General features: G+C 44.5%; 1 protein-coding gene, 2 long non-coding RNA genes and 1 other non-coding gene across 5 annotated transcripts; 3 read left to right on the top strand and 1 right to left on the bottom strand.

Annotated features, from left to right (window-relative positions):
* Positions 1-21,158: 21,158 nt before the first annotated feature.
* On the bottom strand, positions 21,159-21,265 carry LOC120657775. Its single transcript, XR_005668313.1, has one exon. It is a non-coding gene; the product is annotated as a small nucleolar RNA R71 (small nucleolar RNA).
* A 25,296-nt stretch (positions 21,266-46,561) lies between these two features.
* Positions 46,562-50,723, top strand: LOC120653960. The gene is made up of 6 exons (XR_005666911.1): positions 46,562-49,581; positions 49,684-49,944; positions 50,026-50,136; positions 50,235-50,311; positions 50,385-50,477; positions 50,561-50,723. It is a non-coding gene; the product is annotated as an uncharacterized LOC120653960 (long non-coding RNA).
* Positions 50,724-51,269: 546 nt separating this feature from the next.
* On the top strand, positions 51,270-53,674 carry LOC120655160. 2 transcript variants are annotated; one of them, XM_039932898.1, is made up of 4 exons: positions 51,270-51,576; positions 52,122-52,259; positions 52,977-53,118; positions 53,208-53,674. In XM_039932898.1, the coding sequence occupies exons 2-4, from the start codon at positions 52,135-52,137 to the stop codon at positions 53,424-53,426; spliced, it is 486 nt and encodes a 161-aa protein (XP_039788832.1). In that variant the 5' UTR covers positions 51,270-51,576; positions 52,122-52,134; the 3' UTR covers positions 53,427-53,674. The 2 variants fall into 2 exon arrangements, with proteins under 2 accessions (XP_039788832.1, XP_039788833.1); XM_039932899.1 differs by having other exon boundaries at positions 51,291-51,576; positions 53,214-53,674.
* A 3,152-nt stretch (positions 53,675-56,826) lies between these two features.
* LOC120653959 lies at positions 56,827-58,464 on the top strand. The gene is made up of 2 exons (XR_005666910.1): positions 56,827-57,114; positions 58,222-58,464. It is a non-coding gene; the product is annotated as an uncharacterized LOC120653959 (long non-coding RNA).
* The last annotated feature ends 13,625 nt before the right edge of the window (positions 58,465-72,089 follow it).

The following is a 72,089-nucleotide window of genomic DNA, read 5'->3' as shown; positions in this document are numbered from 1 at the left end:
TAGCCGTTTTCGATCTCGTTTTTGTCATCGATCCGAGCTCCAAATCAACTTCCGCCCATAACGAAAGTTGTAGATCTTTTAATCATCTACAACTCCTATTTTGGCCAAATTTCATGTTTCCATATGAAATTTGGAGTTTCAACTGGTCAAACTCGAGCTAAAATCTTTCAAACGAGCAAACAGTGCCTCTCCTATGCTCGATACTGTGCCCCGACGCCCATACCGCCGCTGTGGTCGCCGGCGAGCGCGTCCACGCGTCGGCAATCGCGCCCGACCTCGGTGTTGAGTGCCGCTCTTCTCCTCACGCACGCCTCGAAGCTTCCTGCCCCGTCCCGTCCTTCCCTTTCATCCCCATCCTCGGCTCGCTTGGAGCTAGGTCGAGCAGAGCTCGCTGTCGCTCGCCGCGCCGGCCACGGCTCACCACCCCGCCTCGATTCATCGCGCCCGGAGCGGCGCAGACTCGCCGTCCACCCACTCCGACCACCCACGAGCGCGGCCGAGCGCCTACACCGACCGAAATCAAGCGCTCAGACCGCCGCTCGCCATCGCCGTCCACGACGAACTCCGCCCTCTCCGCCGATGACCCTCTTCCGGACCTCCTCCGCCCCAAATCGACCCACGGTGAGGTCAATCGCGGCCAACTCATCCTCCTTGACTCTTTCCCCACCCGAATCCGCCCTGCGCCGCCGCCGTTTGGCTGCCGCGCTGCCCCGGACGCACCGGGCGCCGCCCGCGCACGCCGCCGGCTCTCCTTGCGCCTCCCCGTGCACCGACTCCGTGCGCCCTAGGGCCGCCGGGACCCGCTGGACGCGGTGTCGCCCGCCGCCGCCGCCGACCGGCCCTGGCCGGGCAAGAATGCCGCCGTCGCCGCGCGCTCTGCCCTGTGCCACCGTGGGCCGCCGCGCGCGTGTGCCCTCCCCTCTGCGCCTTCCCTCTGCGCGCCCCGCCCTGCGCACGCTGCTCCACCGGCGGTAGCGCCGCCTCCGCCGCCGTCGTGCCACGGCCTGGCCCTGTGCGGGCAAAAGCAGGGGAGGGGGTGTGCCTGGGAGCTGGGCCGGGCTCCCTGACGGGTGGGCCCCGGCTGTCAGCGCCCCCCTTTTAATTTTTCATGTTTTCCATTTCTATTATTCGGCTGATAGTTCTAAATTGCGTAAAAATTCATAGAAAATTCCTAAAAATGCAAAGTAAATTTTGTTAGGTTTCTAAAACTGAGATCTTTAGAAGAAAAATAGCTTTACAGAGCAATTGTCACTTTTGCTCTGATGAAAATTCAATTTGTGTTTAACCTAGTTTATTTTGTACCACTTGTTCTATAACTCTAGAAAATTATGAAAAATTTTCAATGGCTTAGTTCTTGCATGTGTAGTTCACTAAAAAAGTTTCAGGTGCTTGTTCTATGTGCAAGTGTGTGTATCTATTTGTTGTTTAATTGCTTTTCTAGGGTTAAATTAAGTGTTTTCGATTGTCGTTAAATGTTAGAAAAATTTGGGTGGCATGCTTACTGCTTTCAAGTTAAGCTGGTAAATTCTTGTGCTAGAGCTTGTAGGCAAGTTAGGGTTTTTACTTATAAATTGCCCTAGTTACTCTTTTCCTTATTTAATGTGGTAGTTAATTTTTTTCATGTATGTGTACCTCAACAAAGCAAACTCCGGTTTTAATCCATGCTGCTCTAAGCAAAGTTAGTAGTTGTTTTTGGAAGGAATCACTTCAGGCTAATTTGAGTTGATCTTTTCTTCACATCTTAAGCAATCATGCATTGTGCTGTGTCCAAACTGTGCATGGCAGATTTGTATTCGTGTAGACACCGCGAACGAAGTCGCCCACGAGTTGATCGCTGAGCCGGTCCAGGAGCCATGAGCAGAAGAGCAGCTGGAAAACGCCGTTGAGCCTGCTCCAGAAGTTTTCGTTAACCCCGCTGACCTGCAAGGCAAGCCCCGGAGCATAACCATAATTTAAATTATTTAATGTTTATTTAAGTATTGTGTATTTATGTTCTAGGAGTTGAATGGAACCATAGTATGCATGTTTTCCCTAGGTACCGTGGGCCTATACTAGTATGCAGGTGTCGATAGAAATGCTCTGCTAAATAGGATTCGGTAGAAGTCGAGTGATTACTGTCACTCGCGAGTTTAGGATCTTGATCCCTTAGCTTTGGTTTTGAAATGAATTGCTGAGTAAAAAGAATTGGAGACCGGGCGGAAATGAGCTGGAATATGGATATGGAATAGTTGAGAACATGACCTTCCGCCTGTGTCGATTGAGGACCGTACCGTTGTTGGCCCTGATGACCGAGTTTGAACAGTACTAACCACATGCCGGAAGTAGGAGGTAGTCGAAACCGGTAAGCTAATTACCTGAATTGCAACGATACTTTGAATCGCGACCTGCTATTCTGGGAGTGGGATGATGGCGGGTGTTGGAGTGTATGTCACCTCCTAGTTCTCTGGGAGTTCGCTGTGAGGGACCCTTCACTCAGGTTTTGGCAGGTGTGATTCAGACGTCGGGGTGATGATGGGAACAGTTGACGTGTGTGGCCCAACGGGGTTTACGCGTGTCGTGTGAGTTAGGTCCACCTTGCAAGGTTAAATCGGATCGATTCGCCATCTCTCTCGGTTAAGAGAACCTTGGTCACTGTGTCACATCGTAGTAAGAAGTGGAATAAGTATTGAAAGGTAGCGATGGAATGTTGTATCTGTTGTTCTGATGAATAATCTGCTCCACCATGTGTGCTCTAGATGTTTAGGCAAATTTAGTTAATACTCGCTATACTAAATGGAGCTAAAATATTGAAAGTAAGGATTCACTTCTAGCAGCCTTTCAGCAAAAGAACTCCAGAGCCAAAAAGCCTTGCATGTCTAGGTAATGGGCTAAGTATACCCAGAGTCGGGTAAGCCTTGCTGAGTATTAGTATACTCAGGGTTGTTGTTGTAATCGTTTTTAAGCAGGTTGTGTTCCCACTGACTTCGAGGAGATCTGTGCGTCCTGGATTGGACAGCCGCTTCCTCCGGGTTGGACCGTCGAGTGGACCCCGTCTTCCCCGTGAAGACCGGGCAGGTTGGCATCACATCGGTGGGCAGGATGTGGAGCTCACCTTTTATCATCGTCGTGGTTATCGTATTGTATTTCGAACTCAGTTTTAAACTTCCGCTGTGCGTTTGAACTCTGTTGTTTGTATTTAAACCTTTTATGTAAAACCTGTGTTGTAAATTAATTTGAAGACTTCTGTGTGCTGGTATCACCTGTGCTCGTCTTCGTACAAGTCTAAGTGCAATTGTGATCCTGGAGTACAGTAGTTTAATCGGGATTTTACCCGACAGCCCGTCAGGTTACACCGTTTTAAGTGCACAGTAACTGGATTAAGTATTAAGATGATGGTTAGTGCATTTAAGCTGGTTTAATTTGGACGGTGCTGCTATAGCTGGCATCAGAGCTCTAAATTGCACTGGGGTGATTACTGGTGTGCTTAATTACGTTAAGTAACTCCTACCTTGCAACGATTTCGGGTTTTTCAAAAAAGTTGACGCTAGATGCGCTAAGGAATAGAATAGATAGTTCGTATGCCCTAATTATGTTATATAAGTTAGGTGGCAACTAAGTATCTATTTTATTCCAGCACTTCTAGCTTTTACTTTTTGTTAAACCTTATTTCTGTAACGACGCACCTCCGCTAAGGTAAGCAAGGTAAGCATTCTTGGTAGTCCTTTAGAATAGCCCACGTGTTTCATACGTGCGCGGGTCCCGTATGATGAGCATACAAGGAGGTGATAAGGCTCAATTCAAACGAGCCTGTCGCTATCTGCCGCCTGATATGGAGTGCGGATTTCATGCCGTGTGATTGTGATCACGGCCATTTCGTAAGGTAATGTTACGAGATGTAAACCTGTCATGCGGTTGGCCATGACCGTGACCCTTGGGACACGTCTACCCTTGGATGTCCCGTAAGGCGAGTGTACAGGAAGTGAATACGTTGTTATGACGTATGCCATATTTTGGTACTTGTTTGGGTGAGAAACGCTAGAACGTGGCATGCATCTTGCATCTTGCATACCCAAGTTGTTGATTGTCTTGTTACTTCGGTTGCGCTTCATAAAAACTTATTTTTGATCGCCGTGTTTTTACTGTTGCGCTTCTTGAAAAATTATTCTGCGGGTACGTGAAAAATTTTGGAACTCCAGTGAGGAACTGTGCTTTGGTTATCTGTGAATCTAAAATCCTTTTTCGGAGATGTTTAGTGCTACCTACGCTAGAGCTACTCTGGTCGGAAATCGTGCAACCCGAGTTACCAATCTATGGTTCAAGTTGCGTAGACGCGGTTTCAACCGAAGTAAACCATTTTATTTCCCTTGGTGAACCAGATCACAGGGGAAATGATTCATGCCGTGTGTTCATATTATATATGCACATTCTTTATTTGCATGAATTAGTCCTGATAGTGAAATGGCTAACCAGGGGAATGATTATTTTGCAGATGGGTGATAATCACGAAGCACTGCCCCAACAACCTCCCTCTTTGGCTCAAGCTGTTGTGGCTCTTATCGCTGACCGCAATGAGCAGACGGAATTGATAAGGCAACTGGTGCAATCCCAAGTCAATGCCGGCAGAGGTCGACATGCTCCCCCGCTAGCACCAGCAGAAACTGACTATGTCGGTTTTCTGGCCACCCAGCCACCTCTGTTCCATAAGGCCGATGATCCTCTTGAAGCCGATGCATGGATTCACACCATTGAGGATAAGTTCAGCATCTTCAATTGCGCAGAAATGGACAAAGCCGCCTTTGCAGCACAACAGCTGAGAGGACCTGCAAAAAAATGGTGGGTCAATCACAAGGCTCTACTTCCCGCTGGTACACGTCTCACCTAGGATGAGTTTGTGGCAGCTTTTAAAGCCCACCACATCCCTACAAGTTTGATGAGGAGAAAGATGGCAGAGTTCCTAGCCCTGAAGCAAGGGAACAACACTGTGCTCCAGTACGCTCAGACTTTCAATCAGTTATCCCAGTATGGCTGTTTTCATGTGGATACTGATGAGAAGAAACAAGATTGCTTCAGAAGGGGACTTAGCACAAAGCTTCAGGACAAGCTAGCCCTCACCACATGCAACAACTTTACCGATCTGGTTAATAAGGCCATAACGCAGGAAGATGCCACGTTGGCGCACAAAGCTGACAAGAAGAGGAAGGCACCTGCTGGATCTTCCAGCAATGCACCCCAGAGGTACAAGCTGGTTCAGACAGGGAATCAGCAGGCTTCAAACCGTTCTCCACCGCAGGGCCATTGGGTCGCTAGGCCACTCTAGCAACAGCAGCAGTGGGCACCCCGTTTCCCGACACAGCAGCAGAGACCTTTAATGTTACAAGGTCCTCGCCTCAACAACTACCCATGTTACAATTGTGGTAACCTGGGGCACTTTGCACGTGACTGCCGTCTGCCACCTCGGCAGAATAACTACAAGACTCCAGCGCTGATTCAAGGTTCCAGCCAGAAGGATCAGAAAAAGAAGGTTGTACCTGCCAAGACTGGTCGTGTGAACTACACCACTCTGGAGGAAGTCCCGGTGGGCTCCCAAGTGATGGCGGGTACGTTCTCCGTTAATCATTGTCCTGTTACTGTGCTATTTGATTCGGGAGCATCTCATACCTTCATCAGTCAAGCATGTGTAGCACGGCTTAATTTGCAAGTAACCCACATGATAAGACCTTATATCATTCATACACCGGGCGCACACTTAAGTACCAGCCAATTCGTTCGAGGTGTGCCCCTTGACTTGAATGGGACGATTTTTCCGACTACACCCATTGTCCTTCCAAGCCAGGGGATAGATGTCATACTTGGAATGAATTGGATGAAGGAACATGGTGCTATCATCAATACCTCCTCTCGTGTTATTCAGTTAAACTCTCCCACATATGGTTCTATGGATATTCATCTTTCCCAGCATGCAATTCCAGCCACTGTCATATACCATCTTGAGGGAAAAATTCTAGAAGTAATTCCGGTGGTATGTGAATATCCCGATGTGTTTCCAGAGGACTTGCCAAGCATGCCTCCTGACCGGGATATTGAGTTTGTCATTGAGTTACAGCTTGGCACAGTGCCCATATCTCGAAGACCATACAGAATGACTCCATGTGAGTTAGCGGAATTAAAAATCCAGTTACAAGAGTTGCTGGATAAAGGTTTTATTCGACCGAGCACCTCACCTTGGGGTTGCCCGTCTCTATTCGTGAAGAAGAAAGATCACGGACTGAGGCTATGTGTGGATTATCGACCTCTAAATACAGTCACGATCAAAAACAAATATCCACTTCCCCGTATTGATATTCTTTTTGATCAACTAGCTGGAGCTAAGGTATTCTCAAAAATAGATCTACGATCTGATTATCATCAAATCAAAATCAGACCGGTGGATATACCAAAAACAGCCTTTTCTACTCGTTATGGTTTATACGAGTATTTGGTGATGTCCTTTGGATTAACCAATGCTCCAGCTTACTTCATGTACCTCATGAATTCGGTATTCATGCCAGAGTTAGACAAGTTCGTCGTGGTCTTCATTGATGACATCTTGATCTACTCCAAGAATGAGGAAGAACATGCTCATCATCTTCACATAGTACTTCAGTGTCTGAGAGAGCACCAGCTTTATGTCAAATTCAGCAAGTGTGACTTCTGGCTGAAGGAAGTGCCATTCCTCGGTCATGTCATATCTGCTGAGGGCATCTCTGTGGATCCCAGTAAAGTACAAGATGTACTCGATTGGGAAGCCCCCACTTCAGTTCCTGAAATCCGCAGTTTCTTGGGCTTAGCTGGGTATTATCGCCGATTTATCCCAGAATTCTCCAGAATTGCGAAGCCGATGACTGAACTTCTTAAAAAGGGTGTCAAATTCTATTGGAGTGCCCAATGTGAGGAAGCTTTCTAGAAATTGAAAACACTTCTCACTTCAGCTCCAATCTTGGCCCAACCTGACACAACAAAACCATTTGATGTCTACTGTGATGCCTCAGGCACAGGACTCGGTTGTGTCTTGATTCAGGAGAACCGAGTGATTGCTTATGCTTCTCGATCACTCAAGCGGCATGAAGAAAACTATCCTACTCATGATCTTGAATTGGCAGCTGTGGTCCATGCTCTGAAGATCTGGCGACACTATCTTTTAGGTTCATTATGCAACATCTATACCGATCACAAGAGTCTCAAATATCTTTTCACTCAAGCTGATTTGAACATGCGTCAAAGAAGATGGCTTGAGTTGATTAAAGATTATGAGCTCGAAGTGCATTATCATCCTGGCAAGGCAAATGTGGTTGCCGATGCGCTGAGTCGCAAAGTTCACTGTCATTGCATTTCAGCTATACCATTAAGCGAACCCCTTTGCTTTGAAATGGAAAAGCTGAACTTAAGTATCGTACCACATGGCACATTGGCTCATCTAGAGCTTACTCCTACTCTTCGTGATCTCATCATAGCGGCACAAAGGCAAGATAAAGGGGTGAAGGAAATTCAGAGAAGACTATCAAAAGGAGACCCTAAAGTGAATTGCTTCCACCAGGATACTGAGAATGTGTTGTGGTTCAAAAACCGATAAGTGGTGCCTAAGAATTTTGAGCTCAGAAAACAAATTCTTGATGAAGCCCATACTTCACGACTATCAATTCATCCGGGTAGCAACAAGATATACCAAGACCTCAAGAAACGATTTTGGTGGACTCGGATGAAAAGGGAAATAGCCAAGTACGTGTCAGAGTGTGATATCTGTCAAAGAGTTAAGTCTTGTCATCTCAGACCAGCTGGAACTCTCCAGCCCTTGAATATTCCAGAATGGAAATGGGAAGATATAAGTATGGATTTTATCGTCGGCTTACCTCGAACTCAAAAGGGTTACGACTCGATTTGGGTTGTGGTCGATAGACTAACCAAGTCAGCACATTTTATTCCAGTCAGTACTTGTTATTCCACAAAAAGATATGCTGAGTTATATGTTGAGCGTATCTTATGCCTGCATGGTATACCCAAGACTATCATCTCTGATCGTGGAAGCCAATTCACTGCTCGCTTTTGGGAACAATTGCATACTTGCTTAGGAACTCGGGTAATTCGCAGCTCTGCTTACCACCCTCAAACAGATGGCCAAACAGAGAGAATTAATCAGATTTTGGAAGATATGCTCCGTGCTTGTGTCTTAACCTATCCACAGAAATGGGATCAATGTTTGCCATTAGCTGAATTTTCTTATAACCATAGTTATCAAGAGAGCATCAAAATGGCACCATTCGAAGCTCTGTATGGTCGTCGATGCCATACACCTCTCAATTGGTCTGAAACCGGAGAAAGAACAATCTTTGGGCCCGACATGGTTCAAGAGGTCGAAGAACAAGTTCATCTTATCCAAGCCAAATTAAAGATTGCACAGTCTCGGCAGAAGAGCTATGCGGATAAAAGAAGAGATCCACTTGTCTTTTAAAGTCGGTGATCACGTCTATCTGAAAGTCTCACCTTGGAAAGGTGTGCAAAGGTTTGGAATAAAAGGAAAGCTAGCTCCCTGCTACATCGATCCATATCCAATTGTGGAACGATGCGGTCCTGTGGCTTATCGGTTGGATCTTCCAGCGAATCTTTCTGCAGTTCATAACATCTTCCATGTGTCACAACTCAGATTGTGCCTTAGAGTTCCGACGGAAGCTGTAGAAAGCGACTCGATTCAATTAGAGTCTGATCTCACCTATCCTGAGCATCCTATCAAGATTATTGATCGCAAGGATCGAGTTACTCGTCGCACCACCAACTGATTCTACAAAGTTCAATGGAGCAATCACTCCAAAGAAGAAGCTACTTGGGAGAAAGAGGAATTTCTGAGGTCCAAGTATCCGGACTTTTTAAACGCTCATCCAGGTACTACATCTTCGAACCTTCTCGCCTTGTACTTTCTATCGTGTGTGAATCTCGGGACGAGATTCCTTTAAGGGGGGAAGGCTGTAACACCCCTGTGTTAATCGTGCTCGCTAATCCTGAGTTAATTCGCTAATCATGGAATCAAATTTGTCATTAGCATTAACCGAGTCTGCGATTTAATCTTTGTCTTAGCCGTTTTCGATCTCGTTTTTGTCATCGATCCGAGCTCCAAATCAACTTCCGCCCAAAACGAAAGTTGTAGATCTTTTAATCCTCTACAACTTCTATTTTTGGCCAAATTTCATGTTTCCATATGAAATTTGGAGTTTCAACTGGTCAAACTCGAGCTAAAATCTTTCAAACAAGCAAACAGTGCCTCTCTTGTGCTCGATACTGTGCCCCGACGCCCATACCGCCGCTGTGGTCGCCGGCGAGCGCGTCCACGCGTCGGCAATCGCGCCCGACCTCGGTGTTGAGCGCTGCTCTTCTCCTCACGCACGCCTCGAAGCTTCCTGCCCTGTCCCGTCGTTCCCTTTCATCCCCATCCTCGGCTCGCTTGGAGCTAGGTCGAGCAGAGCTCGCCGTCGCTCGCCGCGCCGGCCACGGCTCACCACCCCGCCTCGATTCGTCGTGCCCGGAGCCACGCAGACTCGCCGTCCACCCACTCCGACCACCCACGAGCGCGGCCGAGACCCTACACCGGCCGAAATCAAGCGCTCAGACCGCCGCTCGCCATTGCCGTCCACGACCGCCCCGCCCTGGCCAGGCCGGGCCGCGCCGTTCCGCCGGCCGGGCTCCTGGGAGGGGGCCCTGTGCGGGCAAAAGCAGGGGAGGGGGTGCGCCTGGGAGCTGGGCCGGGCTCCCTGACGGGTGAGCCCCGGCTGTCAGCGCCCCCTTTAATTTTTCATGTTTTCCATTTCTATTATTCGGCTCATAGTTCTAAATTGCGTAAAAATTCGTAGAAAATTCCTAAAAATGCAAAGTAAATTTTGTTAGGTTTCTAAAACTGTGATCTTTAGAAGCAAAATAGCTGTGCAGAGCAATTGTCACTTTTGCTCTGATGAAAATTCAATTTGTGTTTAACCTAGTTTATTTTGTACCACTTGTTCTATAACTCTAAAAATTATGAAAAATTTGCAATGGCTTAGTTCTTGCACGTGTAGTTCACTGAAAAAGTTTCAGGTGCTTGTTCTATGTGCAAGTGTGTGGATCTATTTGTTGTTTAATTGCTTTTCTAGGGTTAAATTAAGTGTTTTCGATCGTCGTTAAATGTTAGAAAAATTTGGGTTGCATGCTTACTGCTTTCAAGTTAAGCTGGTAAATTCTTGTGCTAGAGCTTGTAGGCAAGTTAGGGTTTTTACTTATAAATTGCCCTAGTTGCTCTTTTCCTTATTTAATGTGGTAGTTAATTATTTTCATGTATGTGTACCTCAACAAAGCAAACTCCGGTTTTAATCCATGCTGCTCTAAGCAAAGTTAGTAGTTGTTTTTGGAAGGAATCACTTCAGGCTAATTTGAGTTGATCTTTTCTTCGCATCTTAAGCAATCATGCATTGTGCTGTGTCCTAACTGTGCATGGCATATTTGTATTCGTGTAGACGCCGCGAACGAAGTCGCCCACGAGTTGATCGTTGAGCCGGTCCAGGAGCCACGAGCAGAAGAGCAGCTGGAGAACGCCGTTGAGCCCGCTCCAGAAGTTTTCGTTAACCCCGCTGACCTGCAAGGCAAGCCCCGGAGCATAACCATAATTTAAATTATTTAATGTTTATTTAAGTATTGTGCATTTATGTTCTAGGAGTTGGAATGGAACCATAGTATGCATGTTTTCCCTAGGTACCGTGGGCCTATACTAGTATGCAGGTGTCGATAGAAATGCTCTGCTAAATAGGATTCGGTAGAAGTCGAGTGATTACTGTCACTCGCGAGTTTAGGATCTTGATCCCTTAGCTTTGGTTTTGAAATGAATTGCTGAGTAAAAAGAATTGGAGACCGGGCGGAAATGAGCTGGAATATGGATATGGAATAGTTGAGAACATGACCTTCCGCCTGTGTCGATTGAGGACCGTACCGTTGTTGGCCCTGATGACCGAGTTTGAACAGTACTAACCACATGCCGGAAGTAGGAGGTAGTCGAAACCGGTAAGCTAATTACCTGAATTGCAACGATACTTTGAATCGCGACCTGCTATTCTGGGAGTGGGATGATGGCGGGTGTTGGAGTGTATGTCACCTCCTAGTTCTCTGGGAGTTCGCTGTGAGGGACCCTTCACTCAGGTTTTGGCAGGTGTGATTCAGACGTCGGGGTGATGATGGGAACAGTTGACGTGTGTGGCCCAACGGGGTTTACGCGTGTCGTGTGAGTTAGGTCCACCTTGCAAGGTTAAATCGGATCGATTCGCCATCTCTCTCGGTTAAGAGAACCTTGGTCACTGTGTCACATCGTAGTAAGAAGTGGAATAAGTATTGAAAGGTAGCGATGGAATGTTGTATCTGTTGTTCTGATGAATAATCTGCTCCACCATGTGTGCTCTAGATGTTTAGGCAAATTTAGTTAATACTCGCTATACTAAATGGAGCTAAAATATTGAAAGTAAGGATTCACTTCTAGCAGCCTTTCAGCAAAAGAACTCCAGAGCCAAAAAGCCTTGCATGTCTAGGTAATGGGCTAAGTATACCCAGAGTCGGGTAAGCCTTGCTGAGTATTAGTATACTCAGGGTTGTTGTTGTAATCGTTTTTAAGCAGGTTGTGTTCCCACTGACTTCGAGGAGATCTGTGCGTCCTGGATTGGACAGCCGCTTCCTCCGGGTTGGACCGTCGAGTGGACCCCGTCTTCCCCGTGAAGACCGGGCAGGTTGGCATCACATCGGTGGGCAGGATGTGGAGCTCACCTTTTATCATCGTCGTGGTTATCGTATTGTATTTCGAACTCAGTTTTAAACTTCCGCTGTGCGTTTGAACTCTGTTGTTTGTATTTAAACCTTTTATGTAAAACCTGTGTTGTAAATTAATTTGAAGACTTCTGTGTGCTGGTATCACTTGTGCTCGTCTTCGTACAAGTCTAAGTGCAATTGTGATCCTGGAGTACAGTAGTTTAATCGGGATTTTACCCGACAGCCCGTCAGGTTACACCGTTTTAAGTGCACAGTAACTGGATTAAGTATTAAGATGATGGTTAGTGCATTTAAGCCGGTTTAATTTGGACGGTGCTGCTACACAAAGTGAACGGTTCCTATCTACTCCGAACGGGTGTCCTGAAAAGGTGTCTTGCTTCTGACGTTTCCTATCCTAAGGGGTCTAGAGTCTAAAGTCTAACTGCCTGTAATTATCCAATTGATCACTACTTAATTATTTCTAATTAATCCTAACACTCTCCATTCTTGCATAGAGGCTCCCAGATTTTCATCTATTCACATGTTAATTTACTCAGTGCAGCATATTTATATTTGAGAGCCTAGATTATTCTGTTTTAGCCCCTAGACTAGATAAACACTGCAATATATTGCATTTATAATTGATGATATAAATGCTTGTTTTAGACCTTGTGTTTAAATGACTTATGATGCAAATTATTTATATAGAGTAAACATATATTTCTTTAGACCTATAGGTCTTTCGAAATTGCATCATAATACATTATATTACAGAGATTTTTACTGTTCATAACACATTAATTTGTGTATGTTGGTGCCCCCAAACCATATTTGCACCACATACTTGTTAAATTTGCTAGTTTACATAGTTGCAATTTAACAAAGTTCTCATTGGATAAAAGACTTTAATCCATCTAGGATTAAAATATACAATATAAACATTTTAATTATTTTGATTAATTAACACAAGGTAATGGAGACTATGGCATTGGTTGCGTTTAATTTCTTGTGAATTATCCTGTCTTGAGACCGTGCCATAGCAGTGATCTAATCACCTGTTACTGAGAGGTCTACATCTTGTTTCTCTGAAACATGATGATTACCTACCATATGTTTTTAATCAAAATAAAGGTTTTGGATTGCTCTTTATCATCATATTGTTTTGCTATTACACAAGTTAGTAGAGTCCTAAGCAAAGGCTACGTTTAATTCCTTGTGAATTATTCTGTCCAAAGACCATGCTTAGGCAGCAATTTACATTGCCTACTATAAAGATCTACTGTATGTTTCTGACATAGAGATTATTTGTCTTGTGTATCAACAAAATCTATGATGATTCGTTGTATGGTCTACACATTTATATGGTTACCTACAATGATCCAAAACTATGATAAGATATACAATTATAAAATATTGCATTTGATATTACAACATCACCATAGTGATTTTAGTTTACTTTAGGTGTAAATTCATTAAATCAATGGTTTGTCACATGTTTTGGATATTGACTTCAGAGGAGTCTATTGAACTCGCTCTTGATGGCATCAATATCCCACATAGACAATGGACATTAATATTGATTTTATCCCATAAATTAATAAAAGAGTTTAATGACCCTTGATTGGGATTGTTTATTATAGATAACAGAAAATGTGCCTTACTATTGTTAAGACACTACATCCATAAAGATTATGGATAAGAATATCTTATGGAAGGAACAATTTATCTATATTAAACATCAATAAGGGATAAAACATGATCTAGGACATAAGATTTGAAAGGTTTTCAATCTTAAATTTTAAGCTCTCTAGGAATTTGATTGTTTTTGCCGGAAATACTGGAAATACTTTGGTTTTTCCCACAGGGTTTTCCAAAGATTCTTCTCACATTTTTCCTGAAAGGTTTTTGGAGGAGATATATTGTATTGCATTTCCTGATTTTTCCCATAGGGTTTTCAAGGAGTTATTCGATTGATTACAAGACCACAAGAAGATCAAATTGATTACAAGACCACAAGAAGGACAAATTGATCAAGGGGGAGTGTTATGAAGGAATTAGGAATTAGTGATCAATTTTGTAATTAAGTAATTAATTGGGTTAATGACATCATTATGATGTCACTAGGAAGTTACTATTTATGAAGGGGTCATCCCTAAGGGATATGTCCCTTGGGCCCTTGTCTCTTGATCTTGTATATAAGCAACCATCAATCAATGGAAAGACACTGGTTCCCTTTCATTTCCAACACATACTACACTACTAAAGTTGATAGTTTCTTATTTTTCTTCTTATTTATTATTCTTTTTATTCATGGTACTTGTCGGATTCATGCCTTCTCGTGCTCTTTTTCTCTCTTCCGATATTCTTCATGTTTTTATGTTTTCCATCTATCTGATCTTTATATAGATTTATTTTTAATTGATATGTATAATATCTTTATAATTTTATTTATTCTTATTTTTTGTAACCACATGTCTTAATATTTGACTGCTGCATCCATTCCAAACTAATTCCTCACAAGGATGCCAAAGGTGAGACAGTGATGGATCGCCAATTTCCTATAGCTAGACCTAATGATGGCCCATGTGACCTGACAAATCTGACCTGACCACATATTGGCTGTGTTTAGTTCCAAAATTTCTCTCTCCAAACTTCACTATTCATATATCACATCAAATCTCTTACCTCATGTATGGAGCATTAAATGTAGGTAAATAAAAAAATTAATTATATAGTTTTGATGTACACGACGAGACGAATCTTTTGAGCCTAATAATTAGGTCATGGTAGGACAACAATTACCACAAACAAACGAAAAATGCTACAGTATGCTACAGTGCCCGATGCAACTCTTTTTACTACTATTTTACGGATCTAAACACAGCCATTGGGTGGGGACTGGGATTTGCAGCCCACCTTTAAAAACTGGGCTAGGTACAGCCGTACAGGTTAATATTTTAAACCTGAAATCCGAAGAAACACGACCTGACCTGAAAATATGCACTGAAATCGACCCGATTCGAGAAATGATCACATCCGCCCATCGCTAATTGATGGCCATCATATTCAAGTTTGCATCTTTTGATTAAGAGATTTCTAAATTATTCTGGTACCTAAATTAGAGCCATAGAATCTGGCTATCATTTTAATAGGATTGTGCAAAAATAGAAGGAAATTAACCCAATAAAGACTAGCTGATAACATATGCTCTTAAAATTATAGATTGATATATGGTCAAAAAGGCTGGCAGTAATGTACTCTTGCTAAAATATTAAGTTTCTAGTATATATAGATCGGCAATGCCTTGATGAGTATCAGAATAATCGTATCAAGAAAATCAATCCATAAGGTCATTCTCAATGCAAGTTTCATATGAGTTTTATTCTCATTAAAACTTTAAAAGGACTGTATCCATGACTAGCTGGCTGTGATCAATTTTTTGCTAATTCATGTCATGCATGCATAGTCTTTTTGTCCTATATATACGGACGATGCATGCAGTGATCATATTCTAGCAGAACACATCTCCCAAGAACAAGAAGCATTTCATTCTTTATCGAATGGAGAGACGCACGATGCGCAATGATGCCATAGTGCTGCTTTTTTCGTTGCTGCTACTCGGATGCTTTTCTATTCATGCGGAGTGTAAGTGAAATTAATCAAAATATTGCTTCAATTCCATTGTCTTTCAAAGTTAATTAATTAGAAGATTTTTTTCCCTCGTCCTCCTTCATTTCAGAAAATAAATGCATGGCCAAAGATCCCATAGCTTTCTTTCTTGTAAGATCAACTAACTGAGAGGGACAATGATGAAATATAATGTCTAGTTTCATGGCATGTTTATGCGTATTCTGGGGTCATTTTCTGTGTATGCATTATTTACCTTAACCGATTTACTTTTCATGCTTGTTTGGAAAATAGGCCGCTCAGTCTTGGATGAAATGGGTAGAAAGATCGCCAAAAAAGATACCTGCTACAAAGTCGTCGCCATCTGCCCCGGCAGATACCATGATTTGTGCTTCTGCTGTACCGGGGCTACCAGTGATTGCTTTGTTTCACAAGCTGCCTGTCAAGCCAACTGCCACTGAGAATAAATTATTGTTAGCTGAGATAATGCAATTACTATGTGAGGGAGGTGTGGGTGAACAATGGGAATAAAATGAAGGTGATGAACCATTGTGTTGAACCTTTCTTTTTGTTTTTGAGAATGTGTGTTGAACCTTCTAGGTTCATGTGCCATATCTGTTTTATGCCTGCCTGCAAATGGCCGGAGAGAAATGTCCGTCAACCTGACCACTTGACCGGTTCGAACAATTTTTCGGAGGTCCACCTGCTCCGTTCTTTCACGAGGCCAGAGCACCCCGCGGGGAACCTCCGAGGCTGCGGCATACTAGACTCGGCCAGTTATCTTAGCTTCATCTTAGTCGATAGTTGTACTGATCATCATGTATCCGTGTCCTGCCAGCCGTGAGTGGCATTTTTCACAGTCACCATCCCACTCTTTACACAAAGGAACTACAAACCCACCGCATCTTTGGGAGGAACCGTAATTTGGACAGAGCTATAGCCTTGGTCATAAATCTCGATAAAAATTGTACGAAATGAAGTTAGTAACAACATTTCTATAAGAATATAATATACTGTCCCTAAATAATGTCTGGCTAGTTTATTTGCCTTTTTAGTTATATAATTTGTACTAGCCAAACATGACACTCCTTAGTCCTCTCAATCTTTAGCTCTGTTTTCTATCCATTATTAGGTTATAGTCTTTTCAATCACTAATTCAATATGGTTTTTAATCTTTTAATGAAAGCTAGTAGGTCAGTCGGTTGACGAAAAAAAATCCGACGATCAGACCTCCGCGTTCAGGTACATTAGGGTCTGGTCGCCCGGTGGCGATCGGACCTCCGCATTCACGTACATTAGGGTCTGGCGGCCCAATGGTAACCTGGAGCGGCGTTGGCGGCGCTTGTGATGGGCTTGGCGGACCCATTATTTTATAATGGTAATGTGGTACCGGACCCACCTGCACTAGTGCATTTCCTCAATTCTTGTGCTTCCCGAGCACAAGTCTGGTATTATACACTGAGATGATGCTCGCTGTCCGAGCAGCGTGGTATTATGCTACCCTGCCTGCTAGACCTCTTGATAGCCGCTTGTGGAAGTGCCTTGGCTGAGCGAGTGGCTTAGCTGCTATGCAGAGAGAGGCCTTTGGGCTGTGAGTGGAACTGGTTATGTCGGCCCAGCAGCCCCTGGCCCACAGAATACTGGCAGGATCACAGGCAGCATCACCATCGCATTGCTAGATTTTTTTTCTTTGGAAAAGTCCACAAGCAGATATTTTCAGCTTCTCCTCTATGAGAACAGTAGCTGGTGGTGTCGCGTCAGCTTTCCTTTGCTTTAGGACTTGTATCGGCAACTGTGCATCCGATTCGATGATGACGATATTCAAGTCTGTACAATTGAGTGCAGCTTCAAGCTGATATCTAATGTCCACCGGATCCAGAATTCTCCAACATACCCTGAGCTTTCACATATGAAGAGGAGATGTGCTCCACCTCCATGAAACCGTGACATATATAGGTGAAGAAATACAAGTTATGTGGAGTTGGGGATCAGCTATATCTATCATCATCAAATCGGATGCACAGTCCAAAAGCAAAGGGAAGTTGACACGACACCACCAGCTACTGTTCTCATAGAGGAGAAGTTGAAAATATCGGCTTGTGGTCATTAAAGTCTGTATAGTCCAGCGCGTGAGTTTGTGCATATCTGCATGACTGCATTTTCAGCCTTTTGGGACGTTTAGGATTTACATTATTAATAGATAAAAAAATATCAGAGGTTGGTGAATGAGAATATCTGCTATATACACCGAAATTCTATCATTATTAGTAGCTTTATTTAGTACCTTGGGTATGGCATAAGGTATTAACTACTAGAGCCACCCTGCAAACGCCCACGAGCATCGCTTGTCTGGTTTTGCCCTCGCCGCTACGGTTTTCCGCCAAGCTTCCTCCCGACGGATCAGCTCCCTCCTCCCGATCAGTTTTCGCTTACCGATGCCGCTCTCCTCCTGTGATGCTGCTTCCTCATCCCTACGCCGCTCCCTCATTCCGACAGCCCCGCCATCCTCCCGACGCCGCTCCCCTCCTGCGTTGCCGCTCCCCCATCCCTAGTTCGCTCCCGATAGCCCTCCATCCTCTCGAAGGAGTCCCGGAACATTTTTCATCCCCCCAGTTCGCGATCCATTTCCTGAAGCCGCTCCGCCGTTACTCCCATCACTGATCAGGGACTAATACCGCCGCCGCAAGCTGCTGGCCAGCCCCTCCGATGCGACAAATGCATTTCCACCAGAGCTACCGCAACCTCTGGCACACAGACATCATGGGCAGATGGGCACCATGCAGGGAAACTTCCCCTATATGAAATCGCCCTTGCTCGCTCTCTTCACTTTCTTTTTTCTCCCATCTTTCCCGATGCGTGATCTGGTCTCCCGTAGGGGGATTCGTATCCTGATGGATTTTCTGCGAGTAAAGTGCACACCCGGTCCTTAAACTTGTGTGGGTGTGTCATCCTGGTCCACGAACTCTCAAAACGACTAAATACATCCATAATCACGGTTACTGTGCAATTTGAATCCATAAACTCATGTAGACCGCGTGCCTTATTGCAATTAGACACTTCCACATTTTTTCTCAGTTTGGAGCAGCCGATGCCATTACGCATACCCCTTCCGTTGTCGGTTCATTCATCCATTCCACTCCCCCACATTGGTATGCAGCGATGGCGGCGATACGGGCGCCCAAAGCGACGGAGGCGAGCCAAGTGGCCAAAGGCACAATGGCTAGGGTTTGGACGAATTCCGCATGGGGGAGTAGGAGAGAAGCACGTCCGCACTGGTGGCCATCATCGCCGCAGCAGTGGCCTCTCCGCGATGGTGGTGACAATTGGCGGAAAGGGCCCCGCCCCTTGATTCCGGTGCGTATAATCTGCGTTTCCTATTCTTGATTCATCAGATTTGGTTGGATTAGAGGATGCACATGAGGTAGGAAGGCAAGTGTTGATGACCATTATTCCACATTTTGACCATCAACTTCTCAGAAATAAATTGAGTACTTGCACCATGTTCCATGCATATTTTGTTTAACTCTAATAAGTTCCACGAGTTTTGGATGAGTTGTGCTTGTAGGAATTCACTGTCCAAAGATGGTCGAAATCAGAGAAGATTCAGGTCGACCGGCACATTCTGTGCCGACCGGCTTGACACCTCCACATACATGGGTCCGATGTTTTTACCGGAGCAATGTGACACGTTCATAAGGCAAACATCTCATATCCTGTCGGTGGACCCGGAATGAACAAGGATCAAGCCAAAGACCCACGTGCCAGTGCCAAGAACATCAAATGGGGAAACCACCCATCCCAGAGGCATTGTGGAGTGTTGATTTGCAACGTCGGTGAAATGGAGGGCTGAGAGGCCCCAGAGGCAGGCCGCCCGGCCTACCCCAGGCTGCCCGGCCCAAGATTCCAGCATCCGAGGAAGATACCCGAAGAACCAATGTCCAAGAGAGATCAGGAGCCGTCCACGGAAGGTCGGTGGCCAGGTGGCACATTCCTAGGCCGGCTGGCCTAGGATGGCACCACCTTTCAGCCTCTTAGCACTCAGCTTTGCGTGAAAGTTAAGCACCGCCTCTACAGTTGTGTGCACCGGGTGCTACCTGAATTACCGGCTTTCTACCGACCTTGGAAGCCTATAAATAGCACCCTCTCCCTCACTTGTAAACACACACTCAAAGGAGCAATTCTCTCTTCTCATTTCTAGAGTAGGTTAGTAGTTGGGAGTTAGAGTCAAGTCGAGCTTGTCTCGGGGATCCGGAGTCGTCATCGGAGCTCGGTATAAGCTCTTGTATTTTTTCCTTTGACTATTTTACTATAAGTAATCTTCATTATTTACTTGAGTCAGCTTTATTTTCCGAAAGTTATTTATCTTCCCAAGTACTAGCACTTGTCTGCGGGAGTAGTTTACCTCTAGTTCAGTTTAAGTTCTCTTTCTTGCCTTGTCGGAGCTTGTCTTACGGGTTTTCTCGCCCGTACTAGTGTAACTCAAGTTAGTTCACTAGGTTGAGGGGGATTTCTCTTGAAGGCCTCAAGAGAAATCCTAGTATCGAGAGCAGATGTGGTGTTTGACTCGGTACTAGCTAGGAAGTGTGTTCCACCCCACGGCACCGCAATGGAAGGCGGCAAGTGGTAACAGCCTTGTCCGTCCATCGTAGTCCACCACGTTCGGGTGCTTTCATAGCAGTAGTGACGAAGGACGTCGGGCTCCCTTCTCATCTCTGTCTGAGCCCTTCTCTTACGTCGCCAAAGTAAGCTCCTGGTTCTGACATCAAGATAGAAGCCTAGATTAATTCTAGTGAGGCTAGCTCAGTAGTTTAGAAGTGTTTCAGGAGTCCTTTCTCGCTCGTTGTCCTCCCAGCTGCTACCTCTCTAAGGTATAAAATCTCCTGTGTGTTAAACGGTCATAGACTGGCCATTTATCCTTACCCATTATCTGGCTTACCCCTGCTGAATTAATCGGTCGATAGATTCAGTAAAGGTTTCCACTACAATTTACGATACACATTACCATAGTGCTTCCCTGAGGATTTCACGATACCCCGGAATACTCCATGGTGAAGTGCTACACCGGTGATTTTGTGCGCTTGTAGAATACCTATTCAGACTGAGCATAAAAGACACCAACAAGCATTTCTGGCGTCGTTGCCGCGGAAGCAATTGGCTAAAGTTATCTTATAATTGAGTGATAAACTTTACTGTTCCATCACCGCTAGTTTTAGCGGGCTTACCATTGCTCTCTCTCTCTCTCTCTCTCTCGTTTATTCGATGCAGAGCAGTGCATGACTAGTTTTGATCTACCATCCAACTTCGATCCGAATCCTCAGCGAATTGGGCGAATTGTGAGACGCCGCATCGTCCCACCCCAGAAGAAACTCACTTGGAACCATCGTTTATCCGTCTCAGCACCACCCATGGCCAAGACTCTCAGGCAGTACTCGGCCCCGTCCAGCAGCCACATCCCTACTAGACTGAACAATGACCAAGGCAATGATGGCTTTGAGCTCAAATCGGGACTGGTGAATATGGTTCAAGCGAGTCCATTATGTGGAAAGGCATCAGAAGATGCCAACGCTCACCTCCAGAACTTCCTGGAAGTGAGCAGCATTATCAACCCCAGAGGTACCATGATGGATAATGTCCGTCTTCAGCTGTTTCCATTCTCCTTGCTAGGCAAGGCAAAGACGTGGTTCTACACCACCAAAGCAGACTTCACCACATGGGATGCCTGCTCCAATGCATTCCTGATGAAATACTTCCCGGTGGGCAAAACCAAAGCCCTCCGAAGCAAAATCTCTGGATTTCAGTAGCTGTCGGATGAAGCCATTCCGAAAGCTTGGGAGAAATTCCAGGAGTACATTGCAGCATGCCCCCACCACGGCATGGAAGAATGGCTGATCATTTAGAGTTTCCTCCATGGCCTGAACACGCCAGCCCAGAACCACATCGATGCAGCATCAGGTGGTTCCTTCCTTTTGCTCAGCGTCAACGCAGCTAAAGCGCTGGTAGAGAAGATTGCTTCCGACCAGAGTTGGAAAGGTGAAAGGCAGCAACAACCCCGCAAAGGAATTCATCATATCGACAGTGTTGATATGCTTGCTACCAAGATGGACCTTCTCATGAAGAGACTCGAGTCTCCGCACTAGGAGGCCAACCAGGTTATGGATTCTCGCATGACATGCGAGACTTGTGGAGAAACTGGATACACGGGCAACTCTTGCCCGATCACCCAGGAGGAAGCTCACTTCGTTGGAGCGAACAACTCCAACAACTCTGGCTTCCGTCCTCAGCAGGGTTGGAATTCCATGCCCAACCTCCCCTTCGATCAACAGCAAGGTATGGACTTTAATAACAATTTTTAGCCTACTCTAAAGGACCTAGTTTATGGCTAGAAGCAGATTAATGATAACATTAGTAAGAAGTCTCTTGCTAATGATAAAATCTTGGAATATTTGGCCGGACAACTAGAGGGCATAAATTATGTTATTAAAAACTAGTTGAGCTTCAATAAAATGATAGAAACTCAAGTAGCTCAACTAGCCTCATCTTGTCCTCACAATAACTAGGGAAAACTTCCTGGGCAACCAGAAGTTTCTCCTAAGGAGAGTATTAGTTCGGTGACTAAGCGGACAGGTAAGTCAACGCAGGAACCACTGTTGGCACTCCTTAGCCTAAACGAATTACTCCGCAAGTGCACAGAGACCAATGTAGCTTTCACCTTGGAGTATTCCAGGGTATCAAATCCACGGCGAACGGTAAAGCGCGACAAGACCTAGAACTAGTTCAACCGGGTCCACCAGGGGAAGAGAGGTAAGTGGGCAGAGGGTCTAACGTCGGTTAGCCAACTCATTACCCAGAAGACTTGCAACTAAACTATCTTGATCTGCTTCGGCGGCCTAAGCGAAGGGCTCAGACAGGGGTGAGAAGGGGCCCAACATACTTTTGGCAATCCTACTGCTATGAAAACACCCGAACGTGGTGGACTACAAAGGACGGATAGGGCTGTCGCCACCTGCCGCCTACCACTGCGGTGTCGTGGGGTGGAACACAACCCTATGCAACTAACCAAGTCTAGGCACCACGCCTAACACTATCAAGTTACGTACTCCTGCCTACCGGCAAGACAAAAAGCACTCTCAAATAAGTAGAACTTGCTACTTACGCAGACTAGGGATCCCGCAGATCAAAGACAGAAAGTACACAAGTAACTAAAGTAAAGAGGAAGACTAGTGAGATACCGACGAGAGATGAGGAACTTCACTCCGAAGATGCTTCATTCCTCTGAGGTGGATTACAAAAGTGGAGTAAGGCCGAGGGAACTCGGCACCACTCCTTTACTTTGGCTTTCGCCAAGACTCTCACCTCACACTCTCCCTATTCTACTAAGTGGACTACATCTTGCTTGAGCTCTTCTCTTCTTCAAATGGTGTGTGTAGAATGAGGGGTGGAGGCTCCCTTTTATAGTGCTGCGAAGGTCGGTTCTTCAGGTAGCTGCAAAGGTACGTAACCACTTCCTTGGCTTAAACTCCACGCGAAAGGGAAACTTGAGGGGCTGCAAAGTGGGGCTGGCCGGCCTGGGATCTCGGCCGTTCGGCTACCGCCTTCTCGTGGACGCTCCAGATGCTCTCTAGAGGTCGGTGTAAAAAGGTGGTTTGCTCAACCGACATTCCTTGGGCCGGGCGGCCTGGCTCCGGAAGCTTGTTCGCCCTCCATTGCACCGCCACGCTCCTCAACAGCTGGAGATCACTCCTGGATGGGTAGTTATCTTGTGCTCTGATCATGGCACAGAATTCCTCCGTTTTGCCTAAGGGTTCAAGCCTTCCGATTCCAACTCGTGCATTCTAGGAAACCACCCATTGGAATGGCTTGATTTCTCCCTCTGGATGATACTGGTAAATCTCATGCCAAGATTCCACAGAAAGTATGCCAGTCGGCTGGATCCGGGCCTCCCGGTCCAAACAGTGTCCATTTTGGGTCAACTTTGGATATGTTGTTCCTGAAGTCAAATATGCACCAAAACTTGTCGAACTCATTAGATATAATGGTTATGGCATGATTATGACCTATGTTTCATGAAATCAGGCAGAGCGTTGGGGGCAAAAATCATCAATATCGACCGCCAACAACCACCATATCCAAAATATGCAGGATCTCTGCTGAAAGCCGTACTCGCCAGCAATACCTCTGCAGGAGATGAAGATCAGGAGGAGGACGAAGAATCCAACACAACTGCTGCCCAGGAGGAAACCGTGGAACCCTCTAGAACTTCAAGGGAGTTTCATGACACTACTGCCTTACCATTTCCAGAACGGATAAGGAAGCCGGTGGCCGACGAACAATTCGGCAAGTTCATCGAGGTAATAAAGAAGTTGTATGTCAATATACCGCTTCTTGAGGCTATGCAGGTCCCGACCTATGGCAAGTATATCAAGGATATACATGGGACCAAGAGAAACCTGCCCACCACCGAGGTCGTGCAGCTCAAAGAGGAGTGTAGCGCAACTATACTCGATCCTCTCCTGGAGAAGAAGAAAGATCCAGGATGCCCCATGATCACATGTTCAATCAGGAGCCAATACTTTTCACATGCTCTTTGCGATTTGGGAGCAAGCGTCAGCGTCATGCCTAAGGTAGTTTATGATAAACTAAATTATCATGAGCTTGACCCTACTGCCATGTGCTTGCAGCTAGCGAATCAAACGGTTCGTTACCCCGCGGGAATTGTAGAGAATATCCCGGTAAAAATCCGAAACTTCTTTATTCCCGTTGATTTCGTCATCCTCGACATGGAAGTCGATGCCAAGACGCCTCTCATTTTGGGAAGGCCGTTCTTTAGTCCCGCAAATGCACACATTGATGTTGGAGCTGGAGAAATCCAACTCAACATCAATGGGCAAACGGAGAAGTTCGCCTTCAGACCGATGGTCGAACAATGTTCCCAGGTCAGGACTTTTACCCGGAAAGAAATCCGAGAAAGAGCAGGAGAAGCCATCAACCCCTACAATCAATATCCTTGCCGAGCTCTTGGAACGACTGAGAATCAACAAGGAAATTAGGGCGTATAACTACAGGAACGCTAGACGAAGAATCCTTCATAGAGAATTCGAGGAATCGGAGGCGAAAGTGATTAAAACAAAACCAGCCACCAAGAAGGAATGGCGGAGAAAAGTGTCTTCGTCAGGAACTCCACCCGGCGACGACAACAAAACCCGACGTATGGAGAGTCCTTCTCCGGACTTAAAATCCGAGCTATCGCCATGACAACCATGGTACGTACCCATTCTTGCATTTGCATATAGGATAGTTTCAAATTCTTGCACAATCTTTCTTTTCGAACCATGGCATGTTTAAAATTTTTGAACCAACATTTAAATCTTTGTTTTGCATCAAATATTATTGCATTTATAAAAAAATGACCGAATTGTTGGACGGCCGACCCCACCTAGGCCGGCCGGCCCCACCTCTCCACATTTTGTTAGGGGCAGCAGGAATCCGAGACTTTGAGTGCTCAGGGAGCAAAGTAAAGTGACCACACTCATCGTGTAGAGGGGGCCAGGCCGGCCGGCCTCATCATGGCCGCCCGGCGCCTCTCCACCGCTCCCGTCGTGTCATCAATAACCAGAGCACAAGCACTTGCAGGTCTACAAGCTAGGCAACGTCGTGGACGAAGGATGGCCGCGGGAGGTTCCGCCTAGCGCACTACAGGTCGGATGGCCTGGCCCCTACGCGCCTCTATAAAAAGCCACCACACCACGTCGTTCGTCACACCGTCGCTTTGAGTACGCAGGTCACTCTCCTAAGCACACTTTCTCTATTCTTCCCTCTGAGTTTTCTTGCTTAATGAAGCTCATATGAGTTAATTAAGCTAAGTAACTCAAGTGCTAGCCCCACAAAAATAGTGCTAGCCCCACAAAAATATAGTAGTAGTGTTGGGATTAGCTCAGCACTAATCAAATAAAATTAGAGTATAACCCTCTCCGAAAATGAAAACCACAAAATATTTCCATTGAATAAATCAAAGCTCTGAGTGAAGAACGATTTGTGGAGGATTAATCCAAACAAGAACGACTGACCACTGACCCCTCTGACTATTTTTTTCCTGCATATTAGTTGCACTAATCTTTTGCAGGAATCATGTCGCTCTGGGGGAATATCAAGGGCAACGTGAAGAAGCTGGGCTCGTCATCCCAATCCCAGAGTTCGCGAGCGTCATCGGCCTCCCGGGATGACATGTTGGTGGACTCAGTCTGCCGACCGTCACGATCCTAGGAAGAAGAGGAGGAAGCCCCTGCTCCACCAGCAGTACTGAGGCCCCACCTCAAAATCAGAGTTCTAACTACGGTCAACCAGATCATAGTCCGGACCGATTATGAGTGGGATGCCCTCGAGCTGCTGAATAAGCAGTTGTACGGTCACGCCAAGTGGTTCAAGACAGAATTCCGCATGATGATGGGACTCCGTCAGGATATCAACTGCGCATTCATGGCTGCGGGATAGTCGCACTTCGCCGACATCACCGAACCAGGTTCGCACCTTCTCACCATGGAATTTTTGACAACGCTACATGTTGAAATTGTTGGAAAAGAAACTAAAATCCACTTCCACTTTTTCAATGAGTTCTTTGAAATGCCAATTAGAGACTTTAGTAATGCACTGGGCTTTAGTAAGAAATGCGCCTTAGAGGCTACTGCTTTAACAGATGATCATGATTATGACCGTAGTGCTTGGTGGAATGAAATCTTAGATGAACCAGTGAGTAGTAAGAATAGCATAGTTTCTATCCATAATCTAACTCTGAGAGTCCTAGCCAAGTACCTCGCTATGGTAGTCATTCCCGAGCAGACCTCAGGATGTGTAGCTCCTCGGAGCTCATGTGCCTGTTCGCTATGGCAAAGAAGATCCGCTACTCATCTATCATGGGCATGATCGCACATTGGCAGAAAATGATCACGTGCAAATCTCCCATCGACATAACCTCACTGGTCAGCCGCATTGCGTGGTATGTCGGTGTTTTGGAGAATGCACAAGTCACATATCTGCTCACGACATATGAGTATCGGACCTTCATCGGTCTGGACCACTTTGTTCACGCGCACATGATGTGTGAAGGTCCCGAGAATCCAGGGTATGAGAGTGAGTTCAAGCTGCCATGCCCGAAACTCTCGCTCTACTCCGTGAAACATTTGACCCACTAGATGGAAAAGAAGGAGCCAGCACCACACAGCACAGCTGGCCCTATGACACGTGGTAGAACTCAGCGTGACGCACAGTTGGCCGAGGGTGGCACATCACGGAAGGAAGGAGTTTCCCGTTAGGCAGGAACTTCTCGCCAGCCAGGAGCTTCACGACAGGTCTGTGCTTCTCAGGAGGCCGGACCTTCACACGCTGCACCCTCACCAGATGCCTCAGCACAGCCTCACCCAGACACAGCACAGATGATTTTCGAGGAGGCCTACGGGTATTACACCCAGGGTGGCCAGACCTCATACCAGCCTGAGGGTAGCACAGGGTACAGACACGACCAGGGGTTTTACTACCCCTCGGGCATGGGAGCTTCCCATGGCCCACAGGTCAGCCCGTCTGCATTAGCACGCTTTGAGTACGACAACCCACTCACACGGGGGCTGTCGGATCTCACTGCCTGAGTAAGTGCCATGGAGTTACATCAGGATAGAGATGGGACACAACCTCGATCACAACACCAGTCTCACACAGGAGAGTTGGGGGATGATATCCTCCATGTCCTACGATTGGCACCACGGTGTGTACTACCCCCCGCCACATACAGACTAGTAGCCCTGAGCTTCATTGAAGCTTGAGGGAGAGATCGTCAGTACCCAGATAAGTCATCATACCCATTGGTTCAGAATTAGTAGTATTTAAAAAAAGAGAGAGTTTCCATGGTTAGAATAAATATGTGGAAATCCGTGCAAGCTATTATCTTGGAAATGATGAATAGTTGCTCTGTTTGAGCTTTGCATGTGCCCCGTTTATAGCTTTTTACTCATCTAGTACTAGAGCTAGTTGACACATAATAGACACATTCTAAATATGTTTGTGTGGGAGCATTAACATGATTTTTAAGTCTACATTGTTGTGGGGTTCGAGATGGCCTACATTGGAATTAAAACTGTACTCCCTCCATACTCGAAAAGAATGTCGTTTTGGATAGCGACACGGTCTCCAAAGCTTAATTTTGACTTCTTATTTTTATAAAATATTTATCGCAAAATTATATATTTATACTTTTTTGAAAGTATTTTTCAAGACAAATCTATTCATATAGTTTTTGTATTTTGAATCTCAACAACGTCAAAGTTATCCATGATTTATATTCCCAATGTTTGACCCAAACCTTGTCCAAAACGACATTGTTTTCGAGTATGGAGGGAGTATACCTTAGTAAGGGAAATTCTCGAAATAAAATTTGAAACATGGTAAAAGATTTCCCTATTGGTTTACATATCCCATCCAGAGCCATAATGTTATACCTTACATGAGCTACCATAGGCTGTCTTGATTTACTTTTTGCTTTGTCGAATGGTCATTTCGCTTGAGGAAAGGTACTTGTCATCTGCTGGTCTTTCTCCTTTGCGTACCCATTTCATTGCTAGCCTCAAAATGTCTGGCATGACAATCACCTACTCCGGGTATTGTCCTCCACCTTCACCAAACATTTCCGCCACAACTTCAGCCCAAAATCTCCATTGTGTGCCTATTCATTCCAGAAAAAGGGTCAAAAGATCTTCAAAATTTCCCTCTGAAAATATTCATATAGGGAAGGACATGGGGTAATCTTCTTTTTAAAAAAAGATGATGAAAAGAAGTACCCATGATCCTTAGCAAAAAGAGTTCAAAGAGGAGTTCAAATAAAGGGGCCCAAAAATATTTTCAAAAGTGTGAGTCCATTTCTCCCTCTCCCTTGGACATATGTGATTCCAAAAGATCGGAATTTGATCAAGTGCCTACCTCTTACGAACCACTCTTCGGCTCGGCAACACATGTAATCAAGGTATGTCACACTCTTCCTACCCAAAACTCCAGATATCAGCCTAAGAATAGGAAGATATTGGTCAAGTTTCAACCATGGTGAGGATCATACACCTTGAGCGATTGAGAGCACCTTCAGGGAACCTTTACAATATCTATGCATACTTGCAAAATATTCCGAGTGTGAACCTGAACAGGGAAAACAGGAGAATATTCCGGTGAAGGTTGTTCAGTCCTCCAACCGCTCAAGACAAGGGATGAAATGTGAAATAAGCCCCATCAATCAGAGGAAATAGGTATGAGCCAACTTACTCAACATACATATAGATAGAGTAATATGCTATGCGCAGGGTACCTAAAGAGGGCAAACATTGACGCAACTCCTGATCCACTGAGCCTCAGTATTAAGTTTTGCTCGAGGACGAGCAAAAGTTTAAACTTGGGGGGGGGGGGTGTTGACGGCCATTATTCCACATTTTGACCGTCAACTCTTCAGGAACAAATTGAGTACTTGCACCATGTTCCATGCATATTTTGTTTAATTCTAATAAGTTCCCCAAGTTTTGAATGACTTGTGCTTGCAGGAATCCACTGTCCAAAGATGGTGGAAATCAGAGAAGATTCAGGCCGACCGGCACATTCCGTGCCGACCGGCCTGACACCTCCACATACATGGGTCCGATATTTTTACCGGAGCAATGTGACACGTTCATAAGGCTCCAGAACAAGGCAAACATCTCATATCCTATAAGGATCAAGCCAAAGACCCACTGCCAGTGCCAAGAACATCAAATGGGGAAACCACCCACCCTAGAGGCATTGTGGAGTGTTGATTGTTGACGGTCATTAACGACCAATTTCGACCGTCAACTCCTGCACAAAAAGGGACTAAAATGTGGAATAAATGCTAGGATATGTTTAATTACTAACGGATTCCATAGGTGATGTTCTAGAATGTGTGCAGGTGATTTCCAGCTGATTTTGCAGTATAATGGTGTGGTTTGATCCAGGACATAACGTTCCAGTAAATCAGGACGCCACATGTGTCAGAATATGGAATAGATGGCCCACCAGAGCAAGAAACCAACAGTACAAGAGCCAATGCCTGTGCCAATGACAAGTGGGCCCAGGAAGGAACCCATGGACCGAAAGGGGAGGTCGGTGGGCCCACTGGGAGGCCGGCCGACCTACTGGTCGGCCGACCAGGCCCATGGGCCCCACCGCCTCAACTTTGCCATGTGGTGCTCCCTCACTAGCTCCCAATGTTGGTTCTGCAGAGAAGAGCTGCGATCTCGGGGTGGCTCCCTCCTATAAATACAAGGGGAGGGGTAGAGGAATGAACACACACATTACACCCTCTCAACTCACCTTTCTCCCTTGGAGCTTGAGGCCTTCATCCTAGATGCTTAGGTAGACTAGGAGGTGTAGAAGAAGAGGAGGAGAGTGAGGAGGAGTCGGGGGAAGTGCCGGGTCTGTCGGCACTCTTCTCCACTTGTACCTCGACGGATGCTTATTCGGTTGTAAGTGTTCGAGACTTTCTTTGTTTGTTTATTTGGAATTAGAGTTTAGATCGCAAGTTATCATCTCTGCCTTATATTAGTTGATGTATATGCTAGCGAGTAGCATTTGATCTTAGCTTAAGACCCCGGTTAGAAAAGGGTAGTCTTGGCCAGGGCTAAGGTTAGTAGGGAAAGGCGTAGACGTGGTGTCTAGGCTGGACTATACCACTCAGTTGTCTGATAGGCCCACGGTTTGTAGATGTAGCCGACATGTGGTGACAGCCCTGTTCGAGCATTTTCGTAATCCTCCACGTTCGGATATCAGATAGAGCACATGTTGGAGCTATCGGCTTGTATAAGCTGGTCGATACCTTTAGCTCGAAGTATAACGGCGACGTGATCTCTTCTTCTAGGCATAGATTCTAGATATAGAAAGTCCTCTTTTCTGTTTTCTCCACACCGGCGTGTGTGTCCTTGGATGAACCTGAACTTGTGGATAGCGTACTCATGTTCCCTAATGGATGCGATACCCTGAAATACTCCTGGGTGAAAGCTACAACGGTATCCGTGCGCTTGCGGATTTTATTCGTGATGTTACAAAATACCAACAAGCTTACTGGCGCCGTTGCCGGGGAACGGTAGCTACGTTATCTACGGACTCAGTCGTCTTCGTATTTTCTATTTTGTTTTTCTTTGATTCTACCTCAACCCCCGTACCCCATGGAGCAGCTATCCCTTTTACAGCTCTCTTCACCCAAGAGCGAGTTCTATGAGCCAGCACCCTCTGCTGACCCAATTCTTCCTACTAGCTATGAACTCGACTCAGGCTACATAGCCTTTGTTCAGGAAAATTCCTTTTCAGGAAGGGATTGTGAAAATCCCTACCATCATCTGCGCGAGTTCAAGCAAGTGTGCTCATGCAAGAAAATTTCGTGCATGACACACGAAACTCTTAAATGGAAATTGTTTCCTTTTTCCCTTTCGGGCGAAGCGAAGCAATGGTGTATTCGTGTCATAGGCTGTGTGAATGGAAATTTGATTGAACTTCGAGACAGATTCTGTTCTGCGTTCTTTCTGCTTTCACGAATATGTGCCTTACGAATAGAAATTGTAACTTTCCGTCAGAATAATAAGGAATCAATCGGTGTAGCTTGGGCTAGATTTACCTTATTGGTAAAATCTGGCCCAGAATTGTCATTACCTGAGTATTTATTGCTCCAGCATTTTTATGCTGGTCTTGACAAGGAGTCTGCACACCATCTCGATCTTACCTCTGGAGGATCTTTCGCTCATCTTACCCCAACTGAAAGTAGGGAAGTCCTCGACAAAATCTTGGACAGAACCTCTTTCGTTTGTATCCACGAGCCAGTCCCCACAGAGCCCGAGATGCATCAAGCGGAGCCTTCGGAAATCGAATCAGAACCCCCTGAGAGCCAATTAGTAGATTCGATCTATGAGACCGCCCCTGAACATAAATCTGAAATATCGGAGGAAGAAGACCCTCTACCTCCGGAATTTCTCTGAAGTATCGAGCCGGATGTCTTTGAAGACTTCAGCAATACCTCAAGATACTTCTGTCAGAAGCGACCACCAAGCCCTGTCACTCCCACGGATCCCTTAGAGGAGAATTTTCTTCGGGAGACAGTTCAAGAGTTGACAACATTGATCAGCAATGAATGGCTGCAGGAAGGGGAGTCATCCGTATCTCTAATTTATCTAAACTCTCCCTCCACCTCATTCCGTTGCCGCCTCCAAGATCAAAATGTGGACGCTCTCTATAGTCCCGCTGTCGGAGCTAATCTTATGTCAGATGAGTTTGCCTTAGCTTTGCTAGGCAATTACAAACTCACTCCGAGAGACAGACAGCTCAGGAGACCTTCAGGTTCTCTTTCAAGCAGTTACGGGATAATCACCGATGTGCCACTATGGCACAATGATGTTAAAATCCATCTGAACTTCCATATCTTCGAGGATCTCAACTTCGACTTCTTGATAGGACATCCCCTTAAGGCTCTCTTTTTGGATGTTCCTAAAGACGGATGTTTAACCATCAAGTTAGGGAAGGACATGTTCCACATCCCCGTGGATCAAGCATTAACATGCTCTGTGGAAGATCTCCCTATTCCAGAGCCGATCGAGGAAATAATGGCCACTTCCACCTCCGAGTTTTTTGACTTGGGCCTCGAGGAGGACAACGAGGAAATGCCGAAAGAAGTCAGTGATGCAGAAGAAGAATCTAGTGACACTTCTGAACTGCTCGCAATTGAGAAGCCATCACGACCTCCGATTGAGCTAAAGCCTCTACCTTCAGGGCTTAGATACGCCTTCCTGAATAGAGATGTAGAGTCTCCCGTAATCATTAGTGACAAACTCTCGGAAGAGGGGACGAATAAGCTCATCGCTATTCTAGAGAAGCATCGATCAGTCTTAGGCTACACCCTACAAGACCTCAAGGGCATCAATCCTGCCCTCTGTACCCACCGAATCCCATTGGATCCCGCAATAGCACCTTCTAAGGAACCCCAAAGAAGGTTGAACAATGCTATGAGGGAGGTGGTAAAGAAAGAGGTTCTTAAACTCCTGGATGCTGGAATTATCTATCCTATTCTGTATAGTGAGCGGGTAAGCCCAGTCCAAGTCGTACCCAAGATAGGAGGCATGACGGTGGTGGAAAATAGCAAGAACGAGCTAATTCCCCAACGAACCGTCACGGGATGGAGGATGTGTATAGATTACAGAAAACTCAACAGGGCCACTAAGAAGGATCACTTCCCACTGCCTTTCATCGATGAGATGTTAGAGCGATTGGCGAAGCACTCCTACTTTTGTTTCCTTGATGGTTATTCTGGTTACCATCAAATACCCATCCATCCCGAAGATCATAGCAAGACCACGTTCACATGCCCCTATGGAACATATGCCTACCGACGAATGTCATTTGGGTTATGTAACGCACCCGCGTCGTTCCAAAGGTGTATGATGTCCATTTTCTCTGACATGATCGAAGAAATTATGGAAGTTTTCATGGATGACTACTCGGTCTATGGGACTACCTTCGATCATTGTCTAGAAAATTTAGACAGAGTCTTGCAGAGATGCCAAGAAAAGGACCTGATCCTCAACTAGGAGAAATGCCAGTTCATGGTCCGTGAAGGCATCGTTTTAGGACACTTAGTGTCTGAAAGAGGGATAGAGGTGGATAAGGCGAAGATTGAAGTCATTGAACAACCTCCGCCTCCCATCAATGTGAAAGGAATCAGAAGCTTCCTTGGCCATGCCGGATTCTATCGAAGGTTCATTGCAAACTTCTCCCAGATTGCTAGACCCCTCACAAGTCTCCTAGCCAAGGATGCTCCTTTCCAATTCACGGATGAGTACCACAAAGCCTTTAACACACTCAAAAAGGCACTCATCTCAGCTCCAATCATTCAACCCCCAGATTGGAAGCTCCCGTTCGAGATCATGTGTGATGCTAGTGATTATGCGGTGGGGGCCGTACTTGGTCAAACCAAGGATAAGAAGCATCACGCGATCGCGTACGCAAACAAGACACTCACTGGAGCTCGGCTCAACTATGCCACAACAGAAAAAGAGATCCTAGCAGTTGTCTTCGCTATCAACAAGTTTAGATCCTATTTAGTGGGTACCAAGGTCATCATCTATACAGACCATGCCGCACTCAAGTACCTCTTCACTAAAAAGGATGCTAAATCGAGGTTGATCATATGGATTCTTCTACTCCAAGAGTTTGATTTGGAAATTAAAGATAAGAAAGGAGTAGAGAATTCAGTGGCGGATCATTTATCGCGCATGACCAATACGAATGCCCAAGACCCACCGATAAATGACTTCCTACGGGATGACATGCTTCTCAAAGTAACAGCTTCACACCCCTGGTATGCGAATATCGTAAACTTCATCGTTTCGGGGTATATACCCCCAGGGGAGAGCAAAAAGAAGTTAGTACAGGAGAGCAGACGCCACCTATGGGATGAACCGTATCTATACCGAGTCTGTGCAGATGGGTTACTCAGACATTGTGTACCTACGGCAGAAGGACAAAAGATCATAGAGAAATGCCATACAGCACCATATGGAGGTCACTATGGTGTATTTCGCATTCAAGCGAAAATCTGGCAGAGTGGTTTCTATTGGCCATCTATGTATGAAGATACAAAGAACTTCATCCGCAGATGTCCAAACTGCCAGAGGCATGGAGGGATCACAGCTCGCGATTCAATGCCTCTGAACTACAATCTTCAGGTCGAACTCTTTGATGTTTGGGGTATTGATTACATGGGACCTTTCATAAGATCCCAAGGATGCGAGTATATTCTGGTCGCCGTAGATTATGTCTCCAAATGGGTCGAAGCCATGCCATGCAGAGCCGCAGATGCAAAGCATGCCCGTTAGATGTTCCATGAGATTATCTTTCCAAGGTTTGGCACACCATGGATGGTAATCAGTGACAGAGGGTCACACTTCATTGACTCAGCCTTCCGAAACTTTCTCAAGGAACTAGGGACAAGGAACAACATCGCGACTCCGTATCACCCTCAGACCAGCGGTTAAGCAGAAACATCTAACAAGCAAATCAAGAATATGCTGTAGAAGACCGTGAATGAGATGGGGAAGGGATGGAATCTGAAATTACCGGATGCACTGTGGGCATACCGTATAGCATACAAGACACCCATTGGAATGTCACCCTATCAGCTTGTCTATGGGAAAACTTGCCACTTACCCATAGAGCTGGAGCACAGAGCACATTGGGCTATCCAAAAGTGGAACATGGATCTTAAAATAGCCGGAGAATACAAGAAACGTCAACTCTCGGAATTGGAAGAATGGAGAGACAAAGCTTATCATAACGCCTCGATCTACAAAGAGAGAACCAAGAGATGGCATGATAAGCGATTGAAGCCTAAGAGCTTCAATCCTGGAGACAAGGTATTACTCTTCAACTCTAGGGTCAAGTTATTTGGTCATGGGAAATTACGAAGTAAATGGCAAGGACCGTATCGCGTCATCGACACATCATCACATGGAGCCATCATGATACAAGATGACGATGGTAACGCCTTCAAGGTAAACGGTCAACGACTCAAGCTTTTCCTAGACCATCATAAAGCTCTTGATGAAGAGGTAGATGTGACTGACTTAGTCGATCCCGTACTTATGTTCAAAAAGAGCCATATAGGTAAAAAGGGCAGGAGGGCCCATCGTATCTCTCAAGAACACGACCATACCAGTTGACCCACACAAGTTGGGGCCCACTGGGGCCCAGACTTGGTCGACCGACCTATAGGTCGGCCGAACCTGGGCCAGCCCAAGTGAGGTCCAGCTTCGGGGCACGGCCTCCTTGACCCACCTAGAGTCCAATTCCGTGAGGCGTGCCGGCATTTCGCGACGAAGAAAGGAGCCTCGTACCCCTCTTCTTCTCTTCAGAAACCCTAAACTCTATACCTTGTTTCCATCTATTCCCCAAAATCTCCATTGGTTCCACCAGCATTCCATCACCATCAACCCATGGCCGATAAGGAGATAGTCCCTTACGTTGCGCTAGAATCCCGCCAGGACAATCCACTTAGCCCTATGGAGCAGTACTTCATGGAGGATCTCCAAGAAGAAGCCTTCTCGGTGACCACGACCTCTCTAGCAATGCCTCGAAGCACCCCCAGAAGGAAGGACCCGAGGGGCGCCAGGGGCAGGTCGGCCGATCACCTTGGTCGGCTGACTTCCCCCACGAGCCCGTTTGGCTCCCGGTTTCTCTGGTGGTTCTCCATCGCTAGGTGGAGTACTTCCAGCTGAGGTACGGCGAAGAAAACCACGGAACAGGCCCTCAAAGAAGAAATTGGAGGTCTTCGCGGTCAAGTTGTTCCAAGACGAGAATGCACTCGGGCCGAGGCTTAAACCCGATGAAGAGTATGTGCACTCGTGGGTGACTAAGGAAGGCTGGATAATCAGCCACGACTACCGGCGCAACAAGATATCTCCTGACGAACCACCACTCCAACCACGCCTCACAATCTTTGGAGTGATACCACTGGCCAGAGCAGAAGACTGTCAAGACAAGTCTGAGATGAGGGCACTTTCCAATGAGCTTACAAAAGCTCATATGGCCAATATTAGATTGGACACATCTCAGCAGAGGTTAAGAGAGGAGGTCAGAGAGATGCAAGGGGACCTCGATCTTTACCTCGAGTTTCTTGATGAGAGGATGGATCACCTAGCAAAGGCATTAGGGATCCAAAACTTTGAGTAGGGATCTTAGATGAGACCCCTCTCGTTATCATAGGTTTAGTTGGGCGCTAGTCTTAATCGAGTCGTTTAGGTTTAGGTCAGTCTATTCGCGCCCTAGTCTTTATTTCATTCAGACTTGAGAACTTTGGCTCCCCAATGTTAATGCCGGCAGAGCCCCATTATCTTTCATATTTGGTTTGTTTTGTCTATGATCGAAGAGCAGGTCGAAAACAAGTGTGGGGGGAGATCCCATGAAGCTACACATCCACGATCACATTCACACGTCACGTGCACCTCCCGCTCCGATTCATGAGTTTGCACTACCTCACTCGTTTCCACCCTTTAGCGTTTCTAAACATGAGCGTAACTTTTCAAATCCTTGAACCTGTTTAAGAGATGTCCTAAATAAGAGCTCTTGATAGATGCCTTGCATAAATGTTTTTCATGCTGCGCTTGAGTTTGTGAACCATATTTTATAGGACCCATGATACTTAGTTGTTGACTAACGTGATATGTCTGGTTTGAAGTTGTTTGTCTCTTCCATGTTGGCCAGTCTAGGATTTTACTTATAAAAACAAAAACTAAGTTCTTGGTCTTATCTCTTTATCCACCATGCTACCAGAGCCATATAAAAAAATTCCACGCTATGTCTCTTGGCTACATGATTGAGCTTGATCAAATTTTGTGACCCATCATGGTTCTGCTCTGTTTACGCACTTGATTTAAGGTTTTATGTTCAGATGAATCATGTGCTCCTTAAATATTGTCTGACAATGTTAATCAAAAGAGAGAGAGAGAGAGAGAGAGAGAGAGAGAGAGAGAGAGAGAGAGAGAGAGAGAGAGAGAGAAAAGATGGCATGCCAAAGAAGCATGATTCAGCAATAAAATCAGACATGAAAAGGAGCATGTATTTATCTATGCACTAACTTGATCAGTCGTAAATATGAGTACACACCTGTGGATCCATTCTTTGATCTTGCAACAAATTTGGGCCAAGCAGACGACATTCTACCTCATCCATCGAAACTCCACAAACACCATCAAAACTGGTGAGGTGAAATAGAGATAAATGCTGGTAAGAAGTTATGAGCAACTCTGAGAGACCCATGGAGGAGAGTAAGACAATGAACAATTTTATACAAATATTTTTCAAAATCTCCAAGTCTGGCAACATGACAGGATGACACTGAAAGCCAAGATCATTCCGTTTTTCAACAGCTCAAGATATCATGATAGACACATTCAAGTTCACAAGCAAGAGCAAGGTATGACATGACTTTTGTGCATGATATTCTATTAGGAAGCTACCAGCGCACCTCAGTCCTGACCTTTACTCGGGATGAGCAAAGGGCCAAGTGTGGGGGATCTTGTTGACGGTCATTAACAACCAATTTCGACTGTCAACTCCTGTACAAAAAGGGACTAAAATGTGGAATAAATGCTAGGATAGGTTTAATTACTAACGAATTCCACAGGTGATGTTCTAGAATGTGTGCAGGACATAACATCTAGCAAATCAAGACGCAGCACGTGTCAAAATATGGAATAGATGGCCCACCAGAGCAAGAAACCAACATTACAAGAGCCAATACCTGTGCCAATTACAAGTGGGCCCAGGAAGGAACCCATGGACCGAAAGGGGAGGTCGGTGGGCCCACTGGGAGGCCGGCCGACCTGCTGGTCGGCCGACCAGGCCCATGGGCGCCACCGCCTCAACTTTGCCACGTGGTGCTCCATCACTGGCTCCCAATGTCGGTTCTGCAGAGAAGAGCTGCGATCTCAGGGTGGCTTCCTCCTATAAATACAAGGGGATTGGTAGAGGAATGAACACACACACACACATTACACCCTCTCAACTCACCTTTCTCCCTTGGAGCTTGAGGCCTTCATCCTAGATGCTTAGGTAGACTAGGAGGTGTAGAAGAAGAGGAGGAGAGTGAGGAGGAGTCAGGGGAAGTGCTGGGTCTGTCGGCACTCTTCTCCACTTGTACCTCGACGGATGCTTATTCGGTTGTAAGTGTTCGAGACTTTCTTTGTTTGTTTATTTGGAATTAGAGTTTAGATCGCTAGTTATCATCTCTGCTTTATATTAGTTGATGTGTATGCTAGCGAGTAGCATTTGATCTTAGCTTAAGGCCCCGGATAGAAAAGGGTAGTCTTGGCCAGGGCTAAGGTTAGTAGGGAAAAGCGTAGACGTGGTGTCTAGGCTGGACTATACCACTCAGTTGTCTGATAGTCCCACAGTTTGTAGAGGTAGCCAGCAGGTGGTGACAGCCCTGCTCGAGCCTTTTTGTAATCCTCCACGTTCGGATATCAGATAGAGCACATATTGGAGCTATCGGCTTGTATAATCCGGTCGACGTGATCTCTTCTTCTAGGCATAGATTCTAGATATAGAAAGTCCTCTCTTCTATTTTCTCCACACCGGCGTGTGTGTCCTTGGATGAACATGAACCTGTAGATAGCGTACTCACGTTCCCTAGTAGATACAATACCCTGGAATATTCCTGAGTGAAAGCTACAGCGGTATCCGTGCGCTTGCGTATTTTATTCGTGATGTTGCAAAATACCAACATTGATCTGCAATGTCGGTGAAACAAAGGGCTGAGAGGCCCCGGAGGTAGGCCGCCTGGCCCAAGATTCCAGCATCCGAGGAAAATACCCGAAGAATCAACGTCCAGGAGAGATCAGGAGCCGTCCACAGAAGGTCGGTGGCCAGATGGCACATTCCTTGGCCGGCGGGCCTAGGATGGGCCGCCCAACCCCACCTTTTAGCCTCTTGGCTCCCGGCTTCGAGTGGAAGTTAAGCACCACCTCTATAGTTGCGTGCATCGGGCGCTACCCGAATTACCGGCTTTCTACCAACCTTGGAAGCCTATAAATAGCACCCTCACCCTCACTTGTAAACACACACTTAAAGGAGCAATTCTCTCTTCTCATTTCTAGAGTACGTTAATAGTTGGAAGTTAGAGTTAAGTCGAGCTTGTCTCGGGGATCTAGAGTCGTCATCGGAGCTCGGTATAAGCTCTTGTATCTTTTCCTTTGACTATTTTAATATAAATAATTTTCTTTATTTCTTGAGTCAGCTTTAGTTTCCGCAAGTTATTTATCTTTCCAAGTACTAGTACTTGTCTGCGGGAGTAGTTTACCTCTAGTTCAGTTTAAGTTCTCTTTCTTGCCTTGTCGGAGCTTGTCTTATGGGTTTTCTTACCACAGTACCGTAGTGGTAGGTGGCAAGTGGTGACAGCCTTGTCCGTCCATCGTAGTCCACCACGTTTGGGTGCTTTCATAGCAGTAGTGCCGAAGGACATCGGGCTCCCTTCTCATCCCTGTCTGAGCCCTTCTCTTAGGCCGCCGAAGTAAGCTCCTGGTTCAACATCAAGATAGAAGCCTAGATTAGTTACACTGAGGCTAGCTCAGTAGTTTAGAAGTGTTTCAGGAGTCCTTTCTCGCTCGTTGTCCTCCAGCTGCTACCTCTCTAAGGTATAGAATCTCCTGTGTGTCAAACGGTCATAGACTGGCCATTTATCTTTACCCGTTATCTAGCTTACCCCTGCTGAATTAGTCGGTCTATAGATTCAGTAAAGGTTGCCACTACAATTTACGATACACTTTACCATAGTGCTTCCCTGAGGATTTCACTATACCCCGGAATACTCCGTGGTGAAGTGTTACATCGGTGATTCTATGTGCTTGCAGAATACTGTTGACGCTCCTTAGCGCCCCCAATTTGTATACCGCAAGCGCACGGTTCGTGTAGCTTTTCCCTTAGAGTATTCCCCCAAGGTTTATCAATCCACGGAACCAAAGATACAAGAAACAATCTACTAGCATAAAGATTCCTTTGTGTTGAGATGGTGAAAAACGAATCTAATCTACTAAAAACAATAAACACCGAAGGTAGCAAGAGAAAGTTAGAGATAACCAATCTAGATCACCTAGATCATGCATATGTTGTAGTTCCAGCTAGATGTAGTGAAGTAAGATAGATGTGAATCTCAATGAAAAGCATCTTTAAACTCAAAATCTCCAATCCGATCCCTTGATACCCCACCTACTCAGTGGCAACGCCCTGTCACAACACCCCCCTTTGGATGAAAGTACCCTGAAGCAAGTCGAACCCCCTTTGGTAGTTCCGCCATGAACCTCTAGCCACCATGACTACAAGATCATGCTAAGCGATCTATCTCGATAATAGATCTAGGATGAAGCAAACCCAAAGAACAGAACGAAATCGAAAGAGAGAGCATGGTCGCTAAACATTCGGAATCACAAATAACTTCACCATGAATGATTGTACATCACAAGATCACAACCGGGGCCCTACCTTGATCTTGATGATCCTAGCTCCAGAACTCCGACGTGGTCTTTCTTGCAAGGTTCCCACATCGGCTAGGGCAAACCCTAGACAACTAGCACGACCCTCGGCTCTCCGAGAGGTGTCCCTCTATCTTCTCTGCTCCTTGGCGTCGTCTCCCGAATTGATCTCCTAGTGAACCTTGGGGAGGGGTCTTTAAATAGCCTCAGGAAACCCTAGGTCAAAGGGGAGGCCGAACCGCCACAAAAAGGGGCTGGGCCGGCCGGCCCAATGGACCCAGGCCGGCCGGCCTGGCCCATTTCTTCGCCGCCTCGTGTCCTCCTTTCTCCCCAAGTCTCTTGGAGTCTTCTAGAGTTTATGCCTTTCACGATTGCACCCCATTAGACGTCGTTATCTTCGAGATTTCTTCAAGGAAAAGGATAGGATGGAAAATCCTTCCTTAAATCTCTCTTTGCTTTGCTTAGCCCCGGAGTATCTTGATCTTATCTTGTGGGCTTTGTCCTTTGCACTTCATTGGAGGGTGGATGTGCATGAACGGGCCTCTAATCATCATGGCCTTCGGTCCTTTGTTCGGGCTTTGGCCTTCGTCTTTCTTCGTGTCATCGCATGAACGTGGGCCTCGTCATTTCATGCTCCAAAATTGGTCAAAACCCTGCAAAAACGAAGTACCTCCAAAATATATGTGCAAACACGAAAATGACCAATAATTGGGCCGAGGTTAGGATGGTTAGTGATTTTGATATTAAATTCATGCCATTATCAAAGTTAAACAGGGGATAAAATGGATACTTAAGGAGCGCCAACAAATACCTATTCAGATTGAGCATAAGAGACACCAATAGCAAGATTGCTTCATCAATTTTGAATGAAATATGTAGGTTTCGAAATTTTTCGGTTCACTGCAGTGTACCTTATTCTGTCAATTCTTTCGGTGTACTGTAGGTGATCGTAGAGATGAATTCACAGTAGATATTCACCATGGTGGTTTTTTGTTGGTTCTAGGAGTCTCAGATCATATGTTGATGAAGGGTATCTTGGTTTGATTGTATAAAGGCAGATACATGCATGGTCTCCTTTGTGTTTTCCGGACTTTGCAAAGTAGCTAGGCTACTGTAGCAATCCGAGTTTGTAGATATATTGGCTAGTTCCAGGAAAGATAGTGGCAGGTGGTTTTTGTCTCATAGTTTCAGATACTAACAATAATGTAATGGCAGCTTGTGCAGAGGATGTCAAAAATCTGGTAGCATATTTTGATCATGAGGACTTGTCCGATTCAGTCAATTGGGATGATGTTGTTGCAAATCTATTGTCTGAATTGCCAAAGGTCATCAGCCCATGCAAAAGTGCAGTTCGCAGAGAATAATCATACTAGAAAGTTGCCTATTTTCTACACAAATTTGGAGAACATTTTAAAAGAACCGGGTTTTTGTAAGGAGAACCTGACTCCCTGTATCTTGGATTGTTAGGGGCACTGGTCAGTGGAAGATCACCAATGTCAGACAGCCTCACACATGTTCATCCTCGAAACCAAAGCAAGTTCATGCATAGTGCACCACACGTTACCTTGCGCATTGGATTCTTAGTATTGTTCAGAAGTGTAGTGATACATCAGTTCCTTCGCTTATGGAGTCGATTTTCCCCTTTACTTGTTCCCATGTGAAGTACTCGAAAGCATGGTGTGCAAAACAACATGTTATAGCTCTGTTGTGAGGAGATTGGCTAGTGTCATATGCCAGGGTGCCCAGGGTCTTGATCGGCGTTGTCCCTCTTCAATCCAGGCATTCGATAGTTCACCTACACAGAAACATGATGCTCCCTCGCAACGGAGTACAAGCATGTTTTACAAAGGGTGTTCTGGTGCTTTTCCCAATGTGCTGAATCATTCCAGCATTGCCGACCTGTGATCCTCGTAGATGCCACATTCTTGACGGATAAATACTAGGGGGCACTAATGATGTTTGTTGTCGTGGACCCTGAGAAGCATCTAGTTCCGCTAGCATTTACTTTGACCGAAGGAGAAAACAACAACAGCTAGTCATGGTTCATGAAGCTTGTGTGGCGGTACGTATTGGCTCCCTTGAGGCAAGTTTGTATGATATCTGACCGGCACAATGGTATCCTAAGCTGCATTAAAGAGCATATGGATGGATTCCCCCCTCTTGTGCATAGGTGGTGCATGCGGCACTTTGCAGCAAACATGTGGAGGCATCCGAAAAAGAAGGAAGTAATTGGGAAGCTTAAGTTGCTTTGTTCAGTGTGCACGGAGAAAGCTTTTCAGGAAAAGCTTTTCAGCCTGCATGGCGAGACAGCCTTGTCGCGCCGGCGCATGTGGCGCGACAAGGTTGGCCACGTTAGATCCCCCATGTCGCAGTACCGGGCTGGCCTGCCAGCGTGGCGACCCTGTTGCCCCACATGCAACAACATGACAAAGCTTTCCTTTCACGCTAGCCGCAGCAGCACGACCAAACAGGCTACCTAGTGCAAATTAAGATTAAGTCGGATTAAACATCAAATAATCTTAAAAAAGGTTAAAAATAAAAAATTCCACAAAAGTGTCTATGTCAAATTTCCCATTTCCTGACATGAAGCCCACGCGTGCTCAATGACCAGCAAGGCAGGCCCTCTTCCTTGCTTCTGCACAAAAAGCCCAGCGGCTCTTGGCTTGCTTCAAGCCTTCAACAATTGGCAGCCCAGCAGGCAGCCACCACCGAAGCACTGCTGCTGCCAGCATGCCCCTGTTCATCTTCTTCCCCAATCCTCTCTGCTCCAGCGTGGCCAGTGGGCTCTAGCTCGCGCTCACATTAGGCCAGAAACGATTTGTGCTGGTACCGCCCTTTTACCATGCTGGCAGGCGTAGTTGGCGCCCGCCAGCACAAAACCATCAGGGCCCACTTGGCCAGCGTCCACCAGCACAGAAGGAATATGTGCTCGCGGGCCACCTAACAGCCCGCCGGCAAAGATTGGCATCTTTGTGTTGGCGGTCAGTTATGTGGCCCGCTAGCACAAATACGTTCTGTGCTGGCGAATGTCTTCTGTGGCCTGCCAGCACAAAGCCTTCCCCAAAATGGCACGAACTGCATCTTCTCCAGACAGCCTTCTCTTTGGACTGTGATCGAGAGGAGCTTGGGTACAACTCAAAAATCACCAAATACAAGGGGGAAGGTTTTGTTCTTGAATTCCTTGAAGGAGCTGACTCTAAAAGGTAAGTTTGTGCCATATCTAGCTTCTTTTTCAAGTTTAATCCATCTTCTAGAGCTTAAATTGTGTTTCTTTGGAGGAGGGCATCCATGGTGTTCTTCCTCATTCTAGAGGCAATTGAGCTAGAAGTTTGTTTCCATCCTTCCTTGGATGATTAGGTGGACATGATTGAACAATTAGTTACAAGTTTTAATATTTTTTCCTCAAATAGAAGCTTGAAAATCATCTAGATCTAGATCTAAGTCTAGGAAAAATAGGAGAGAGAAAGAGTATGAGCTTGGTTTTAGTAATAAGAGTTTGCTTTTTTATCTATTATTATCTATAACTAGGAGCTTGTCTTTCAATCTTAATAAATTTTAGATAATATTTTCCTACTTTAAATGTTATCAAAATAAATTAATTGAGTTTTATTTAATATTACATTTATTACCATAGGGAGGTAAATTGATCTAGCACTAAGAGCTTGCTTTTCATTGTTAATAAGATTTAGAAAATTTTACATACTATAATATAATTGTTGTCAAAATAAATTACATCAGTGATTAATTGAGTTTTGTTTAGTATTACATTTATTGTCATAGAAAGCTTCAAGATGGATATGGCATAAAGAGACATTCAGATTCTTTCATGTTGGGAGTATCAAAGTTGTTGTGGCCGCGAAAGAGCACGCTCACAGTAAGAGGACAAAGCAAATCAGTTGTCCATGCTTTGACTGCAAGAACAATATAGTATGGGAGAACACTGAAGTAATCAAGACACATTTGATCCAGCGGGGTTTTATGGTTGATTACAAGGTTTGGATACACCATGGTGAGGCACAATTAACTACCAACACATGCATCAACAATGTCAATGATGAAGTGCGTGTTGCTGATGAAGATGATGATGAGGATCCCGGTGATCATGGTATAATGCATGATGGCGATCTTGAAAATGAAAATGGTGACCACGCAGGTGTCAATGATGATTTGCGTGCTCAAGAAGAAGAGGAGCATGATATCGATATGGAGGAAGTGTTGCTAGGTAGTGCTAAAGGGTTAGAGCACTTCGAAACACTGAAGAAGGCCGCAAAGGACTGTATGTATGATGGTTGTGGGAAGGGGTGGACAGTCTTGCATTTCGTGCTTCATCTTCTTATATAAAGCTAAGTTCTGTTGGTCTGATAATAGTTTCAATGATCTGCTTATTCATCTTAGTCAATTGCTTCCGAAGGCAAACTTTGTTCCCAAAAACACATATGAAGCGAAGAAGCTTATCAATCCACTGAAAATACATGTGCAAGCTTGTCCAAACCACTGCATACTATACCGTGGTGACTATGCGGCATTGACTAAGTGACCAAATTGTGAAGCTAGTTGTTACAAAAGCAATGCCAGTTTTAGTGAGGACGGTGTCGGATCCACAGTCGGAAACTAGAGGAAGAGGAATCAAACAAAAGTGCAGGTTGTCAAGTAGAGGATGATACTTGTATCCGTATTGCAACGGGTCAACACAAAATTCCTGCCTTGGTGATGTGGTACCTTCCAGTGATCGACCGCTTGAAGAGTTTGTTCTCAAATCCTAACACTATGCTAAACTGATGATGTGGCATGACGATCGGCCCATAAAGAATGATCGAAAGCTTCGACACCCATTCGACGCTCTCTAGTGGAAGACTTTCGATGCCAATCATGAGCTCTTTGGAAACGAAAAAAGGAATGTACTATTCACATTGAGCACCGACGGGATGAATCCATTTGGTGAAAGAAGCAGCACACACAGCACACGGCCGGTGCTGCTGACCATATTCAACCTTCCACCATGGCTATGTCACAAGCGGAAGTACCTTCTGCTAACCATTGTCATACAAGGGCCGAAGCAACCAAGCATTGACAATTTGACATAGATGTTTTTCTGCCGTTGCTTGAACATATGCAGACATTATGGAATAAGGGAGTTCGGATTGGGGATGAGTACCGGTAGGAGCACTTCACACTATGAGTAATTATATTTGTTACCATCAATGACTATCCCGCCCTATTTGCCCTACTTGGACAAATAAAAGGAAAGACGGCTTGCGTTGTATGTGTGGATAAAACAGCATCTGTTAATCTTACGGAATCTATGAAGACAGTGTACATGCACCACCAATGCTTCTTAATGAGTACGCACAAATACTAAAAGATGAAGGAAAAATTTGATGTCACCTATGAGAAAGATGAGGCTCCTCAATCGGTTACAGGACAACCAGTGTGTGAAATGTTCCAGAAAATCATGTTCAAGCCTGGAAAGAAGTCAGCACCCGGTGCTGAAAACAAAAAGAAAAAGAGGAATAAACAGGATGAAACTACAGAAGTTGTCGACGATGTACCATTCAAGAAGATGTCTATCTTCTTCAAGTATTTGCCATACTGGAAGGAGTTGGCGGTATGCCATGACATTGATGGTATGCATCTACAGAAGAATGTGTTTGATATGTCCTGGCCGGTGCATTAAGTGGCCCGCCAGGACAGCTCCTCCGCATCATATAGCGCAGTGCCCCCACCCCCATCGAAAATTTTCTAAGTCCTGGTGCAAAATCGAAACGACGCCGTTAGGCTGCCAAAACTTCCCGCCGCACCGCCGCCGCCAACGGTTTCCCCCGCCATCCGCCGCGCTGGCCCCGAGCGCCGCCGGCCCTCTTCTCTCCACGAGCCTCGTCCTCTTCGCCTCTGGCCCCGCATCGCCGACCCTCGAGCGCCGCCCGCCCCGCCACCCCACGCCTTCTCCGACATGTCGACGCCGCCTGCCCCTACCCCGACGACCGTGCCACCACCCTCCTCCCCGCCGAAGCAGCCGCCCCTTCCCCCATTGATTATTTTTTTAATTTATAGCAATTTTATTACATTTGCAAATTGGTTATTTAAATGTGATAGAAATTGGTTATAGAAATAGTCTTACTAGAATAGTTTTACTAGAATTTTTGTTTTACTAGAATTGATGGGAGTATGAGACCCCAGAGTTTACATGTAGCTTCCATGGCATGGGTCAAATATAAATTGATAGGAGTATGAGACCCCAGAGTTAATTTATTTGAAATTTTCTATCTCATTTGGGCGGTTTCCGGTAAAAAGGGTGCCCTGAATTGTTGACTTCCTAGGCAGAAATTCTTGGTCAAATTGTTATTTCAGCACCATATGTATCCCTCTGTTCCAAAATATACCTATTTTCCTTACTATAGGCTGGAATTATCCTTAATCTAAAAAAAATACAAATGAGGAGACTTTGACCTTATATGTATCCCTCCGTTCCAAAATATGCCTATTTTTAGAACTTTCTCTAGAATTGGCAACACAAAAAATAATATTAATTAATATTTTCTAGAATTGGTTATAGAATTTACTACAATAGTTCTACTAGAATTTTTTTACTAGAATAGTTTCACTAGAATTCTTGTTTTACTAGAATAGTTTTTACTAGAATAGTTTTACTAGAATTTTTTTTACTAGAATAGCATTTTTTTAGAATTGGTTATAGAATTTGTGAAATTTTTAATTTGTGTTGGCAATAAGAAAAAGATAAATAATTACAGATTATGGAGCCTACAAATGAACCACATGTATGCAAAGTAGTTGAGACTACATTGCCAGAGGCCGAGGAATCATCGGACGAGGATGGATATTCTTCTGGTGGTTTTTTAACACCAGATGAATATCAACCAAGCCCACTGAGGCATCATCGACGCCTAGACGCAGAAGACCCTGAATACGATCCATACGTGGAGGTAGAACTAGTTGTATAATGTTTTAGTTATATGCATCATTTGATCATATATATGAAGATAACAAATGCATCTATTATTTGCTCTATAGAACGATGTAGAATCACCAGAGCAGTCCCCACGGCGACAACATAGAATTAGCATCGTTGAAGAGGACGTCGTAGTCTCTGGCCCACAACCTTCGACTACTACAACTTCAACTAGTAAGCCGAAACGTAAACGTGGGCAGCGAAGCGAGAATTAGATCCCTAAAGTGTGTCTTGTAGTAGAAGAGGTTAGTCCCAGAGGCAAGCCCATATTACCAGAAAGGATATGGGCTAGATTTTGGCATGTATGTGGAGCCATTGCTGGGGATCAACTACAGACCTGGATCACCACTAATGATTGGAAGAAGGTGCCCGATTCGGTTAAGAAGTCTATGTGGGCTGCACTGCAAGCATGCTTCAGGTTCCCTAAAGGTAAACCGAAGGAAGATGCAAGGAAATTTATGATGATCACCCTAAGGACAGCTTTCAGGAACTTCCGGCATACTATCCATAAAGATTATGTCAAGAAAGGGTTGAGTGCTAAAAGCAAATTCAGGAAGATTCCTGATATGATGTGGGAAGAGTTCAAACTGATGAAGAATGTGCCGGAGGGAAAAGCTTTGAGTCAACAGATGACCGAGAAGGCTCAAAAGGCTGCTGAGAATCCCTATCACTTGGGTGTGGGTGGCTACAATGGCATGATCCCTCAATGGAGGAGAGAGAGGAAGAAGAACAAAGGAAAGCAGGTTTACCGGATCCGTTTGAAGGCATTTTTGAGCATGCTAAGTACCGGTGCCTAGCTCGACGACCAAGATACAGAGGGGGCAAGGTTGTATTCGAGAACCCGGCCACTGCGAAACTTTATGAAAGGTTGGCGCAGATCGTTGAGGTGCAACAACAAGGTCTTTTCCATCCTGACAGGTAGAAAGGATCAACTAACCGCTGCAATTGGCACCCTAGAGCACTCTGGACGTGTTCGTGGGGTTTCATCATCATTGCCCTGGAAACAAGCATTTCCTAATGACCCCGACTATAGGAAGCGTGACCGTTACAAGAAAGACCTTGAAGAAAATATGAGAGCAATCACAAAGGAAGAATTCTCTCAATTATTGGCAAGGCAGTAGGGATCCTTTGTGCCAAATGCGGCAGAAGCTAACCAAGATGTGATGGTTGTTCAATCTGGATTGATTGCTCCGAGCAGTGTCGGGTCCACGACACAACATTGGTATCCAGTTGATGACATACAAGTGGATACAACTTGTACGCTGGTTGTGTCATATAGAAGGAAACTAAATAAGTTTCAAGAAGTCGCAACTGCCATGGCGGTAACGGGTCACGTGTTTCCAAGACTACCTACTCCATAATATGCCTGTGTACAAGTTATTAAGGTGATGGACTCTACATGCGAGTTAGACATTACTACTGATGACGGGATTGAGGTTCTTGGAGATGCGATCAATCAATACGTCCAGTGGCATCGACGAGATAACATTTTGCAAGGTTGTCTGAGCCAAGAACTACAACCCTGATCAGAGGCAAACATAGAGCACGCAGCGCTATCACCCGTCCCAGAAGGAAATAATCGGGAGGAGGATCAAATAACATCTGCAGGCAATGACGGAGTAGATGATTTTCCACCTTAGGATCCGACACCAGCAGAGCCACATTTATCAGAAGCTAACATTGAGGCTGAGTGACCCGTCTTGCCATCATAGAAATCACCACCCAAGATCACAAATGCCATCACCGCAAGCCCCACCAAAGATGCCGGAAATACCTCATGTGCTCACTACATATGAAAAGGCACCATCTGCAAATGTTGATAAGATTCTAAGGTCAATGAATAAGATGCCTTCATCGTCCAAAAATAAGGAAAAGACGCCTTTATGAAGGGACATAGATCTAATGGATCTTTTCTCACATGAAGCTGAGATATGCCCGGAACAATATGTGCATGGCAGGCCATTCTTGCCTCGCGTGGATTTACAGCTGAACCCATGGGAATTAAAAAAAGTTCCATGGCTGGATCATGACAGCGATGAAGCAAGGGATCAAGGAAATCACCGTGATGGTCCCACCTTCTATTTTCAACAACCCAGTCGCGCATCAAATAATTGATTTTGAGGACTTACAAAGACTTTACCATCCGCAACATATGGACGTCAATCTCATTATTGTGTTCTGCCTGTAAGTCTATATATATATACACACACACATATGTCTCATACATGCGAATTATATTACTGCATGGTACCGGCTGACATGTACGTCCGACGTCTATCTTTGTAGGATGCAATGGCTGGAGGAAGAGAAGACACAAAAAGCACAAGGTCACGTACCTTGACCCAGTGCGATTTCACAAGACCGAGCACATCTTCAAAATGACCAAAAAGGTAAAAGAACAACAAAAAACTACGAAGACGAAAAAGGGAAAAATGAGATCAAAGAAGAGGCACACAAAAAAGAAAGGCACAAGGTGCCCGTCTACATTGCAAAAGTGATGCTGAAGAGGGTTGACAAGAATGGGATCATGGCTCCATATGGATTTGAGTAAGTTTGCTTTAATTGCCATATAATATGTGATAATTAATGTTAATGTACCATATAATAAATTATGTTGTTATTATGCAGCAACCATTGGATTGCTATAATGATTAATCCCAAGATCGGCAGAGCAGTGGTCCTAGACTCATCCGACTATGAGCAAAAACGATACATGGAGTTCATAGGCATTTTACAAAAGTAAGATGTTCATTGACATTCAATTCCATACATATTTATGTTGTCAATAATTTATGCGTTCCTAAGTTACCTTACTTTATGTCATTGTAACCTTAAAGCACATACCACCTTTATGTCATAAAAGGCGGGCCACATCTACCGGAAGGAAATTATGAACATACGATATCATTTTCATGTAAGAACATAGAACTTCATCTTTATTGGTTATGTAATTATGCACTTCTAATATATAATTGTTTTTTATGAAGTGCCACAAGCAACCTCCTAGCTCCATGCTATGTGGATACTATGTGTGCGAGTTCCTTAGAAATAGTGGGAGGTACCGGACAAACCCTGAAAACGTAAGTCATATATATTGTACTATATACTAACTACATGATTTATCATGACACATGAACATACTACATCTTACTATTTTTTTCAGGTGCTTATCATCCCTACGACCAGCAGTAGACTGGACGATAGAGACATCGACAATATTTGCCTGACATAGCAAGGTTCATCCAACGCGAGATTTGTCATCTGGTGGGCGAATACTTTGACCATGGTGGGGTGCTGGCTTTGGACGAGCACAAGAATATTAGCAACTGGACAAACGATAAATAATGGTTGTTTATCTTTGAATAATTTGTGTAAATATTATTTTAAACATGTTGGATGCTTGTTACTAAATATTATTTGCTTGGAAACATTAGTCATTTTAATTGATGCATCATGTTAAAGTATTGATGCAACGTACAGTGATAGATAGCAAGAAATATTAACTTTAAATTAATGGGAAATAAACTTAAAAATAAAATTATAACCATATGTAAAATCTATTTGTTAAAAAAATTGTGCCGACGGTCAACTTAAGCTACCCACCAATCTGTGCTGGCGGGTGGCTTAGTTGACCGCCAGCACAGATACTAACTGTGCTGGTGGGTAAGACGCCCGCCAGCACATATTGCCATTTGTGCTGGTACACAAGTGCTGGCGGGCGGGTCACCCGCCAACACAGATACGATTTGGCCGCTATGCCAAATCATTTCTGGCCTAGTGTCACGCCTTAGGAATGCTAGAGGGCAAGCCCGTGCCCAGCCTTTTCGCCACTCGCCGTTCCAGCTTGGCGTAGCGATCACGCCGCCCGCTGCGCTATAGGCCGAGCACTGAAACCGCTTTGCCATGGCTTGGATCCTTGCGCGAAGCTTGCTTGCCTGTCCCCGCCTGACTGCCTTTTGCTGCTGTGCGCTAGTCGCTAGCTGCGTCCTACAAAAACCCTCCGGCAGCCTCTCCACGAGAGAAAAGACTACAGGAATAATTGAAGCCAGAGAGAGGGGAGGCTGGAGAAGGAGAAGCAGAGGACGAGAGAGCCCGCGAGATCGAGGAGGAGCTGACGCCAACGCCGACGACAACCGCGAGCCGGAGCAGCTGCCGCCGGGAGCCACTACGTCAACGACGGTGAGCCACCACAAGCTAGCCTCCGCTTTTTTTTTACCTCGCCGACGGCCGTTGCCTTGTTTATTTGCCTGCCTGACCGACCTCGTTCTGAGCCGTGCCTGACCGACCTCGTTCGGAGCCGCACCTAGCCTAGCTGAACCTGCACGAAGCAGAGTAGCTGCTACTATGTATTCACTCAAACCATGTCCGTACTGGCGTTATAGTCTAACCATGAGCTTCAACCTTGCTTTGCTTGTGCATTACTGGCCGCATGCTCAACCTTACCATGGTCGTTGCCGCCCCATGCTGCCAGACTGTGCCGCTAGCCTTTGCGCCGAGCTTTGACACGCATGTGACCTAGCTAGCGCCAAACCGTCGCCAATCGCCATCCTCTGCCGCCGCTCAACTTCGCTGCGGACACCGTGATCCCGAGCAACTTCTTCAAAAGTTCTAGTATCATTATTTTTCGTTTAACCACCTTTGCGTTCAAAGGTATATATGTATATAAGCTTCGATCTTATTCTTCTGTGCTTCTCTGTGTACTCTTATTAGCTCCTCTTTTCCAGGTTGGTGCGGATCATGGCGTGCCCTAAACATTTGTGGCTTCTGTTTTCGAAGTTGATCTGCTTTGCAGCCACCTTGACCTCGATGATGATATACTCTTGGAACGTCGGCACCGGCCGTATCCGCATCAGGGCTTTCAAGTATTACTATTTGTTACCCGAGGCTTTACTATTATTGCTTTTTAATTAACATAATTGCTAATCCATCACGTATTTGCCTACGCAATCTCAGCTCACCATTAGTTTTGAGAAAGTAATTATGTAGTTGCAATTCATCACTTGTCGATGTACCGTGTATTATTATTTATTTGAGCTACACTGGTGTAAAGTTCAACCAAATTGCTGATTCTGACACTCAAAGCTATAGTCATGTATAATTTTGGGGTCACAAAGTAAATTAATCTACTATGTGCTTCGTCCATGTTTCAACTTCTTTAAGAAAGCAATGAATAAATAAATATGTGTAATTTACAGCATTGCGATGCCTTAGATCAATTTGTATGAACTAGAGGTTGCACTACGAGAAAATAGAAAAGGAAGACCATGATATAGTATTCAGATTACTTATGTAATAAGTAGAATCACAGGATCTATGGCAGACGATGATACACACTATGACACTATGTAATTATTAAGGAGATCGCAATATTGCTTACCCTTAGATGCCTACGTACATGACTAATTTTTTAAGCTTTTTTGTTTTCCCTTATTTCCTTGCTTTTAGTTTTTTTTGGCAGTGTCTTGAACACCACCTCTTGTTTTCATACTCCTATTTGTTCGATTTATGCCAGACCACAAATTCTTATTTATTTGATTGGGTTACTAACTGATATACCATCATCGATCTCGTACATGCAGCTACATGTATCTAGCCTTGATGTTGCAAATCTCAGTGTGCACGCTTGAGTTGATGTTTCAGTCTATGAGCATCTACTTTGGGTCGACCACCCCGGCGCCCAATCATCTATTGCTCTGCCTATTACTGATCATCGGTGATTGGGTACGTTGTTCTACCGTACCACATATAAATTGTTAAATATTGCATGCACACGATTATACTGATACATATACATATTCATGTGCGTGCAGGTGCAGGTGCTGGCATTGTTTACAGTGGGTACAGCGTGCACCAAAGATCAATTCATCAGGTCCGTCGTCGTAAGGGCCATGATCCACTGCGTGCTGTCACTGGCAGCAGGGGTATCCGCTGTTGTCGCGGCCTTTCTGACCTCGGAGATCGGCAGATCGCCAAAGCTCGTCACCGTCAAGCACAGGCGTAGATATCTGAGAACACAAATGCGTGTGTAGCATACACATGCAGTAGATGCATGCTACCTATATAGCTAGTAGATGCCTGAATAATTGGACTGTACTACGTGTGGCTGAACCTTTTCGTGCACTTCTAGGATATTTCCACTGTAGTGTCTACCTGTACAATATATCCATTATATGTTTTCTCGTAATTGAACTGAACACTATCAAGGATATTTCCACTGTAAGATCCACTAAAAGGACGTTTGTAGTTGCAAAGAAAGGCATGCATCATTGGTGACTTATCCCTGAACTTACATCAATCATCAGTTATATCTAGAAAGAATTGCGAGCAGAGGACAGACACTTTGGATGGATGATAGAGCCAATTGACTAAGGACAAAGCTGACATAAACCAGAGAACTTCACCCAAACCAGAAAGCAGCAATATAATTGCACACCTCAAGTTCTTAATTCTACCAAAAAAAAAGTATGCCAATTGCAATGACCAAAGCCCCAAAATCCACGAAGCCCAATATTTTCAAAAGAAATAGAAATGGCCCGGTGAAACTATCCTAAAGGGGCCAAGGTAGACAAAAAAAAATCATGTAACTTAGTTTAAAACATCCTCACACACATCACCACTAAAACTACTTCACTACTTCAAAATGATGAGGAAAACTGGCGTCATCACCAAATATTGCCGCGCCAAGGTTTCTGGCTAGTTTGAACTAAATACCATCTAACACCAAATAAGTTTTTAGTTTTTCGATAAATAAAAATTTAACAAACTATATATATTTGGCTGTGAATGCTGATCATAATGGGAGCTTCATGTAGGCACCAATTGATGTCATTATTTATTAACTAACTGCAAATTTCAAAAAAAAATCATAACAATGTAAACGACTAAAGCAATCAAACAGCAACTAATGACTGCCTTGTTGCACATAAAAAATTTGTTTCACCAGCCAAAGCAGCAAGAGAAGAAAACAAGCAATATGATGGATGGATGCAGCAGCCAAGCAACAGATGATGTACCGGTAAAAATTTTATTGTTCATATATCATCTTAATGTCAATTGCTCAGTGCCTTGATGGAACTATATATCAGCTTGTTATCCACATCCTATCCAGGGAGCAAACCACTCCGGTAGCATCTTCCGTCCATCGTCTACTCTCCAACGCAAGGCAATGCAAGCACACCAGTGACTCAAGCAAGCAGCTCGCTATGTTCCTTGTTGCTTACACAAGAACACTTCTCCATCTGCATCGATTATCTTCTTAGCACCAACGAAAGTGCTCCTCCGATCCCTAAAGACATATAGAAAAAGATCCAAGCAACGCCTCCTTGAAATCTTTTTCCTTCACTGCCAACTCGACTTAAGCTTCAATCCAATCCACCATCCTCCAATCTCCCTGCTCTTTCCTTCTCTTTTCCTCCCTCCTTTGCTTCCGAATCCAAAAGAGATCAACCAAAGCACCACCAGTCCTTCCTTTTTGCTAGTTCACACTCCTCTTCCAAGTAACATGGTGACCACAACAATCCTTTAGCCGTGAGTAGCAGTACTATTCAGGGGCGACGCTAGGTTCAGTATGCCTGGTGCCAATAATGCACCCTGGATAAGAATTTTTTTTTTTGCCACTAGATAGGCTTATATTCACCATGAATTACGAAATTTTTCTGTATGGTCATTGAAGATTGCACCATGCTAATGAATTCGGAGCTAGCTTGGCCCCTGGTATTATTGACACTTGAGTAATGCAGGAGCAACAGCAGCTTCGATGTTCTAATTGAGTTATCGCATATGCTGCAACGATGGGAAGACATGGATGTCATATATGCGCCATACCACATCCAGTAAGTCTAATATCAATCATTTCATATAATAAATCATTGCTCTGATCCATGCCTACAAATCGTATATAATATTTATTTGTAGGAATCATTGAATTACTTTCCACTTACAGCCAAAAGAAGGAAAAGTCCTTTATTTGACTCATTGGATTGGCCAAAGAGTATATACCAAGATATCACATACATCCTAAGATTGTGAGAGAATTTCTTATCTTTCCTATGTACAACATTGTAATTTATCCACAAAAGACATATACGAAATAATTTTCCATTTCTTTCATTTTATTAGGGCTTGCCGGTTCTATATTCCTAAAAGAGGAGCTCATCCTACTTACAGAATAAAGGAAATGACTATGCGCACACACTTCCCGTACCATAAGCAACCTTTCGGTTCCGTGCACTGTGGGTATTACACGTGCGAGCATATGAGGGTGCAAGGGAAATACACTACTGATCCCGAACGCATAAGGGGATACTCTTTATTAGAGATAGATGCATGCATATATGCACATTGTTTTTTACTATAAATAACACTTGCTTAAATTTTCCATGTATTAATTAATTGCACGATCATCCTGATATGCACCATGGACAGCTCCAAGAGAAACAACTTCTAAATATAGTCGATGATTTGTGTCATTTCATTCTGCATGAAGTGGTCAACATGAAAGACAAATTTTTTTGATGAAAGACAAGAATTAGCAACAGATGATAAATACATTTCACTTCTGAGTGGCACAAACAAGGGCATGATTCTCCCTAATGTAGCGTGCCTAGGGAATAGGGAAAAAACATGTATTCAATATGAACTGTAACGATGTACTCTAATGATGTTTTATTTTCATATAATTTAATTTTGTTTGCGTAAGTATTTTTTATCCACCATATTCGACGTGTCCATCGCGAACAAGCTTGACAGATCAAAATTGGCGGGAATCCAAATTTTTAAAAATAACGGGAAACGGAAACGTACATTTTAAATTCGAATCTCTGAGTTTTTGGTGGGTTTGGAACCCATTTTCAGGGGCCGACCAGCTGCCCCCTACATAACCATTTTCAGGGGCAGGTGGGGGTGACCCGCCCCTCAAAAATACATTTGTAGCAGCGAAAACTAGCAACGGATGCAATATACACCTCTAAAAATAGGTTTTTACCCGCTCCTACAAACCCTTTTTATAGTAGTGCTAGACCGTGCCCAATTAGCTTCGTGCCGGGCCAAAAAGCCAAGTCATGGGCCTCGGACCGGATGGAAATCTGTACTTGCTAAGTTACTACTAACCAGTATTGCTAAGCATTAAATTATTCCTGCAAGTAGTAGTACAAGCTAGTGGGTATTGTTGAGAAAAAAAAGACTGGTACAAGCTAGTGGCTATTGCCGAGAAAGAAAAAGACTGGTGCAAGACTAGAAGCTAAACCCGGTGATCTTTTTGCTTTGCCAGACATGAGCTCGGATCTTTTTGCTTTACCGACCACTGGAACCTGTCCACTGAAAGTGAAACCGCGCTTTGCCCTGCCTCGGATCCTTCCGCGCGCGAAGCTCCCTTTGCCTACCGCCGCCTGACCGCCTTTTGCTGCTATAAGCTAGCTTCGTCTTACAAAACCCCCTGCCCAACACTCTGCACACCTATCGATTAGCAGCTTATTAGCACCAACGTAAGTGCTCCTCCCTAAAGACACAGCGAAAAAATCCAAGCAATGCCACCTCTGAGATCTTTTCCCTCCACTGCCAACTCGAGTTAAGCTTCAATTCAATCTACCATCCTCCAATCTCCCTGCTCTTTCCTTCTCTTTTCCTCCCTCGTTTGCTTCCAAATCCAAAAGAGATCAGCCAAAGCACCACCAGTCCTTCCTTTTCGCTAGCTGACGCGCTCCTCTTCCAAGTAACATGGTGAGTAGGATGGATTCGGATGTTTATTCGAATGTCAGATTTTTTGTCATTTTTCTTCGATTATGGACAAATAAGATATAGAATTTACTATGTAAATTCATAGCCTTGTATTTAACATTGATCTTGTAAAGATTCATAAAAACTAAACCTCAAATTTATCATATATATTCTCAAATAATAGATATAAAAATTTGAATACGGATCGGATACGGATTCGAATCTTTTTTCACCTTTTTAATTGTAGGGAGCAAATAATACATAAAAAATATATACAAAATTTTATTCTTATGTGTAATAATATGGTTGATAATATAAAAAAAGATTAGCATAAAATTTTAAGCATATCTATTTTAAAATATCAAATTTGTTCTAAGAATTCGGATGTCTAGATCCATCCTTTGGTGACCACAACAATGCTTTTAGTAGTGAGTAGCAGTACTGTTCAGGGGCGACGCTAGGTTCAGTATGCCTGGTGCCAATTCACACCCGGGATAAAAAAAAAATTGCCACTAGCTAGTAGACTTATATTCACCATGAATTACTAAATTTTTTTCTATATATGGTCTTTGAAGATTATTGCACCATGCTAATAAATTCAGAGCTAGCTTCGCCCCTAGTAGTACTATTGACACTTGAGTTATGCAGGAGCTGCAGCAGCTCTGTTGTTCTAATTGGGTTTATTTTCCAAGTATGTTATCATCATGAACAATTTAGGAATCTTGGAAGAAGAAATCAAACATCTTGTTGCATTAATAGGCTGCTGTTAATGCTAGTACTTTTTTCTGCCAGTAACAAACTGAAGCAATCAGACGCAACTTTGAGTTAAAGTTCTTGCTCTCTAGATATCCTAATTTTCTGTGCCAAGCATTGTGGTTGTCCCGTTGAGAAGGACATGTCTGAACTCCAATGCCACAACATGCAACATAGAGGAGTGCTTTTACATAACTGTTGTCCTTCTAAACCTTTCAAGCACGTATGCACATTGCACACTGCAAAGATATAAACATGGTTATCCCAGTGCTAACTGCTTGCTAGAATAGACTCTTATTGGACAATTGACCAAGTTACTACTAACCTGTAGTGCTAAGCAGTAAAATATTCCTGCAGGTAGTAGCAAAAGCTAGTGGGTATTGTCGAGAAAGAAAAAGACTGGTACAAGCTAGTGGCTATTGTCGAGAAAGAAAAAGACTGGTCACTGGTGCAAGACTGCAAGCTAAACCTAGGTGCTTTGTGATATACTGATATCCAATGGTTGGACATGAGCTCTTACAATATTTTTTTAGAAAAGGCTAAGGGCGATTGAGGTAATTCCCAATCGAATCAATACAAAATACATCTATTTTTTGTTCCTCTCAAACCCTAGCTTTTCCAAACCCTAGATTGCTTTCTTACTTCGTCTCTACGGCGTTTGAAGACGTTCTGAGTGGCCTGCCGACCTCAGAGCAACCCTACGTTCACGAGCTCTGACGGGGTCCCTCCCGAGCTCGCTGTTCTAGGTCTTCGCGAGTTCCCTGCCTGCACCGGTCAGACCGGTCGGCGAAACCGGTCAGACCGGTCCGCCCAGGGTTTTTGCTGTGCTGATCATTATGATGATCGTCTCGCGTTCTAGCACATTCAGGTGTGTTTGGCGCGATTCTGTGTCAACATACTTTTTGGCAACTCCGCTGGGGACAGATTAATCTGGTTTCAAAACCGATCTAATCTATTCCTCAAAGAAGATGAGCACCTCAGTGATCGACAAAGACAACATCATCACAGCTACGATGGAGGAGCTCACCGAAGAGGAGCGCAAGGCCTACCTTATTGTGGAGGAGCATGTCAAAGCTCAATTCCTGAAGGGCTGCAAGAAGGATCATGGTGGCCTCGTCAAGAGGGTGGAGGAGTTCGTACTGCCGTCTCTCAAGCTTACCAAAGATAAGATTGAAGAGATACCCAATGTAAACCTCTCTCCCTCTGATATGTTTGATAAGATGTCATCCATGATGGATCAAAAAATTGTTGCTGCACAAGCCGCTGCGGGTGATGTTTTAATTAAACTTACTAGTGATATTGACGAGCTTAAAGGCAAAAAATCCATGTTAGATCCTAACTCGTCAGATCCAAGTTCGGCTACCCCTGCATTCACATCTGAACCAATGTATAGTATGCCGCCGAACTCATTTGTAGGGCAAACCCCGCCACCATTGATCGTGTACACTGCACCTGCCGGACCGGTCCCACAGACCGGTCAGACCAGTTACCAGACCGGTCAGACCGGTTACTCAGTACTGTCATCGGTGCCTCTCGAGACAATTCTAGGTTCGGCTGTCCCTAGCCGAACTAATGAGTTGTCACTGTATACACCACCTCGCACCACTACTGTAGCAGGTGGGTCACCAGGATCTGGACCTAGCAATGGGCCGATCCCAACTTCATCACAGATGATGCCACATGGGAATCCTAATGCACATCGTCAATTTTCTGAGTTTTATACCAGCCACCACTACCAAGCCGATCTCCTTAAGTTCAAAGAAGATCTGGCTAATGCGATTAAGAGTAAGCTTGGGGTGGATATGGGTACTACGCGTTTATACCAAAAACTTTATCCCGCCGAGTTTGATTTTGTTCGTTTCCTGCTGGTTGGCGGATTCCTGAGTTTACTAAATTTAATGGTGATGATTCTCGTACAACTTGGGAACATGTTAGTCAATATGTCTTGCAATTGGGAGAAGCCGGTTTCAATGATGCTTTGCGTGTGCGTTTATTTTCTTTATCTTTAACTGGGACGGCTTTCTCTTGGTTTTCCTCGCTTGCTCCTAATTCTATACGCAATTGGGCTCAATTGGAGCATAAATTTCATGATCATTTCTTTAGTGGGGAAACCGAAGCGAAATTGTTGGATTTAACATCGATTAAGCAAGGCCGTGATGAATCGGCTTAGAATTATTTCAAAAGGTTTAAAGAAATTAAAAATCGGTGTTTTAGTTAAACGATTTCCAAAAAAGATTTGGCGGATTTGGCGTTTAATGGTTTACGTTCTTATTTGAAAGAGAAACTCGAGGGCTTTGAATATCATACTGTGAATTTTTTGCAAGTCAAAGTCATGGGTTTAGAGTTTAAGCTTAAAAATGCCAAAGACACCTTTAAGCCTCATCGGTCCAATACTCATGTTCTTGATTATGATTCAGAGAGTTCGGACGATGAGAGCAAAGAGGTGTACGCCGCTGAGTTTGTTTGGCCATCAAAGGCCAAACCTGGTTCAATTCCGTCTCTCAAGCCGATTCAAAAGAATCGGCAAGAGGAGCTGAAATTTACATTTGATGTTTCTAAGTGCGATCGGATTTTTGATGAATTGCTTAAGAATGGTAACATCCGATTGTCACATGCTATTCCATCTCCCGACGAGCTTAAATGACATGCATATTGTAATTGGCATAACTCTACATCTCATGCTACTAATGATTGTAATGTTTTCCATCGACAGGTACAATTGTCCATTAGTGAAGGACGATTGGTACTTTCTGAGATACAAATTGATAAAGCCCCTTTTCCTGTTCATACGCTGGAATTGAACAATCCAAAGGTGCTCATTCGGCCGGAATAAGCCGAAGGAGCTAAGGGGAAGAATGTTGTCATCGGTGATCTAAGACCGATGAATACAAATGGCAAAATCCTTGCCCGGGAAGTTATCAAGGAGAAGACTGATGATGGCAAGGACACTCTGAAGATCATCATCAGAAACCCAAGCCTCGGGGGGCAAGGAAGTTCTCCAACAGAAAATCGGTCTGCTGCTCAGCCGCAACCGGTCAGACCGGTGTCTCCGACCGGTCAGACCGGTCCATCCAGTCAGACCGGTGCCTCCGGCCGGTCAGACCGGTCTGGTGACCATCCCTGGACTTTCAAGCCGAAGCGTCTGGAAGTGGGTACTTAGAAGACTAATGAAGTGAAGGTACAGGGAAGAGCTGCTAATTAGAAGCCTACCTTCAACCAATTGTTGAACAAGTACAGAAAGGCTGTTCAAAAGGATCGGCCGCTAAAAAAGAGACCACGATCACCGCCGCGCCAAGATTATCAAGTGTCCCCAAGGAGGGAATCCAGTAGGCGCAGAGTTGATGTTGTCACATTATATCCTCCCCAGATGTGTGCCACCATGCTATGGGTGCCTCCGGCGTCAAATGCAACAAGTCCGGCATGGGAGCATGGGGGATATGGATGCAGTGCTTTCCAATGCCTTATCCTCCCCATTATCAAGGGGAAAGCTCCAGAGTACTCGTGTATGACCGATTGGGACCACACCAATTTGGTCCAATGCAGTAGACTGCACCGGTCAGACCGGTCACCTCCGACCGGTCAGACCGATCTCACCAGAGGCCGGGTTAGGATCCTATTCCGAGGTTCAAGTATCGTGTCAAGGAGAAGAAAGAGGAGCAAAAGCCTGCTGCTGATCCAGAGAAGCTTAAAACCGATGCTGTGGTTCAGATCGGTAAAATAGAAGTGCCAATAAAAGATACAGGCAAAGAGCCGATGACTGTTGAAAAATCGGTTGATGTTCCTTCACAAAAGCCGGTTATGGCAAATGATCATGAGGCTGGTAGCAGCAAGAGCTCAGCAGACAAGTACCACCAGCCTAGGTGGTGCCCATCAGCCTTGACTCACACGCAGAAGAGGAAGCTGCAGCGCCTTCGTAACAAGGAAAAGAGGGAGCGGGAAGAAGAGAAGCTGAAGGATGAGGACTTCAACAGATACAGACCCATGTTCCCTCAAGGCAAAGTCTGGAAGGTCAAGGCAGTTGATCAGCCAGACAGACTGGTCGAACCACCGCAGATGACCGGTCGGACCAATCAGGAGGACCGGTCAGACCGGTCGAGCCCAGTGCAAAGCCAACAGCCGAATCGGCGCCGCCCGTTTTGGTTCCTTCTGTTGATGAAACCCCAGCAGTTCCTCCAACCGCAAAAGACGAGGAATTGGTGGATTACGAGGCATCTCCGGAGCATACCAACTTGGAAGTCAACATGGTGCACTTGTCTTCGGATTACTTCGTGGTTCCGGAGGAGGATTTGGCTCATCTTCAGTTTGGGCCTCGTAAAGCTGTGTTCCAGAAGCCAAGTGAGAAAGATAATCACCTTAAGGATCTTTTCATGAGGGGACACATCAACGGAAAGCTGGTGACTCGCATGCTAGTGGATGGTGGGGCTGTTGTAAATCTTATGCCCTACTCGTTGTATAAGAAGCTCGGTGGCCAAAACGAGGACTTGATCAAGACAAACATGACAGTTAGTGGCGTTGGTGGAAATGAGCCTCTTAGCGCCAAGGGAGTTGCCCCCATGGAGCTTACTATTGGAAGCAAGACGCTTGCTATGGCCTTCTTCGTCTCGGAGGTGCAAGGTAATTACAATTTGATTCTTGGGAGGGATTAGATTCATGCAAATCAGTGTGTTCCTTCCACCTTGCATCAGTTTCTTATCCAGTGGATTGGCGATGAGGTTGAGGAAGTCCATGCAGACACTTCATCTTTTGTTGCTTTGGCCGATTCCGATTCTATTAGTGCACATGACAACGTCAAGTGTTTATCGGTCGTGGATCTGTCCGATTATGATTTGATCAGTTGCACTAAGGATGGTTTTGTTTCTGTTGTACTAAAGCAGATGGATAATCGGCTAAATCATTTAATTTGAATCAGATGAGTACAACAGAAGCTTCAAAAGCGACCGGTCAGACCGGTCCGTTCCTGTTCGGCGCACAGAGCCGACCGGTCCGACCGGATCCCCCGACCGGTCAGACCGGTCTAATGCAGAGTGGCTGCAGCAGAGGCTAGATCAATATCAGGCGCGTACGAATGATATGTGTGAAGCCATTGAAGATTCTGATGATCTAGACAAGCTGGGCCAAGGGTTTATATCGGTTGATCCTTTAAAAAAGGTAGACATTGGTGATGGAACTATTCCTAGGACGACCTTTGTAAACAAAAATTTATCGACTGAATATAAAGCTGATTTGATTAATTTGTTGAAAGAGTATGTTGATTGCTTTGCTTGGGAGTATCATGAAATTCCTGGTTTGAGTCGTGATCTTGTTGAGCATCGTTTACCGATTAAAGCCGGTTTTAGACCTTATAAGCATCCGGTTAGGCATTTCAATCCTATTATTTATGACCGAATTAAAGTTGAAATAAATCGTTTACTTGATGATGAATTTATTCAGTCTTGTCATTATGCTGATTAGATCTCTAACATTGTGCCCGTTGAGAAAAAGGATTCGGGGAAAATTAGAGTGTGCATTAATTTTAGAGATCTTAACAAAGCTACTCCCAAGGATGAATATCCTATGCCCATAGCCAATATATTGATCAATGAGGCTTCCGGACATCGTGTCATTAGTTTTCTTGATGGTAACGCAGGTTGCAAACAAATATTTATGGCCGAAGAAGATATATCAAAAACGGCCTTTAGATGTCCGGGATTTGTCGGTTTGTTTGAGTGGGTTGTTATGACCTTTGGTTTGAAAAATACTGGTGCTACTTATCAAAGAGCTATGAATTTAATCTTTCATGAATTGCTTGGTGTCATCTTGGAAGTGTACATTGATGATATTTTCATTAAATCGGCCGGTTTGGATCATCATTTAGCCGATTTGAGACTTGCTCTTGAGAGGATGCGCCGGTATGGTTTGAAGATAAATCCACTCAAATGTGCTTTTGGTGTATCGGCTGAAAAGTTTGTTGGCTTCATTATTTATGAGAAGGGAATAGAGGTTGATCCTAAAAGAATTGAAGCCATGAAGAAGGTTGAAGCCACTACATGCAAGAAGGATTTACAGAAGTTTTTGGGCAAGGTAAATTTCTTAAGAAGGTTTATATCTAACTAGTCCGGGAAGATCGATGCTTTTACTCCTATTCTTCGGTTAAAGGATGAGACCGAATTTACTTGGGGGGCAAAACAGCAAGAAGCGTTTGAGAGGATCAAGATTTATTTGTCTTCACCACCCGTGCTCAAGGCGCCTAGGGGAGGAGTACCTTTTAGACTTTATGTGGCTGCTGAAGACAAAGTCATTGGGGATGTTTTGACTCAAGAAACCGAAGGGAAGAAGTACATAATTACATATTTAAGCCGACGACTTATTGATGTGGAGACAAGGTATACATTTATTGAGAAGTTGTGTTTGTCTCTTTATTATGCTTGTACCAAATTGAGGCATTACCTACTATCTAGTACTTGCATAGTAGTATGTCAAACCGATGTGATCAAGCATATGTTACGAAAGCCGATTTTGAGTGGTAGAATCGGCAAGTGGGCTTATGCTTTGGTTGAGTATGATTTGGCTTGTGAACCTTTAAAATCTATGAGAGGCCAAATTGTAGCGGATTCTATTGTTGAGCATCGGATTAATGACAAGCATGATCTAGAAGTCGGCTATATTGCTTGCACACCATGGAAGTTGTACTTTGATGGATCGGTTTGTGATGATAGTCAAGGAATTGGTGCTGTTCTTGTTTCTCCGTGGTGCTGTTTTTGAATTTTCAAACTGATTGGAAGAAGTGTGCACAAATAACCAAGTTGAGTATGAAGCGCTTCTATTTAGCTTGGAGTTCTTGCAATCCATGGGCGTGAAGCATGTTGAAGCCTTTGGAGATTCTCTTCTAGTGGTGCAGCAAGTATCCAAGGTATGCCAATGCTATAATGGTTCTCTAAATGCATATCTTGATAAATGACTTGATATTATTTCTTCCTTCAATTAATTTATTATTAAACATATTCCGAGGGAGGAGAATGGAAATGCAAACACTCTGACTCAGCAAGCATCTGGCTATAATGTTACGAAAAAATATTTCAACATTCTCAAGCCGATGCAAACGAAAGCCGAGTTTCTGGTTCTGGACGCACCAGTTTGACCGGTCCAGAGACCGGTCTGACCGGTGATGCTGCTGTTGGTTCTGATTCGGCCAAAAAAGATAGTCCAATTGTTTCGGCCGAAGCTCAGGATTGGTGGGTCCCTCTTATATCATATTTGAGAGATCCTGGTTGTGGGGCGGAGAGAAATATTCGGTGTTTGGCCTTCAAGTATGTTTTAATTGATGATGAGCTTTATCGTCGAACTGCCAAAGATTTGCTTCTCAAGTGTTTAGACTCGGATCAGGCCCGGGTTACTATGGGTGAGATTCATGAAGGTATTTGTGATACTCATCAAACAGCTCCCAAGATGAAGTGGTTACTTAGAAGAGCCGGTTTCTATTGGCCCACCATGCTATCCGATTGTTTCAAATACTATAAAGGGTGTGAAGAATGTCAGCGGTTTGATGATTTACAATTGGTGCCTGCTGCGTTGATGCATCCTATTATTAAACCATGACCGTTTCGAGATTGGGGGTTGGATTTTATTGGATAAATTAATTCTTCATCTTCAAAGGGGCATCGCTTCGTGTTGGTTGCTACGGATTACTTTATTAAATGGACCGAAGCGGTTCCTTTGAAGAATATGACACATAAGGAGGTAATTGAGTTTATTACTAAGCATATTATTCATAGATTCGGTATTCCACAAACCTTGACAACGGATCAAGGTTCTTCATTTATATCGAAAGAGATGCGTGCCTTTGCTGAATCTTACAAGATTAAGTTGCTCAATTCATCTCTATACTATGCTCAGGCCAATAGACAGGCCGAGTCTAGTAATAAGATTTTGATCAAACTTGTCAAGAAGAAGATAGAAGAAAATCCTAGGAGGTGGAATGAGGTGTTATCCGAAGCATTATGGGCTCATCGTATATCTAGACATGGTGCTACTAAAGTTACTCCTTTTAAGCTTGTTTATGGTCAAGAGGCCGTTGTAAGGATCACCGGGGTGTCCGACCCTAGAGGGGGAGGGGGTGAATAGGGTCGCTAATCGCTTTTCTATCCTAGGGCTCAATCTAATTACATAAGATAAACCTAACACGTCCTATACATGCTAGTTATGACTAAGGTTTATCTATACTACCCTCTACTTACCCCAAAAGACTTGCAACCTATAGCCAATCCTAATCAAACTAACTAGGAAAGTAAAGGTAAGCAAGAAAGAGTAAATGCGGAAACGTAATGCGGTAAGTAAAGCGGTAAGGGAGAGGATATGCAAACTCCCGTGAAGACACCAAGACACACGATTTAACGTGGTTCGGTTAGGACACCAAAGTCCCTCCCTACGTCCACGGCCACTTGCTCACAAAGAACAAGTATGATGCCGAGTCTCTTCGCTTGATCACCGTCTTGCCACGCCTCCAAGGCTCCCGACAAGCAAAGGCTAAGTGACGCCAAGTCACAAAGACGAGGTCACCGCCACCGTCTATCTCGTAGCGTCACCACGGCACCGTCTTCACTATCTTGGAGCTTTAACACCAAGTAGGGGCCTCCTTCCCCGCACAAAGTGTCGTTGCCACTCCACACCAAGTCGGAGGGTCACACGACGAGTACACAAGGTGCTTGCCGCAGCAAGGCTTTCTCTCAAGCTAGTTCTCTCAAGAACTAAGCCTAAACAAGCACTAAGCACTCTCACAAGTGTGCTTAAGCCTATATGATGTACAATGAAGCTCTATGGTAGTTGGAGATGATCTTTTGCTCTTGTATACTTCCTTGAACTCCAGCCCTCTCAAATGACCTGGCCTTGGGGGTATATATAGGCAGCCCAAGCAAATATAGCCGTTGGAGAAAAGCTGCCAGAAAACTGCGTAACGCCGGTTAATCCGACGTACCCCAAAAGCCATCATCGGTTCAACCGGTGTATGTAAACTGCTACTTGAAAAACTAGCCGTTATCAATCAACCGGTGTATCGCCGGTTTAACCGATGTAATCAACCGGTGTATGTAATATTAGCGTCGGTTTAACCGGTGAGTGTAACTTCTTCACGTTCCTCCAAAAACCACCTCTCTGGACAACTGAACCGATGCAATTGACCGATGCATCGTCGGTTCAACCGGTGTAGGCATTTTCCTCGGTCTTCATCTGCCAATGCACCGACGTATACAATTTCCGTAGCGTCGGTTCATCCGGTGTAAAACCCTAGCCCGCAGACCTTCTCTGTGATTGCACCGGTGAGTTCATTTTGCCCTACGTCGGTTTAACCGATGATAGCAAAATGCCTCAAATCTTGTCCCTTCGGGCCTTGCTACGCCTCTCTTCTCTTTGTCATCACTTGAACCTAAAAGCCTGAGAATAGTCATCTTAACAATCACATTAGTCCAAGTGTTGTGTGCGTCATCAATCGCCAAAACATTATATTGAAATATGGCATGAGAGGCCATTTTCGCTACAGCCGTTTTACCCATTGAGGTAAATTTGGATGCTTATAGATTAGGCAAACAAAATGACCTCTCCGCTGTTGATTACCATGATTTGATAATGGATAATATTGATGAGGTGACTGACAAGCGTTTGAAGGCTTTGAAGGAGATTGAAAATAACAAACTTTGGGTGGCTTGAGCTTAGAGCAAAAAGGTGAAACTTAAGTCTTTTCAGGTTGGAGATCTGATTTGGAAGACAACTTTGCCTCTTGGGATGAAAAGCAACAAGTTTGGCAAGTGATCGCCAAGTTGAGAGGGTCCATACAAGATTATCAAGGTTATCTCCGGTAATTCATACATGATGGAGACAGTGCAAGGTGAGCGTTTACCAAGAGCTATCAATGGGAGATACTTGAAGAAGTTTTATCCTAGCGTATGGCAAAGTGCATGAAGGCGAAGACAGCCGGTATTAGATATCGCACTTAGTTTTATTTTTAGACTTTTATGCTCTATATAAAACATGTACATCAGGATAGTTCTTGCTTTTTGTCTTGTGAAACTCACCAAAAAGCAGGGGGCATATGTTGACCGGTCTGCCCAGTTTTAGTCCGAGTAGGAGTTGTTTCATTTGTGAAAAGTTTGTATAATCCGACTTGGAGAAGGGGTACGACTTTCCCGGCCTATAAATATAAAGGCTAAGGCCGATTAGGTAATTCCCAATCGAATCAATGCAAAATACATCTACTTTTTGTTCCTCTCAAATCCTAGCTTTTCCAAACTCTAGATTGTTTTCTTCCTTCGTCTCTACGGCGTTTGAAGACGTTCTGAGTGGTCTGCCGACCTCAGAGCAACCCTACATTCACGAGCTCCGACGGGTCCCTCCCGAGCTCGCTGTTCTAGATCTTCGCGAGTTTCCTGCCTACACCGGTCAGACCGGTCCGCCTAGGGTTTTCGGTGCTGATCGTTTTGACGATCGTCACGCGTTCTAGCGCATTCAGGTGTGTTTAGCGCGATTCTGTGTCAACACTATTAAAATATTATGTTAGGCTAATACTATTATATTAATTCGAGGGATATCTCGACCACCTGTTTCTTTATAAAAAAGTGATATATATCTTTTGTTCGGCATCATGCGGACAGAAAAGATTCGGTTTTGGTTTGACGCATGCCTCTCACGTTTACATTATTGATTGGTCCACCGAGGATCGAATAAGTAGTGAACCATATGGCTATATATATATAAATTTTTTTTAACAAATGATGCATGTCAATTGTAGATATGAACATTGTAGCTAGCAAACACCTTCCTCTCTGGACATTAGTTTGATGAAATAATAATGTAAAAACTTTGTGTGTACATGTGAATGGATATTCATAATTGAATGAAAAAACCAATACATGCCTACACCTTGCGTTAATCCTTTCTTTGTCATTGCCCGTTTATATCCCATTTTCTAGGTGTGAATGTACACGATAAATCCAATTATTTTCTAATATGTAGAGGTGGTGATCAACTCGTCATCTGGTAGTAGCACCAAACAAGGCACGCACGGTTGTCATATCCAACCCAAAACAATGAAGTACCATTTTTTAACTCGGGTGACGTGTACGTGGTTCACCTTTCACCTCTTTTTCTGGTGATGGCATGTCTTGTAATCAAATGGAAACTGCACAGCTAGTGTTTAAAGCTAAAAGTGATGCGGTTCACATTCTTCTCCCTTGGCCATGTCATCAAATGGAAACTTCCTAGCTAGTAGCTAGTTAAAGCTAAAAGGGTTCGTGGAAGCCCAATGCTAACCACATGAGAGTAAACAGAGGAGAAATGATTTGCTCAGTGATATATAGTACCAAATTAAAACATAACTAATAACCATTTGCCTCTCACGAGTCTATATATGGCTCTTCTCTCTTCATTTGGTGATTAGGAATTGGCTATTGGGTGAGCGTACTTGTACGTGTTTATAGATTGGGGGATGAGTAGCTAATAATATTGGTAACGTTCTCCGTCTTTTTTTAATTGTTACCTTTGATACTGCACCAATTAAATTGAAAAGCAACGTGAACCCCAGGATAAATGTGGCAGAACCGACCAAATTAATCTTGCTTAAGTATGCTAACCATCACTGTAATGGCAATCATGGCTAACACACACTTAAAAATGGAATAACTAGACAACCTGTCGGGTAAAATCTCGATGAAACCACTTTAACTTCGATCAAACACAAAACTTGCATAAAACCCACACAAAAGCGAGTCCATAGTTTACAACATTTCACAGATTTACAACATAGAGTCTGAAACTGAATTATTATTACAAATCGAGTTTGAATTCGTAAAAGTAATTCGGAGTTCAAGCGCAGCGGAAAATAAACAACAATCTAGCGACGATACAAGACATCATGATGAAGCCCATACATGACTTCATTCAGTGTTATGTCGTTGGCCAGGGTCGCATCCCATTCCATTGACCAACCATAAACTAGCAACCATATCCTCAAAATTTTCACCTGAAACAAAACCACAAGCAATCCTTCCTTTGCATCAGATTAAAAAAAAAGGAAGAGTGCTTCGGGGTAGGGGGACCCAACTTTCCAAGAATGTTCCCTAAACTGGGGGATTCACCGAGACAAACAAGAGACAAACGGTTTTTAAAGGGGATAGGCTATGCTTTTCTTTCATTTTTTTTCTGTCTGTCGGCTGAATAAAAAAGAGTTGGATATAGCCCTCTACCATATCTATACAAATAGAATAGTCCATTTAAATGGACTGCTAAGTGCGGAGACCGAAATCGAACCCATGACCTCAAGGTTATGAGCCTCGTGAGCTACCAAATTGCTCTACTCCACTCTGACAAACAAATAGAATAGTCTTTTTTCAACAAAATGGAGCGGGTAGTGGAAATCGAACCTGCATCATTAGATTGGAAGGCTAGGGGTTATAGTCGACGTTGGTTGATTTTTTTTTAACGTCACTAATTCAAAACCGAACATGAAATTTTGATTTCGTTTGGCTCCTTTATGGATATTATGACCACTTAACATATATGTCAGCTTTTTTGTCTCAATGGTACCAAAGCTCTCTGCTTTCTGATGATCCCTATAGAATAGGAGATAGAAATTCTCCTAAATATCCATCTAATCTACTTATTTCGTTCCTAATTTCATTCAAGAGATTCTGAGGAAAAGAGTTGGGTTTCCACCGAGCTAAAACAATATACTGATGGTTCTAGTAAACCAAAACCATAGTTTTTTAGCTATTGGGCTTCCATTTCCTTTTTAAACAAAACAAAAGAAGATTTAGTTACAATTGGAAATAATTTTTTTTTGTATCTTAATCCACAGATCCTTTACTCATATTTATTCAATCGGAATAATTAATGCAAAATTATGCTTCACGATTATGTACTCATATCGAATTTGTATTATTTTGGGAGCAAATTGAATTATTCTTTGGATACTAATCGCGAGAATGTATATTCTGAGTATACTGATAGCTAGTAAGGCTTACCAGACTAGTGGAATATACTTAGTCGACTCCTAGACATACAAGGTTTTTTGGCTTAAGGGGTTTGTTTTGCGAAAAAACATGTAAAAGTGAGTCCTTACTTTCAAGTTTTAGCATCAAGTTCTAGATCATTTCATCATTCTAGGTAAGATATATTCTACCTTATCAACACCAATTGAAAGCTACACAACCCTAGTCCGACTCTTGGCGTGCTCCGATTATAAGTGATTCCTAATTGAATTCAATCAAATATTGCCCGATATATTTAATAATAAATTTTCATATCTTTACCTATTTCTAAAGAGCGGACCGTTTCTACGGTACTTTCACTTTTGGTCCATCGTTAGACACCGACAAGTGGGTCCCATGTAGTTGCCCTCGCCTAGCTAGCACCGTCTTCCATCTGGACTCGGCCACACGTACAGCTCCTCCGCCCATGTCGTCTTCAACCGGGACTTTGCGTCCGTCCGTCGCCTCCTCTGTGTGCGAATCGCGCCGTGTCCGAGTCAGGCTGAGGTACAACACGGCCGTGATGCTGGGACGCCCGCGGCGTAGACGGTGATGACCCTCCCGAGCACCGCGGCCGGGACGAGGGTCTCCGTGACAGCGAACGGCACCGCGCCCCTAGCCTCGACGGAGCCTCTGCCTCCCGCCCTCATCCTAGCGGTCCCGATGCCCTCCCCTTGGAAGCTCCTGCCGCCGCTCGTCCCCTCTGCGGCCACCGAGCTGCCCCCCGAGCAGTGGGGAGAGGACGAGCTCAGGGTGTACGCGCACCGGCGATGGGTGCGGAAGGGCCCGCTAAGGTTGCGGCCGCCGGCGCGGGAGCATCGGCGCGTCCCAGGAGAGCTCCACCGCATGCTACCTTAAGCATTGGTGGCTGCGTGAGCTGCAGCTCTATGGTTGACGGCAGGGTGAGAGTTGTCATTCCGACATGCAGGAGGACACACAGAAAGTGCTCGACCGAATGCCTGAGCGGAATAGTCGTCAATGTGAGGCTGGCACCAGGACGCACAGAAAGGATTTTTTTTCAAAATAACTAAAGATTAGAAATTGGAAGGTTGCCCAAGACTAAAGAACTTGAATGACAGCTGGATATTCAAAAAAGGATTCCAGAGATAAAAAGATATAGATTGAATGATGGATTTCGAGTTCAAAAAAAAAAACTAGAGAGGCCCAAATCTCCCCTTCCACCCCTATGCATGGGGTCTCTAGAGAGCCCTCCATATGTGAGCCCACTCAACA

The sequence above is a fragment of the Panicum virgatum genome, chromosome 1N (assembly GCF_016808335.1).
Source record: "Panicum virgatum strain AP13 chromosome 1N, P.virgatum_v5, whole genome shotgun sequence".
NCBI classification, from domain to species: Eukaryota; Viridiplantae; Streptophyta; class Magnoliopsida; order Poales; family Poaceae; genus Panicum; species Panicum virgatum.
This window is presented reverse-complemented; position numbering and strand designations above follow the sequence as displayed.

Bases quoted from the DNA above. Each gene is read 5' to 3' on its own strand.
- LOC120655160 (XM_039932898.1), top strand. From the start codon at position 52,135: ATGGCGTGCCCTAAACATTTGTGGCTTCTGTTTTCGAAGTTGATCTGC. The intron at 52,260-52,976 runs GTATTACTATTT...TCGTACATGCAG, and splicing joins ATCCGCATCAGGGCTTTCAA to CTACATGTATCTAGCCTTGA. The intron at 53,119-53,207 runs GTACGTTGTTCT...ATGTGCGTGCAG, and splicing joins TACTGATCATCGGTGATTGG to GTGCAGGTGCTGGCATTGTT.